The sequence below is a fragment of the Botrytis sinoallii genome (assembly GCF_014898435.1).
Source record: "Botrytis sinoallii strain Bc 23 chromosome Unknown BSIN_001, whole genome shotgun sequence".
Taxonomy (NCBI): Eukaryota; Fungi; Ascomycota; class Leotiomycetes; order Helotiales; family Sclerotiniaceae; genus Botrytis; species Botrytis sinoallii.
In genome coordinates, this window is record NW_024066028.1 from 879,085 (window position 1) to 938,368 (window position 59,284).

Consider the following 59,284-nt stretch of genomic DNA (forward strand, 5'->3'; position numbering starts at 1 on the left):
ATAATAAGCAATCAAAGTTATTAGATCTTCTAGAAATCTTTAAGAATATATCGAAAAAGGAAAGCTCATTATAGCCTCCAATATTATTATATCCCAAATCATTCATCTCAAATCAGCTACACAGAAAATCGAATCTCAAGCTAAAACACTAGCTAAAAATCCAATCCCAATTATTACAATACCAACTAAATCAACTTTTACAACTATAACAAAAAAAGGAGAATGGAATCTAATCAATAAAGAAAAGCTATTAAGCCTACTCTAATAGATAAAAAGATTGAAATTACTCAAAAATACCTAATCCTGATCAAACCAGAAATCCCAAACTCTATTTCCTTTTTCTCCTTAACTATTCGAAATAAAATAAACAAAGCCTTTCAAAAGAGTGGAATTAAAGGGTTAGTTATTGTAGCAACTACTTTATCCTTCAATAACAATATTATTATTACAGTAAACGATCCTTTTACATTACAATTCCTTTTAGAAAAGAAAACTATTTAGAATAATATTATTAAATTCGAGAGGATTCAAAAGGATCAAGAATAATATAAAGTTATTATCCACAAAATCTCAATAAGAGAATTCTCAGGATCGAAAGGAATGGATTTATTTTAGAGGAAATCAAAATCTTTAATCCAGATTTCAAATCAATCGGAATCCCCTTTTGGCTCATACCAGTTTTCAAAAGAGCTTATCAACGAGAGGGAACTATAGTTATTGTTTTTGCCATAAAATCAGAAGCAGAATTAGCTATTCGAAAGTGATTATATATTACTGGAAATAGTACAAAATAGAAACTTCTATAAATCGAAACTAACTATATAATGCCAAAAGTGTTAAGGGTTTGGATATTAAAATACTTACTGTAAAGAAACTCTTTTTGTGGTTTATGTGGAGGTAAGTATATTATATTAATACATTTGTGTATGGTATGTAACATCAAAGGAAAATTCTATTAATACTTAGCAGCAAAATACTCGAATTGTTAAGGGAATTATACAGCAAATTCAAAAATATCGAAACCTACCAGGCTATTCAACAAAAATCGAATAATACTCATGATGAATTACACTAATATTCGAATCATTCAAATAAATCTTAATTGAAATTCACAAACTATAGAGAATGTTTTACAACTTACAATAAAACTCAATATCGATTTTATTATTATTCAAGAACCTTGGATTATCAAAAATGGAAATGATTATTCAAATGTAAGATGAGTATATATTTTAATTTTAATACAAACACTTCCGAGATTCGATTCAAATATCAACTACGAACACTATTATACATCTCAAAAACCCTTCAATTTACAATCAACCTTTCTCCCAATTCTCCAAGAGATTCTGATATTCAGATCTCGATTATCGAAATGGAAATAAAACCTTTCAAATAGTTAATATTTATAATGAAGTTGATCAAGCTAAAGAAAAGGGTTTTACAATTGAAAGATGCTTATACAATTCAATGATTATACAAGAAACCATTCTCCTAGGCGACTTCAATTCTCATCACCCCTGGTGGGATTCTTTTTTGGAGAAGAGTGGAAATGCTGATTAATTAACCGAATAATTTGAAGATCAGAACCTTACTCTTTTAACGAGCCTGGTTTCAGTACCTTTTATTATACTAATCTTTTCAATCCAAATATTATTGACCTTACATTAGCTTCAAAAGGAATCGCCTTTCAAATCCAAAACTAGCAAATACTTTTAGATACAGAATCCGATTTATATAGGAATATTATTCGAGTAAAGGGAAAAAAGCAAGCCCCCTTAACACAACATCGCTAGCTAGATATAATACAAAGCTAGCTAATTGGAATAAATTCAAATCGATATTGAAATCAGAATTATTATATTCTTTTATTCTCTTTATTCTAATATCAATAGTTTTATTTGAAAAGAATTCACTAAACAATTTTGAAAGAAAGAAATAATTATTCTAATCTGAATCAAGCAATAAGCGAATTTACAAGGATTATTCAAAAAGCTATTGAAAATTCTATATCTAAAGTTTTATCGATTAGAAGAGCGAAGCCATAATGGACCCCCGAATTAATAGATCTTCGAAAAGAGCTAGAAAGAGTAAAATAATCAATTAAATTGAATCTGGAGAACTCAAACCTTAAAGAAGGAATATCGAATTGCTAGAAACAAGTATTTTTAGACTATTAAAATAGCTAAAAAGAATTATTGAAAGGAATTTCTAGAAAAAGAGGATATATAGCATAATATTCAAAGCAATAGTTTATACAAAGGATTATCAAAACCAAAGAATACCGAACATTTCAATAGAAAGCTCTTTTGAAGGAAAATGCTTTGTTTTTAGATCCACTCTATTCCCACCTCCTCCTATCCACTTCAAAACCATAATAGGAAGGATACACGCAATTTCAGAAATAGGAATGGTCTAGTTTTTTATAAATCGAATTAAATAATACTTGCTTAGCCAAAATCTAAGGAAAAACCTCTAACCCAGAATGAAATCACTTAGGAGATCATTATAAAAGTATACAAAGCAATTCCACAGATCTTTTTCCAATCTATTTAGCAATCTAATCAATTTAGGATACCCACCCATAATGCTAAAAACAAGCCATTAAAGCGATTCTAAAGAAACCTTCAAAACCCAATTACTCAGCTCTAAAAGCATATAGAGTCATTACACTTCTAAACTGCCTTGGAAAGATTAGCGAAAGGATTTTAGCTTAAAGATTAGGCTATTTAGCAGAAACTATTAATCTATTACACAAAAGTCAAATTGGAGGCCGACAAAAGAAATCAGCAATTGATGCAGCCCTTCTTCTAACCACCGAAATCGAAAGAAACAAGTAAATCCACAAAAAGACCTCAATTCTATTTATGAATATAAAGGGAACCTTCGATTATATTTCAAGAAATCGATTACTAGATATTTGTAAGAAATTGAAACTGCTAACGAATCTCATCTTCTGGATAGCCTCTTTTCTACAACAAAGATAGCTAAAAACTTTCTTTCAATAATCAAATCGAATCCTTCAAGCCTATTTCGATCGGAATACCACAAGACAATCCAATTTCTCTAATCCTTTTTCTAATATATATTAGAGGAATTATTCTTTTCAAAATCAATTAAATTTCTCTCCTATATTAACAAATATTACTTTAATCACAAACTCATCCTCATAAAAAAAGAATATTAGATTTCTTAAAAAAGCTATAAAGCAAATCTACAAACTCAGCTCAAAAAATGCAATTCAATTCGATTTAGTAAAAACAGAATTAATACACTTCTCAGTATCCAAGCTAATCAAAAACTTTCCAATTACATTATTCAATTGGATATTATTAAATCTCAATCTTTAATTAGATAATTAGGTATATAATTCAATCCAAATCTCAAATTCAATCATATATCAATATCCGAATTATACAAGCAAAAGGAGCCTTTTATTGAATAACTTGGCTAGCAAATATTGAAAAAGACCTAAGTCCTAAAGCTTTTTGATAATTATATATAGCTTGTGTGACTAGTATAGCTAATTACGGATTAGTGATTTGGTGGAGAGGACAAGCCCACTTTAAGGATAAAATACAAGCTTTCAAAACCTAGCTTTTCGAAAAATATTAGGAGTTTTCAAAACCACTTCAATTCTTCCAATGGAAATCGAATCGGGATTAAAACCAGCAAATATCTGATTAGACTCAAATATCAAGCAATATGCTTTTCGATTAACAAAACTCTCATTCAAATATTCAATTAATATCGAAAAAAGCTATTTTAGTATATCAATACGCTAATCGGAAAGCAATCAACACTCCTCAAAAAAAGCTATATAAGCCAATTCAAACTTAATAGAATTAGGGAATCAATTAATAAAAAATTTGATTCATTCTTTCTCAAAAAGATTATCCATTTTCACTTCCCTTTATGGAAAAAGGAAATCCCTTTCAAAGTTAATATTAGCTAGGCTTTCAAAAGAAATACAGTAATACTCCACAATATCATTCTTAAACATAAAGATCAAAATACTATTTACATTTATACAGATACCTCTTCCACTGAAAAGGGAATAGGTATTGGTATAGGGATAGTATTAATACAATCGAATAATCAGATTTCATATCAAGAACAAGTCAATATTGGAAGCAATCAACTAGTCTATAATGGAGAGCTATATGGAGTCACCCGAGCCATCGAATATGCTAGCTCAATTGCTAGTAGTAGAAAGAAGTTTAAGATCTATTCAGATAATCAAGCAGGCCTTCTTCGATTGAAAATACCCTCAGACCACCCAGGGCAAGCATACCAAATTCAAGCAATCAAGGCAGCCGAAGCCATTATAGCTAAAGGATCTAAAATATCCTTGAATTGGGTATCAGGGCACACATCAGTTAAAAGGAACAAGCTAGTAGATAAGCTAGCAAAAGAGGCTACTACAATACAATCCACCTCAAATGAAATCAGTTTTGGATTGTTAGGAATAATAATTAAAGAATCCTCTCTCGATTAATAAAGTTCAACTCTCAATCAATATAAATTTAGATCCAATCAATTAGCATTAATCTATTCAAAACTTTTTCATGGAAAATCGGATTGAAAATTAAGCTATTAATTGGAACCAGTCGAAATACTGCTAGTGCACTCTTCCAATTGAAATTAGATCACGGATACATCAAATCATATCTATATCGATTCAATTACTCTAATAATAGATGTATATATAGTAATATTGAGATATTGCAACACCTCCTAATTAGCTATCCTATATACAAAACAAAAAGAAAAGAGATATTCCAGAATATACCATTATCGAAAATCACTATACAATTCCTATTGTATACCAAAATAGATATCGAATTAGCTATCAAATTTATCAATATCACCAAAATCGCTATAAGAGCATAACATCTAGTAAGAACTTTTAAATAAAAAGTAATAGAGAAAAGAATAGTAGTGGAAGAGGAAAGAGGAGAAGAGAATAAAGAAGAAACAGTTGAGGAAATAAGAGGGGGGCTTGACCTCCTCACAATTTCTTGATCGTCAGAATTTTCTTATTATATACAATACGTATAATGAGCGGGCACTGTTCCCCAGCATTTGTTTTCACTTCCCTAATAAGATCATAACCAATATTGTAAATCAAAAAGTTACCTGTTGGGCCATCGGGCCCAGCCGTCCTATATAGTCTTAGACTGAAGGTGGACGTAAATTCAATCAATCAATCAATCAATCAATCAATCACTAGGAGTGTATTAGCTTTTAAGCTATATGTATTAGTTTTAGGTTTTGATATTAAAGCTGCTATTAAGGGTATTATCAATACTATTCTCAAATCTAAAAAGCGAATACCATTTATGCTTTGTATAGATTCTAAGTCATTATATAACCTATTAACTAAGCTCGGTACAAGCGCGGAAAAACGATTCCTAATCAATATTATGGCTTTACGACAATGCTATGAAAATAGGGAAATCACAAAGATTAAATAGATTGACAAAAAATCGAATCCTACGGACGCCATAACTAAAAATGTGTGTATATCAAGTTTTAAAAGATTTGATTGATATAATAAAATAGTTATTAAAATGATGTATTGAATGAAAAGAAAATAGTGGAAGGGAAGCTAAGGGAATAGGAATAGAATATTGTGCTTAAGATTGAATAATGGGCTTAGACTTAAAGCATATAATCCATTCAACTTAAAAGTTGCCAGTATCGGGATATCGATTATGTGATCTAAGAGGGCACTGTATTGCATTAGCGTATATACTAGCGTATGCACTAGCGCTAGCACTTCTATTATATTAAATACTAGCTTCCCATAGTTAATAATAAAGAAGAACGAATATAATCAATCATATTGATAAGACTGAAGTACTTTACACTTTAATCAACACCAAATTGATACCAACAGAATTTTTACTTCGTATTGGGTGGACTACGCCATGGCTGAAGTAGTCCCTTCTGTGTCCAGACAATGGCAGATTCCATCGGTCTCCAGATTATCCCAGCTGGTCTTCTTGGTTTGGGAATGTTTACTTTGAAGGAAAGTACTCGTTGGCTTACCAAGAAAGGAAGACACGACGAGGCTTGGGAAAGTTTGAAGTGGATTCGAGCAGATGACTCGCAAGCTACGATTGAAGAAATGGAAGAAATTCGTGTAGGCGTCGAAATGGAACAGAGAGCTACCGAAGGATTTCACGTGAGGGGTATGTTTCTTCGCCTTCTTGAAAAGTGAAGTAAATGTTAATGCTCCATAGAACTTGTTGAAAGGGATAACTTCAATCGTATTTTCACAGCATTCGCCATCTTTGCAGCTCAACAAGCTACAGGTGCAACAGCTATTGCCTATTACGGGCCGCAATATTTCAGGCTGCTTGTCGGCGGTGGAAATCGGGATTTACTACTGACTGCCATCTTCGGTGCAATCAAAATTGTAGCGTGTGGAGTCTTTGTACTTTTCCTTTCCAATCGCATTGGTCGTCGAGCAGCTTTGATTGGTGGAGCAGTATTTATGAGTGCATGTCAAATTACAACTGCAGTCGTGGTCAAAGAACTTCCAGCTACAAAGACTGCTGGTGTCACAAGTAGTGGAATTGCGACAGTAGCTCTCATATACATGTTTGTGATTGCATACAATCTTTCATGGGGACCACTACCGTGGCCATATGTATCTGAGTGAGAACTTTCTATCTGTGCATTCATGTCCTTCGATTTTGCTAACTTCTGATGTAGAATCTTTCCAACGAGAATCAGAGAACCAGGTATTGCAATTGGAGTGTCATCTCAATGGCTTTTCAACTTTGTGTTTTCTTTAACAACTCCGTACATGATCGAGAACCTTGGATGGTAAGTAAAAACACACATAAACACTCGAAACCATATTTTGCGGAGAAACTAACACACAGCTAGGGGTACATTCCTACTCTGGGGTCTGTGCGATGGCATAATTGCAGTTGTCTCATTCTTTTTCTTGCGCGAAACTCAAGGATTGAGTCTGGAAGAGATAGCGCATAATGATTATGGACGAGCAACAACTTTCAAAGAGGACGATATCTTGGTTCAACATGGCCCGACGACAACTTATGGATCGGCGTCTAAATGAGAGGACAGCAAATCCATCATACCAATGATAAATGGGAATGTAGATAATTTCAGAATGCGATATGAAAGTCTCAAGGAGTTTAATTGCATAAGATAGCATCAATTTAGGCTTATTTAATTCAGGATTACGCCATCAAAGACATGATCAAGTACCTAGTCAAGCTATTTTCAATGATTGTATGTAAATTTTCGTCCAATTTATGCTCCTCTCTTCTCAACCCCAGCTAGACAACTATAGAAATTTACCAGTTAGTAAACCCAGCCACAACTCTATAACGGTTATTGCTGATTCTGAACAGAACTAGGCACTTGAGGGCCAACAAAGGCCCGTGCTGTGTCGCTACATAACCCCCTTATCTAGCGCTCCAATCAAAACAAGGAAAGCGACCTCTACATTCTGGAATGACAATTGAGCGCACTGGATAAAGTCGCAGCATACATACTTTGTTGCCTGCATAATGTACCATTTCGTCCACTCATTTTGTTTCTCGTAGATTGCGTATCTTTATGCTAACATGCTGCTTTTCAGATTCTTTGTATGCTTGTGATGTTTTCCCTCTCAAGTAGCATGGACTAGATGTCGTGTTGATGATGCCAATACAGCGAATATACACGTTTCCATCCATTATTCATCCGCAGACTCCAGTCTTGAGCTTTTTTGGTGTTGTAGATCGTGCTGCAGTATATTTCTGCATCATTCCACATCTGTGAACCTATCATTCAAATCAATTAGCACTTGGACGTAATATCTACCTCGTATATGATGGAACTGTAAAAAACCCCATACCTCTTACTGTACTATTTGGCCTTTCTCTTACATGCATTCCTTCCTGTCGTTTGGGAGATTTCAAATTCTAGTTCTCGCTTTTTGATCCTGTCCGTCTCGTCTACCACTCTCGCGTGAGAGATTGTAGACCATCTCTGCGATACTGATTCCTCTTCCCGTGTTATAACATGTGCGGCCGTGATTTGACGATATATTTCGAATCACTGTTCTGAAGTTCAGATTTGGCAGTTCAGTTAATCTCCAGCTGGCTGTACAACAGGGAACATACGGGAGGGCTCGCTTCGCACTAATGCAGAAACTATAGCATTCTGAAGCGAATCTTATGACGAAGAGGATTGCCATTGGAAGGGGGGAGGGAGAAAAAGTGACTAATCAAATATACAATCTGAATCGCAGAGTTACCGAGATGGGTACGAAGGCTAGAGAAAAATGAATTCGAAAGTTTTCGTAGTGTCGATAGTCCGCGAGGTATCTGCATATTTCTAATAAGAAGTCGGATAGAAGTGAGTTAACAAATTGTAATCATACGAGGGTGTGAGGTAGGGTAATCGATCGAGGATCTGCCTCTCGTCATGCATGCGCAGGCATTCTCCGTCGTATTTCGCATTCATTCGTAGTTCTAGCTTCCTTTGTGCCCCATCATGTGTTCTTTCGATATCTGTCATCACGTTCTTTATGCTGCTGCAGCCCTTGTGTCTTTGGCAAGTCGTAATATGCTCTGAGAGGATGGTCCAGGAGAAATGGAATAAAAAGGGAACCTGCCAACATTAGATGAGCTAGGAGAAAATCTCAGTTCATGAGAGTGAGTGTGCGACATAATAAGTATGGTCTCTCTTCAGAAATTAATTGACATACTAACTGTTCAACTTGAGCTCGTGTTGCCCCTCTCTTTGTCTTCTTCTGCCTGGATCTATCTTTTCTCTGCTATTTAATCTAACTTTGTCGCAAATGCTCTCTATCTCTCCATCGTCTTCTAACAATTCGTTTATCTTTTGCTTTGTATGTTCCCGCTGATACATAGATGCTTTCTTTGTATGTTCGCAAAGAGCGCTTGATTGAGGTTGTCAATGAACTGAATGTCTGTCAATAGAATGTCAATCTGCATTAATATCTCGCGTAATCTATGAAGGGATGAGTCTTGGCTGCGATCGATGGCAGAAAAGTATAGCAATATGTTCAGGATTCGCACAAGGTAGTCAGTAGGTAGAAGAAAAGTAGAAGGATGCCACAAATGGAAGCAGAGGAATACCTGCGCTGGGGCAGACATGGCAGGCCGCGTTAACTGGAGAATCCCAAGAATCGTAACTAACAACCACATTGGTACCTCTCGAGTAGACATTCAACAACTCTACTTGTATCTAAATGGATAGTTCTCAGTCAAGTTCCAACCACTCTTTGGGGACTGGCTCGAGTCCAAGTATGAGAAATCATGTGCCATATATAAATAAACTTGTACTGTCAACAAAACCGTAAACCTCGAGGCGCGTGGGCCAAAAAAAACCGTAACAAACATCTCTGCCATACATCCCCCCTGGCTTCAATGTTCGAACGGTCTCACTAGCAACAATACATCGCGCTAGTGATTGAAGCATTAACAAGTTCAAGACTCTCCTTAGATATAAGCTTCTCAACGCGCGACCTGTGAAAAAAAACATTAACACATACTTTTGGATATCTCAAGTACTTTCTAACAAGATAAGAACTCTTTACTTTGACTACTTCTAGTCTCTTCAACTGAACATCCAAGCTACTACCTTCAACACGAGTTGACTTCTTCTCAAATCCTCTCAGCCTTACGAGTCTTTCCCTGCAAAGTAACCACCGAAATCGCGAAGAGCTCCACCAGATCTGTGATTCTTATCGAGAAAAATTCTAGGTGAATACTATACGCTGTCCACCAACCACATCACTAGCCTTTTTTGTGAGGCACAAGTTCGCAACTGAAAACATCAAACTCTTGAAGGTTAGAACATTCTCATAATTTTCTCATATCCTCTTGAGATATCATCAAGTCTGCTTCATGAATGAAAAACTAACCTTTTCGATGTAGTGAGATACTGGGATAGCATTTCCCACATCTATCATCCGTATCTTAATTAACTTCAAGGACACCGGTAAGATAAACATCCAATATTTCAACTCTATCAATCCTTCGAACCTGGGCTCACAATTAAAAGAGAAATAGACAAGATGCCTAAAGACAACCAACACATCGTCTTTCTCAACAACTACTACAACAGTCTCGTCAATCCCGACATTTTGACGGAGCCAACAAAACAGACTGCGATTCGATGCAATGCAGCACACATTCCACCAACAACTCCAGGTGTTGATGGTGTCGATTCCCAGATTGTCGGAAGGTATGAGCTAACTTTTATTCTCGGGATTAGTCATGAAGCTAACATACACACAGACATATCAGCGAATGTCGAAGACGCGCTCGTAATCAACCTCGAGCCGAACGCAACCAGGCGTGGCAAGTAGACATCCTCGAAGTAGCCTACCGCCAGAGTCATTATCCATCCGCAGGACAGAGGATGATATTGATGTCACAAACCAATTTGAGTTACAGGAAGATCAAGAATTGGTTCGAACAAAAGGCGAAGATGCTGAAGAAAGCAGGCGGAGGTCCTGTCGTTCCAAATCCCGGCAGCAATAAATACTCAACCAAGATGTGGAGGGAATATTTTGCAGATCCTGTTGGATATGTTCAGAAGTTGAGGAACGGCGAGATCGACTTGTTGACTGGTGAGGCTATTGGTCAAGCGGTAAGCAACTTGGCTAATGCACCGGCAAATGGCCCCACAAACAATACGAACGAAGATCTTGGTCTAGCAGCCTTGGCACCTGGCACAACAATTGTTCCCGGCCCCGACTATCAATCAGGGTATCAACATGATCAAGATGGATCTCCGAATATTCAATCACAGCCATATAACCAGATGAGTCAGTATGGGCAATACGACAACTCGAATGTGCAGACACCTCCGCAAAGCCAGGTGCCTCAACAAGCACAATATGGGCCCCAGCCAATATCCATATATACTCAGGCCCAAGATCTGATGTACACCATGCCGCCAGCCCAGTCCATGAACTCGGGCATCAGTAGTTACGCAGCGGGGCGAAGCTACGAAGTGAGTAGAGCTCAACCGGCACCTCAACAGACAGCTCATCCAGGAGCACATACCGCCGACACCATCTCTCAAGGTGCAGCACCGGCGTTATTCGATGGCATTAAGCAAGCCGTCCCAGATCAATACAGCTATGGCATGCCTGCAAATTCCCAATCTGGCAGTCCATACGATCTGTTTGCCGACCAGGATGATGAAGAGCTTGAGTATGAGGGTCAAAATGGGCCTTTATATCCCCCTGTTCCTCAACATCATGCTGGGCAATATATGCCAGCATATCCTCAAGTCCCAGAGAGTCCGGCTGGACAATTGCTTGGTGGGACTTTCACCCAGTCTGAAGGTCCTACTCGAAAGAGAAAGTCGGCCCCCGAGGACGACGAACTAAATCAGGGCCCGTATTCCATTCATTTGAGAAAGCGACCTTGTCAAACCTCCGATTCTCGATATTTTGCTCCATCAACAACAGGAAACTTTGCTGGAGCTGCAGGTAAAATGGAAGATACCAGAGAGCCATCTAAGAGATCAAATCCTTTGAGACCGGTTCAAAAGACTCGTCGACGACCAGTGGCTGGCCAGTTCCCGAATCGAAAAATTTCATGGAATGGGACTGATGACTCCATGAATTCATCATTCGACCGCACTGGTGCAAAATGGTCTCCTCATCCACCCTCAAGGCTAAATATCTGCCATCGCAGTCCTTGGGAGGAAGATAAAGCTGAAACAGGAGCGACAGTAAGTTTAATCAGTTCTTTCAATTGACACCATCGCACTCCTTTCATTCTCCTGCACCCTCCCACTTCTTTGTACATCTCTGGGTTCCTCAACTTTTTTTGCAAGTATTTTCTGATAGACAATTTACTGACCTTTGAACTTTGCAGTCTCCTAATATCCGAACTCCCAACATCCGAACTCCTGAAGTCCGAGACGCGGACTCCGAAGCACAACGTCTCGAACCTCTATTTTTCGGTTCTGGGCAAGACGTTCGCAACAATGAGATGGAACAAAGTTCTGGACAGTTGCCTGCTCCCTTCAAGCCGCCTATGCGAGAAACTTCGAGAAACATGGCGCAGGGCGTAGTGGTTACCCAACACCATGCCACGACCAACAGCGCAGATCCTGCAGCAGCACAAGATAATGCAGCTCGCCACCTAGGCGCTTCTAGTCCCAGAACTCAAAATATATCTGGGAGCTTAGACGGAAATTGGGAAGCAGATTTGGAAGTCCAAGGGTTCCAACAACAACAAGATTCTGCCTTCCCACAAGGAGAAGCTCAGGAGATTGAGTCGTCGGCTCAGATACCTACAGAGGGCAAGGAAAGCTTCGAGGACATGCTTGCTGTGCCAGACATGAATGCCCTAGAGCAGGCATTTCTGCACAACGGGGAGTTTGACTACTCGGCTTTCCTGGGCAACGACGGCCTTTTCGAGGACTGGGATCCACCCAATCTCGATGGTGAAAATTGATCTCAGCAAGGTGGACCTGGGAATAATCACTGGTAAAAGATGGGAACACCGTGATTCTATAAGATTGAAAATAAGATTCATGGAGGAAGGACTGGCAAGCTAGGAAAGGACGGCACTGTTTCAAGGCTTGGGACAAATTGGAAGATACCCGGCGCTTTTTGTCTGTTTGAATTGGGCTATTACATTATGGAGAATGCCACGGATCTTGTAGAACCTACCATGATCTGTCTGCGATGTACCTGCAAAATTTACACAAATCACAAATCATAAATGCATTTTGTTTAGAATTAGAAGAAATTCTATCAACTGTGATATCTTTTTGACCCTGACTTTCAACTGTATATATATATTGGACTTCTATGTGCCTGAACTTCAAAATAACATCACCAGAAGTGCAACAGCTTCTGACTTCCTCGAAGGCTAGCCTGTCTTTTGTTCCATGGATGAATGGTAAGAACCGAGACAAGTCTGCGGATGACATATAGCAACCGGTATTGATAGTCGTAAAATCATCTGTGAAGGGAAAACTATCGATGCGAAGCTCGCAGTCAGTTCTGTCTCATAGATGTTAAACGTAGTTTCGGCCAATACGCAAGAATAGTCAGGAACTCATTCTTCCGTATTGACCAGATTTGCAAACCTTTGAATCTCCATCTTAGTGCTCCAACTCAGACTCCCAATCTTGGAATTGATGCGATTGTTGTGGTCCGCGGCTTTGCGCCTTTTTTTTGAGTGGTCGAAATTTCGAGATCGCACCCCGTTACGGGCGGAGATGCCTTGGCAACCCATTTTGATAAGCACTAGGCATTAGACAAATTAGGCGAAATGGAGATTAACGATATCATCATCAAATATTCATCGCGTCTCAATACGCTCCTCTATTTTACCATCCACTTCTAAGTAAAAACACACGCAACTTCAATCATTTGATTTCTGTATCTTGATTAACTATAATCACAACCTTACACGAAATCTTTCAGAACAAAATCGAGGTAGAAGAAAGATTAGACAAATAAATTCACTAAGTCAACTTGATTCAACCAGGATAACTTAATACAACCGGGGTTAAGAAATTCTATCGCGATCAGAAAATTTGTTCACGCGCTCAACAACCTTTCACAAAATATCAGTTGCGCGGAATCTCAAGTAAACACCCTACAAGAACAGTAGACGGCGAGTAACTTTTCATCCTTCAAAGAATTAATGTGGGGTTCATCAGATCTGACTTTGGACGAAGGACTAGGCTTTATCAACAACAACAACAACCCACTGCATCTCTGTCGATTATCTAGATCGATTCTCAGAATACCTCTCGACCACATTAAGATCTTAAGTAGCTATCAAGTGCTCAATTCATATTCAAAATGCCTAAGCCTGAGAGACACGTAGATTGGCTCAACAATTATTTCAACATTAACAATGTCAATGGAGACCTAAAGTTGACAAGCGGAGAGATTGCAGATTTATGCAATAAACAACTTAAGACGGAGGCCTGGACTAAGGGACCACCCCCCAAAAATCGGCGAATAATGACCAATGGCGTTGACGCGCAGACAGTAGGACGGTGAGACTTGCCTTGCTTTTTACTGTGTTCTAGAAATCGAAATCGATGTTGGTAGCTAATTTATAAATGTAGACATATGCAGGAGCTCAAAAAGAAGAAAGCCGGAAAGCCGCGAGCCACACGTCGCACTCAAAGCGCGATTAATAGGATCGATAGTGTTCTTGCGAAGAGAGATGGACGTCTATGGACAGGCGATAGAATGCTTCTGGCGAAGTTGAACCAAACCAAACCGGAAAACATCAAAAATTATGTTGAAGAAAAGGTCAGACAAGAAGGCAAGAGGGCGAAAGAAGCTGGTGGACAAGTACTCCAAGATTGGGTGGCCCGAAAACGCTCGAGAGTAGCCTCGAACAAATATGCTAACAAGATGTGGGCAGAGTATAATAAACCTGGAAAGAAGGACGAGTATTTGCAAAAGCTAGAAAATGGCCTGATCAGTCTCAAGACAGGCGAAGCTATCACAGCAAACTCAAAAAACCACCCAGGATCATCTTTAAATCCCGCCAATGGATACAACCTAAGCACAAATGATGGTGAAGGTGACGACGAAGCTATCGATGCAGATGCCAGCGATGCTATCGTAGACGACGACTATCCGATGGATAATGTCATCGGAAACGAGTCTGAATCTCAGACTGGATACGACTTCGTGGCTGATTCACCAGGGTACCCTGACCACATCAATGATCTCCCTCAATCCCAGACGCAGGTTGATATTGGTGTCAACGATAAAAAATTGAACCTGACTGATGGCAATGCTGAGAACTCTGGGTCGCAGATGGGTTTCGAACAGAATTACTCCGATGCGAATAGGCACCCAGTATTCAATAATGCATACATCGGCGTACCTAATCCGAGAACAAATGTTTTCGAGTATCCGGCCTCGAGCTCCGGCATCCGGGCGATGACGCAAGACAAGGGACCTATGCTGGCAACCATGCAACCATACAGGGGCAATACCCCTTTGATACACGTGCACACGAGCTTCGCACCAAGTCCTCAGGTTCAATCAAGTAGATATACCGGCGAACCTGTGAGACGAAGACAAAATGAGAGATGCCATGTTGGCCCTCGTAAGGAAGAAGATATGAGAGCCTGCCATGTAGGCTATCAAGTCCATAAGAACCAACACAGAAATCAGGGCGCGCCTCAAATGTTGTCCAATGCTCAGTCAAAGAAGAGAAAACAACCTCTGTTTGAGCAGGGAGTACTTGAAGTCAGACCATTGAAGAGACAATGCAAATCTGGAGAATTTTTTATGTCAGGAAGACAACCTGAGTCTGAACAGCATCTCTCGCTCGGACAGCAGCATAATGAACTCGACATCGAAGAGAGGGATGTCGAAGAAAGTCTTGATCCAAATTCGGACGTTGGAACGAACTTCAGTAAAACCATCGGTAGAGGGATCGTTGGAGAGCCCAAAAAATTGCACGAACGTGGTATGCGTGTATTCGCTGCGTCTACTGTGAGACCTCGCAACCATGAGAATGCCGATCAGGAAAAAGAGGCCAGCTTCTGGGACATCGTCGCGCACCCCGAAAGCGGGCTTCGGACTGAACACGTCTTCAGTAGACAGAGTCGAGAAAGCGGTCGTTTGGATCGTCGGTCTGGTGACAAGCCCGAAAATGCAATCGTCATCCCCGAGAATTGCGAAGAGGTCAGAACTGTCGAGCCAAGCCAAGGCACAAGTAATCGAATCAGTGTTGACGCGAGACAGCCTGTCAACACAGATGGAAAGCATGGCTTTGTCGAGAGTGCCTCGAGTCCTAAAGGTTATGCCAACATTTGGTATTCCCAGGGTAGGATTCGAACATTTGAACAGCCAAGTAAAAGTCCTTGGCAGGCTTACCACCATTTCGATGGCATTTCAACTGCCATTTCTATGCAACCAACGCGAAGAAAGTCTAAGGCATCCGCTTCGCATTAACGAAGTCAGTTCCAACAATATCCTTCATTTGGACACATACATCGCCGGTTGTTAAAAGTACTTGAATTCTCTAATTGATGCAATTTTCTCTGATACGAATAAGATAGCTAAAGAGGGTGATAAGCCCAATAAAAGACTATATCACTGTACCTAGTACTCCATCTAGCTTTTTGACGACGACTGAAATACGATCAAACTCTCCAGCAAATCCACAAACCCACAAACCCACAAAATCGATCCATATTTCTTATTTACTTTCCTCTTGCATGGCTAGAAGAATCACAAAACTGCCTTGAGAGCTCATTCGGAGATTTCCTACTCGACTTAAGAATCTGAGAACAGTACTCATTTGGACCCAACTTCTGCACCCATTGTCAGTGCCATCAAACCCGCATTTTTGTCTCTTTTCTACTCATTCAAAATCGACTTTGTGGAACTGGATAAACAATATTGAAGTTGGAAGGCGCAGGTGTATTCGACCCTATTGAGGAAGGTGTCAAGCGTTGGTTTAGGAGGAAATGTTGACCTGCCAAACTGTATTGAGTTCCGCATTTGAGGATTCCCAATGGAAGAATTGAGAATCTTGCTCATGGCTCATTCTGCCATCGTCCGCAATTGTCGGAGACTCTGGCAGATCTTTTGTGGGCTTCCCGCATATTCTCCAAGGTTTCCTTGTGTGTTCCATAGCTCCACTATGTGCCCCCTCATATTGTGCCATACTTCTTATGCCGTACTTCCAAGTATGATTGTCGATGACAGTGTGGATGCCTGTTTTGCGTTCTGGCGGATTGTGAATGGTAGTAAAGTACACAAAGATTGCCCATTGGGTTTTGTGTATGTCGTATTCTGGGTCGTCTTTTGGGCCGGATTTTGGGCCGGAGATAAAAAGTTGAGCGCAAAAAGACTAACAAGGTCCTCGATTTTGAGAGTTGGAGTGTCGGACAAAGCCCTTGTTTGTCGTCTTTGTGGTGACAACGGTGGTCTGAAGTCTGTACAATCGCCATATAGAAATGGAGAATGTAACAAAGGACGTAACGACAAAGAAAAAAATATAAAAATAAGAATGAATTTTTAAAATTATTTTTGAGGTTTATTTTAGTTGAATGAGTATTATAAAACTATAAGTTACTTGAAATATCTACAGGAAGTTGATTTTGACTCGTTATATAATCGGAATCAAACAGTTAGAGGATTTCGAAATCGAAATCCTCGATTGTGTAATCGGACTCGCCTAGGAACTTCTTATCAACAAGTTAGAAAGACACCTAATAGTTTATCCGAATTCTAGTACGAGATATCTATATACAGTAGCTATTAACTTTTAGTATAGATAAGACTTTTAGTTAGAGATTATTAATAACTATATATTATATTTATCTATTGACTTATAATGAGTTCATTTTATACGATGTAATATATCTATATGGAGAGAATAATAGATAAGATATTTCTATTAATGAAACTAAGTATCTAGGTAGTTAATATGAGTAGAACTATTACTTCGATAGAATTCTACTATACTAAACTCAAATAGTGAAGAATTTCAACGAGCATTAATGAGGTCTAGTTTGAATGAAGAATGTCAATAGAAATTAGAAGTCTAGTTCGAGTGAAGAGTTTTCACAAGAGATTCACGAGATCTAGTTCGAGAAGTTTCTCGCGCATTTGATAGTAATGTTAGCGGTGAGATTTATTTAGCTTAGTCTTTTTATCATGCTATTTCTTAGCAAATTTTCTTTCAGTAGTCTGATTATTTCGAGGTCTATTAGAGATAGTATGTGATTTTAGACATTTGAAAATATTGTTTTTATATAAAAAATAATATAATAATATATCTTTTTATATATATATATAGTTCTATATTCATATAGTATACTAAGAGCGAATCACAAGATCACATGATCAAATCACATGATCGTCGCTTAAGAGAGCTCTTAGCCTAGAACGGCCTGAAAATCAATTCTTTATTAGCTCTTTATTAGTTCTTTCAATCCATTCGTAGTAAGATCGACATAGTACTAGCGAAATCGAATAAGGAATAAGAAAGAAAAGCTTTATTTGATGGAATGGCCGGATTAGGAAGAGATCTACGAGAAATAAACGAAAGTGGAAAGCTAGATTAGTAGGAAAAAGCATAAAATAAGGCCTTTTCCCCTCGAATATAGAAAAAGAAAATAAGAATATCATATACTGTTTCATGAAAATCACGTGTTTCATAGCTATTTAGTTGTTAATACGAGCCAGCTTCCCATAATAGACTAATATTAGTCTATTCCCTCTTATATACTATATACTCATATACTAGCTCATGACCTACGATAGAAAATCTTTGATATATTCATCGACTACTACTATAGAACTAAGCATTATAACTATATGAGCTCTCGAAGCTGTTTTATGACTATTGGTCTTAATGACTGCTATCTAGGACCTAGGTAGTAATGGAAACCTTCGACTGAGCCATTTAAATCTTCTAGAACTCGATCGAATAGATCTCTCAACGTCCGTCTAAAGCTTTTCGCCAAGATAGTTTTTTTTTCTTGAAAAAAAAAACCTATAATTAGATTTCGTTTTGAGATTGTGAGCACGTCAGCTGTCAATCCATAGTCAATCAAGTCTTGTACAGAACTAGAACTGAAATTAGCGCCCGAGCTAAAGAACTGATGCCTCGCTTGTGGATACAGCAATACAGCCCTATCCCGCCACATGACTGTACTGAAATTAGCTCTCTATGATTTCAGTAGTATTCCATCGTCTAATTCAAAAGTCCAGGTTGGCTTTAGGATAAGAATTACGACGTAGATACTTTTAAGGCTTCTGATGCATTAGTCGGTGGGTGCAAGTAGGGAGACTTCGAGATCACGCGATACTCTGAAAAATATGATGATCGGATCAATATCTAATTATCATCAAAGTTTAGATATACTGTGATATAATCTATAGCCCGTGGTTGCACAAAGTTTACACGTCTTCTTTGGCGTCCCTAGCAACTCCTAGTTTCTTTAACATTCCAATCTTCCCAATATTTCTGAGCCCAATTATAGTCATAGCCAATGATGCTGCCATACAACCTACGCAGAACCATTCCACAGCCCTCAATCCCGCCAAGAATGCTAGCATCTCGGTCGCCCCTTTGTTCAACTCTTTTGACTGAACAGATTGCTGAATTGCTGATGTAATAGGTAGTGGCATAGATCGCCCAATGGCTGCCATAGTCTGAAACATAGCTCCTGCAACTGATTGATCCTTTCGAGGAAGCAATTGGGTTGTAAATAGACCGAGGCATGGATAGACTGTATCAGCGCCGAATGCTGCAAGTGACATTGCTGGTAATCCGAAAGCGAAGTATGATGTGCTGGAAGGTATTGGTACGGCAAACAGAAGATTGGCAATCATGGCAGAGCCAAGACCAAAACTGAGAATGTAATCGCCATTGATTCGAGCGAGTAAGTATCCGGATCCGAAGGTGGTAAGAACTGTAAAGTTATCAAAAGTTAGAATTATCTCTTGAAAAAGAAGATCTGCAGAACTTACTACCAACTACTCCCAGTGGAATGTACCGAAGTGCAGTTTGTAAAGGATCAAGAAGTTTAAAGTCTTGGTAGCTGAATCCAAATTAGCCCCTGAAATTACGCAATTGGGGGTGAATTAGGACATACTAGTAAGTTGTGTAAAGACAAAAGTTCGTAAAGCCGGACGAGAATAAAGTGATGATAATCATAGCAATCGAGAATTGCTTATGACGAAACGTAGATATTTTCATCAAAGGTTCCTTTGTGGTTTTGGTCTCCCGATAGTGTTCCCATAGAACGAATCCTATTAGTAAACAGCCAGATACGACTATTATTGCAATGACTGAAGCTTCCTGCCATCCAGACGAGCCTCCCTGAGATAAGCCTACGAGTAGTAACAATAGCCCAGAAGTGAATAGGAAAGCCCCAATCCAATCTACTCCCGAAGCGCGCGCTGTATCTTCTTCATTACCTTTAGGTGGCTCCTTTGGAACCACAAAAATCGCACTTACAGCAATAGTAAGTGAAGCACCAGCTATCACAAAGAAGACAACTTTCCAACTCGCCCATTGAGAGATGATCCCACCCTAAATGACGAATTAGATCTGCCAGGGTATTTCCAACAATAGAGAATACGCACCATGAGATTGCCAAGGACTTGGCCCATTGGTGCTCCGCCAGAGTAAAAGGCGAAGCTATAGTTTTTTACTCGACCAGGTGGGATGGTATGCCCTATAATGCCAATCGCTGTAGGAATAGTGATAGCCGATGCGAGTCCGTGCAAAGCCCGCATCACATACAAACAAATCTCAACGGGCGAAAAGGCCGTCGCTATACAAGTTGCAGACGTGAAAAGTGCACCTAGGATAAATAGTAGTTTTCTGCCATACACATCTCCCAGCTTGCCCCATAGGAGCAAGAACGAGCCAGAAGTCAATGCATAAGAAGATAGCACCCATTGTTGCCGAGTTTGAGGAATATTAAGATCTCGAGAGATTTCAGGTAAAATAATGATGACAGCCTGAGCAGCGATTGTCTGGGAAACATTAGATTTTCTTTCAAAAATCCATGAATTTGGTACTTACAACAAGAAACGTTGCCCCTGTTAAGACGATGACCATAGGGGCTACTTGTCGTATCGTCACTTCCTTTTCCGAAAATCGAGTTTCGACCTTCACAACTACCGGCTCATTTGCCGCCTCCTCCAGCATACCCTTCTCAAGTACAACATCCTCAATGGAGAATCTCTGAGGCCCATCGCCATTGATCTGTGATGTATTATCACTTTGAGATATACTTTGCGCCATATCTCATGAACAATGAGTAGGTATCATGTATTGAAGAGAAGTGGCGGTGATAAGCTACATTGTAAATACACTTCTACCCATCTCCCTTGCAAGCACACCACCAGCCCGGCCACTACTTTCACCCCACTTCTGCGCTGCGTCGTATCCCATCAATTGACGACAAAACCTTAAGATTGCCTAAATGTTGGTCTATCAGAGCGCTTGTTCCCTAAAATGGAAACTACTGTGACCAGGAGGAGCGGAAGCGGAAGCGGTAAATACTATGATGGTATTTCCAAGGTTCTTCTTTACCTGGAACTATCATCTCTGGTCGGTGTTCACGATAAAGCCATGCGTTTGTCATGAAATGCGACGTTTAGATAAGAATTCTACAATAACGGCGATGGAAAAATGGGAGAGATTGTTGAAGATTATGCGCCGCTTTAACATGTTAGCGATCACCGTTGGATGACAAAGCAAAACAGTGCTGCATATCTCTCAAAATTTGTGTCTTCAAACTCTCAACAAAGATTTATATATGACATGTGATGTGGTCTTCTTCCTCTAGATCATCTCTCCGATCCTTAAGAAATAATTTTGTAAATCTCCGCTTCAATAGATGCGCTTCAGATTCCCGAAGATTTATTGCTACAATGGGAGAAAGGACCTATGATGTTCGTTTTGTCAAAACATTGCTATATACATGACTTTTTTTCTCACCATCAATTAGGATGCTATCAACGCCTTGAATACACTTCAAACACCATACGAAGTTCTCAAGAAACGATGGGAAGCTGGGATCAAACTCGATGAAGGAGCTAATCGGGAAATGAAACAACATCTGACTCGAATTGGATATACCGTATTCTTCAACCTCCCTTTCTATTTTGCTGTCGCTGACTCACGTCCAGCAAGATGATCTCGAACGATTGAATATTGTTCATGTTGCCGGTACCAAAGGCAAAGGGTCTACGTGTGCCTATGTTGACTCTATATTGAATCGGTATAGAAAGTCACATGATCTTCCCCAAAAGGTTGGACTTTTCACATCACCCCATCTCATCGCTGTCCGGGAAAGAATTCGAGTCAATTCAGCACCTATATCTGCTCCTATGTTTGCAAAATACTTCTTTGAAGTTTGGGATCGTCTGGAAGCAGCTGCGGCGTCCTCGAGCGAACCGTTTGAGAAGCCTGTCTATTTCAGATACCTGAACTTGATGTCTTATCACGTTTTCCTCCAAGAAGGTGTCGATACTGCCATCTATGAAGTTGGAGTTGGAGGCGAATATGATTCGACGAATATTGTGGATCGACCTGCGGTGACGGGTATATCATCATTAGGGATTGATCATGTGTTTACACTAGGAGACACGATTGATAAAATAGCATGGCATAAAGCTGGAATTCAGAAGGCAGGAGTGCCATCATTTACAGTGAATCAAAAGCCAGAAGCGATGGAAGTAGTAGAGAAGAGGGCTGTGGAAAAGGGAGTGAAGTCTTTCAAAGTAGTCGATTTAGATCCAAGACTGACGACGGTGAAAATAAAACCCGCTGCAGATTTTCAGAGGGGGAACGCGAGTCTTGCCATTTGTCTAGCTGAGACAGTTTTAAAGAAACTGGACCCCAAATTCAGTACATCCTTGGATTCTCTACCCCAAGATTTCGTAGACGCCTTGGAGCAAGTAGTCTGGCGTGGAAGATGCGAAACAAAGGTTGACGGAAATGTCACCTGGTATTTGGATGGCGCACATACTGCAGATAGTATCATTGTCGCAGCAAAATGGTTTGGTGATGAGGTCGCAAAGGAGTAAGTTTCATCCCTTGATATTGAGTTCATGGAACTGACCTTCTCTAGGCACGGCCCACGAGTTCTGATTTTCAACCAACAAGGTCATCGTGAAGCAATTGGATTACTTGAAGGACTTCATAGCGCAATCCAAGGATCCGTAAAGTTCGACCATGTAATATTCTGCACAACATCCATTCAAAAAGAAAACGCGTCTAAGAAAGGTAACTATTTATCACCAGCACTACTCAGGTACATACTGACGTCATTAGATTTCGTCAACCTTTCCTACGACCCTAAATCAATATCTGAACTCACTATGCAAAAAGCCTTTGCTGAAAAATGGCGCTCGCTTGATTTTAACCTTGAAACTGATGTACAAGTTCTTCCAAGTGTGGAAGATGCATTTGAATACGTGCGAGGTTTGGCCACGGATGACGTACATGCTCAAGCTCTAATTACGGGGAGTGTGCATTTGGTTGGTAGAGCTCTGGGAAGTTTGGAGTCAGTGGATGCACTGTAAACAATCAAAGGTGGTGAAATTAAATGGTTAAAATGAAGAACCGCGCTGTACCTCAACGTTAAAATCTAAAAGGGGAATGCGGAGGAAGGGAAAAGGGATAACGCGATTCACGAATTTGTATGATGTGTACGATATTGTTCAACCAATATGTTAATTTAGAAATGTTTTAATTATCAGGGCATACTGTCTCTGGAACTACCTACATATAGTTTGCTTTCTCATTGTGAGCCTACCGCCTAGCATTCAATCCACATCAAAAAGTATAGCCAAATACTTCGATGAACATACTAACAATGCCCCTTCATGTAAAACATATTGAAATCATAAATTTCCCACTTTAAGCGCAGTTCTTGTATTGTCTACATCAAGAACGGGTATCAAAACAAACTCCAGTCTTATTCTATTCAGCATTGAAAGAGCTTCTAGATTTTTCGCTCTTTCTTACTTTGCTGTTCAAGAACCTTCATAAGACCACCGACGAGATGCAAACTTCCAGTCACCAGGACGAAAAACCTTTCTTCGTCTTCGGATGCCCTATGCGCAAGCTCTACAGCTTCTTCAATACTTGCATATTCCGTACACATTGGATTCCGATCCAAACCCGAATACAGTTTAGACGCCAATCTCTGTTGGGTGAGATCATTGGTCTCTTTTCCACTTGCCTCGCTCTTAAAAGGGGTATTGGTACAAAAAGCAGCAAATGTGAACGTTTTGAAATAAATGTTTATACTCGCAAGTAATGTTCGAATAAGAGGGTCTGGATCGCGTTCTTGTTGATTGAATATCAACATGGTTTTTGCTGGGAGAGTTCCTTCCGCGCTAGCTTGGACAAGTTTTGAAGCGTACCAAAGGCCAGTCTCCTTGATACTGTCGACCGTGTGAGCACCATCGATGAGCCATGTGATTTTGCCAGTGACCATAACTTCACATCTACCGGCCCATTTGATTGTCTTCAGACCCTCTAAAAATTTATCTGGAATCGGTTGTTGGAGAGATAGTATCGCAGAAGGAGTGGGCACGTCTTCAATACATAGATCTCGCAAATGTGATGCCGAAACAGCCATTGCCAGACTCGCATTGTCCTTCTGAAACTCTCCTTCGGCGCCTAGTATAATAGTTCCATCATCGAACCTCGCACATCGATTCACAACCTTTAATTTGACATCTTTCTCCTTGGCGCGGCTTTCTAGAACAGATTGTGCTTCCTGAAGCTGGGGAACCGTAAAAGATGGAATACCTCGTTTCATGATGCCAGCTTTGTGCCAAGCAATCTTATCAATTGTGTTTCCTAGCATTCCAACGTGATCGATGCCGAGTTTCGTGATCACGGTGGTAGTGACTGCTTCAGCAGGCAGTATATTGGTGCTATCATATTCCCCTCCAATACCGCATTCCATAATGGCGGTTTCCACCCCTTCCTCTATGAATGTATGTAGTGCCATGATTGTGAGATATCGAAAATACCCTGGCTTGGTCTCAGGGGATGTAGGATTTGGATGCGGGGTAGCAGATGCCGAAGCGGCGTCAGAGAATCGATCCCAAAGCTCGAAGAAATACCGCGCAAACAGGGCTTCGGATATGGGGAGGCCATCTATTCGTATTCTTTCACGTACTGACATCAGGTGTGGTGAGGTGTATAGCCCAATCTTCCCCAAAGCCTTTCTTTTAGTACTCCCTGGCACGACTCCGATGTAACTTTCTTCGCTGCGATATTGTCGCAGAATATTATCTACCATAGCGCACACACTTCCCTTCCCTTTTGTTCCAGCTACGTGTATACATTTTAGTCCACGTCTCGAGAAATCCTGCGTGTCATACCCCGCTTTGCGCGTCCATTCGAGCATTTCTGGTATAGCACACAGGTTCATATCTTTTGAGGTACTCGATATGGAGGATACAATCGTTCGATTGGATTGTAAAGTATCCAGGAGTACGATCGCATCCTGATAGCTACGACCTTTGGAAGCCATACTGCTTGAGAATCGAATGTGAAGTTGGAGACTGCGAATGCGCAGGCAAGGTTCAGCTGCTACATTCCGAAGTGCACGGAGAAACATGAGCGATATTGTTTTCTGGGCATCTGAGTGGTGATTTATTTCGATCCATACTATGGTATTTCGCTCCTATGTGTTGTCAACTGATCATTGTGTTTGTTCGTTATCTACAAATTGTCGCAAACACTTTGTTGATTCATAGGGATTCTAGTGTTTCACCGCTTTGGGCAGAAATATTCTGTTGATTGATGAGTGTGTTCAGACTTTGTGTGAACTTTTAGTTTTTGGACTGGCAAAAGAGAGTTGAGCTACATCTTTCAGTAAAATTAAGTACGGCTATGATGATGGCGGATTTGACTTGTATGTCAAGAAGAGGGAAAAGGCTTATATTCTATTACATCGCGAACTACCGAGTACTTAATTGTCAAGTCCGTTCCCGAAAATCCTTCTATACGTGGAAACGGCTGGCCTCTCTCACCATTATGACTGCAATTATCACACACGGAAAATAGAAATCCCTGCTACAGTTTGATCCCGTCACGATCTATATCCTAAAGGTGATTGTTCTAAAATTTCATTGCAGTGCACCATGTGATGTCCCAATTCTTAAAGTCAAGATGAGATAACACTCTACATGCCTGTTAATCATGCCTTCTGCCCTGTTTGTAACTTTTCCTTTGATTGGGCTCGCAGAATGGTCTCTGAATCTGTGCTTTCTGCATCTCTAGTTCGCTTTGGAATTTTGCTACGCTTGGGAGTCAAGATTGAACTTATCTCTTGGTACTTTCATTAAGAAGCAGCAATGGATCGTCTGGACCTGAAATACTTGAACCACCCTTCTGATTTCTTGTTGCATTTGAAGATGGGCAAGTGACATCTCTCTGTTCGTGATCAAAACTCGTCTCTTGGGTTACGGGCCGTTAAAGATACCATTTTCCAGAATCTTCAATCGTTGCCTTTGTCTGTTTCGGAGAGTGAAGCTGATTAGTCGTCGCTATCGCTCTCAAGCAGAAGAACTACCCTCTTTCGGGGACTGAAAATGTTACGTGTCATTCTACGTTTACCAGGAGAGACAATTGCTTCCGACTCATCACCGCTGTCGGATAAAGAAGCAAAGTCTTCAGAAATTTCTAGCGGTTTTCGCCTGGAGGACCTTCGTACACTCGGTGTTCCTGGTAGCACTTCTCCCAACGTATCGCTTTCGCTGCTATCGAGATTTGGGGATGTGTTTTTATCGACCTCACAATCTACAGTTGTGGTTGATTCGTCGACTTCCTCGTCAGTCTCCAACTCCGCTGTTTCATGCTCATCGGAGCTTTCATCTTCATCAGAGCTTTCATCCTGAACTACAAAGCCACCGTCGGATACATACGACTCATCATCGGAAGCGACTCCATCGTCATCCGGCCCTAGTCTCTCGCCAACTGGATTGACAATCATCGGTTTATTCCGCGAAGCAGCTTGTTGTCGTGGCGGTTTTCTCAACTTCCATTCCTCATATTCACGAGCAATGGCTTTGAGTATCGGGGCCCATCGGCAAATTTTTAGGAGCTTTCTCCACTTCCGAGGCTGAGAGTCATATATTGTCCGAAATTCTCTACCCTTGTCCTCCCCAAACCAAATTGGAATTGATCCTGGACTTTTACTTGTGCGCATCTTTTTTGCAATGAGCCATGAATCGTACCTATCTTTTAATTCCTTGAATTTTCGTATCTAATTGAAAATGTTGGCTGACATTTTATGGTTTTCAGCAAAGGATGTATCTTACATTTGATTCTGCTCTGTCTCCATCTCTGTGATAAAAGTTGACGAGGCTCATCACATATCCATCTTCCAATTTGTCTAAAGCAATGCCTTTATGCTTGCCGAACCACATGATTGTCTTGCCGGGGGGCGGGAGTTCGGACGGATTCTTTTCAATCCAGACTTGCTTCCGATCGTACAACGTCTTGAACTCCTTGATCTAAATGGTTGATCGTTAATCCTGATTTATATATTTTAAGTTGAAAACACACATTTGACGAAGCAGTGTCTGGGTTCTCCAGATACTTGTTCACCATCCATTCTATGTACGAAAGAGATAGTTCGTCATATTTGTGCCCTTTGTGCTGCCCGAACCACAATACTTTATCCCCAGGATTTGGGTCCTCGTCCTCATCCCCAAGTTCATCTTCAATATTGGCGGCTGTGCGAGCCATTGCGTCATCGTCGTCACCATCTGTAAGTCCACTATTCTCCCCGTTGTACCGCTCACCAGCAGCTGCATACTCGGAAGCCATCTTTCCGAAATAGTGCTTTGAAGGATGGCAATCTGCTGTTAATCAGTGGTGCCCAATATGTCTTGGAATTTGTAAGTTCAGAATTGCTCGGCAATATGAGCTCGACCCAGGCGGTGATAGAGTCACGATGCTAGAATGTGTATAAAAAATAATGTTGATTTGTTGAGAGATACACAAGCAAAATGTAAAGTAATTCGCAGTGATTGACACCACTTATACTATTTGTTTGGGAGTGGAGACTTGAACGAGTGCTACACTGTAATCTTCAGATAAGGGTGCAGATTTGACTTGGGTAACTCACCCCTGTTCTCTCCACTTACTTTGTTCGGCAGTTGCAAAATACAAAGTATTTTTGGACAGAATTTCTCGAAGTAAACGGGGATCATGAATGAACGCTGGGTTTTCAATACCATATTCTGCCTTGGTAAAGAGAACAAAAGAAACAAGTTCATCAAATTTGTAGCAATAGCCATGAAACAAAAGCTAGAGTTAAAACATGGCGACGCTGTATTGGTGGGGGATTGTTACACGGCAGCGTGGTTACCATCCTAAATGCAAGTGAGCGAGCGGGGAAGAACAGCTGCTGCATTTTGCTGACTGGTCACGTGTCAAGGATGAGAGATAAGGGATTGAGATATGAAGAAAGAGGTGTAGTACCTACTGTTGTATATACTCGGAAATGTTCTAGTAGGGGTGCAACGAAAGAGAATCCGAAATCACGGGGTTTTCCATATATTGCCCAAACGGATCCGATCTTTCGGACTACTATCGGTGCATCTTAAGCATACTACCCATGTTTCAATAGTCTGGATCGCACTAGATCTCAATTGCTTGAAATACTCTAATCAGAATTTACGTCTTGAACAGTGAGCGTCTCTTAATTATCTCTAAATATTGAAGGGGAACAAGACATGAAGCCATATTCGAAGACTTAATGGATAGAACGTCTCGAGGCTGCATTCTGGATGGACTATTGAAAACTCCAGAGGGATTGAACTGAGAAAACGTAGTGGTGGGGAGGATTGTAGAGTACCGGAATGATTCGTATTCAGTATGAAAAGCTATCTACCGTTACCAGAGGCCGTAAATCCAAATGAAGCATCGCCAAGAAAAGAAATCCTCCATGTCTTATCCAACTCTTCGAGGCCCATGAAATAACAACACTGCGTATATCTGTGTCAAATCAAAAGTCACTCCTTCGTGAGCCCTCTCTTTATCAATTCCCATTTCTGGCCAAAGCAGTAGCTCCGCCAGCGACATTGAAACTGTCACCAGTACCATTGACAGAAGGGCCAGCAGAAGCAGAAGTACCATTTGGAGCAACTCTAACAAGACCATGAACCTTTTTCAAATGGTCATTGACTTTGTCTGAACGACAAAGTCCTCTCCCGTAGCTTCGACGACATCCAACAGTAGGGCAGAGGTTCTTTCCTTGAGTTGTCTTGCCGCGTTGATGAACTGACGAGATATGTCGAAGACGATCTGATGGGCGCTTGAAGTCTTGAGCGCAGGTAGGATAGGAGCAGGGATAACGGCCGGTGATTGGATGAGCAGTGGTGGGCAGCGGTGAGGGGGTGGCAGGCGCATTTGCGTTAAGTGAAGGCAGGGGCTCCAAAACAGTCACCGAGGGGGTCTGGTGGTCATGCAGCATGGCACCACACCGCAGGCTGATGGATCAGCAAAAAAAAAAAACTCACCCAACTTCTCTAGCCCCTCTCTGTTCCCATGCAGGGTATTACGGAGATTGGTTGAGAGCTGGAGATATTATTTGATTGACTGGGCTCTCCGTATCAGAAGGGCGTTGTAAGAAGTGGTGGGTCGAGGGAGTTTCGCTGAGGAATTCTTCATTCAAAGGGACTTGCATAGAATGGTTGGCCGTTGGTAACGGCCAGTGATGTGCCGTAAGCTCTACATGGAATGAAAATTGGGCGTTTTCCAGGAAAGGCTCTCCGCTCAAGTGGACTTGATCAGGGTTAGGCATCTGCCAGTTCGTCATAAGCTCTGCATCAAAGAAAGGGTTGATGATCGTGTTGCTCTCGATTCCTCCAGTGAAGAGTTCTTCGCCAGGTAGCGATTGCCATGCATAGTCGGAGTTGGGCATCTCGTATGCAGAATAATCCTGCTGAGAATAATAAGGCATATTTTTGACTGTAAAGAGGGCGATGTGGCTTGAGATTTTGGCCAATAAGAAATTGACAACTTTGAAGTGTGTGTGAAAGGGGCGACGAATAAGATGCGTTGAATGCAAGGCTGTATATTGAGAATGTCAAAATTGGTAGAATAAGTGCGAAAAAAGGATTGAATAGATATGGGAATGAGAGAAGCGTTATATATTCGGAGACTACTCAGATATGATTAGGAGTTGCGCCCTTTTTTCAGGAAACCTTGTGAAAGGTCAGGGCATTAAGATGAGGCTCTACCAGTCCATGATTCGAAGAAAGACTTTACAGTACAGTTGTTCATATAAGGCACTCAGAGATTGAAGCACTCGCTTTTAGATCGATCACTTGCCCGGTCTTTTGAGTCTTGCCTGCCCCAAGTCATGATGCGGATGCCGATAATATGTATTTCCACATATTGCCATCCACCTTTACGGTAAAATGACAAACTGAAATCGGTCATCAATTCGGTACATCATAAATGCTGAACCATGTAAATATGATAGTCTCTCTTATAAGCTCTTAAAATACTTGAATACATTCGAGACTCTCTTCAATTTGAAATAATGTTGTAGCGGCAGTGATCAGATTGTGAGGTTGCTCACACGTGATTTCTGAGCACGGTTCATCTTGAAACATCGAGAGAAAAAAAAGTCAACCTCCTCGACCTGGACTTCCAATCAACAAAAATACTAGAAAAAACAAAAAAATCACACCTCACAAGGAAGATGTGTACTGGACTAGCGGCGAATCGAACGCCGGACCTCTCCCATGCTAAGGGAACATTATACCACTAAACCACAAGCCCTTAACGGTATTCGGTATATCGTTTTCTAGAATATAACCTAATCTCATCTTTCAATCCAGAAATAAAACTTGGTAACGTGACTTATAGTGATCTTGGTCAAATAAATCATGCTTTCTGTAAAGAGGTGTTGTGTTGTAAGAGGATTTGATTCTATTATTTAAAATCTAAAGTTAAGAAGAGAAAGGATGAGGAAAAGTAAAAGGAAAACAAAACGGAAAGGAAAAGGAGAGATGTGAGGTCTGTCTAGATCGCATATATACTGATAATTAAATGATCTTAGAGAGACTGTTGTAAAAGGACTCAATTTTTGACTTAAAATCTAAAGCTAAGAAGAAAGGAAGAATAAAGAGAGGAGGAGAAGGAGAAGGAAAGGGAGAGGGAGAGAGCTCTAGACTATATATAAATGTATATGAGAAGTATCATGTGTGCTACGGATTTATTAGGGTAGTTTGTCATAAATGTTTAATCATCTTTATTCTATATAGGCATACGTCCAGGAAGCCCTCTTCCTTTCCCTCTTCGTAGAATATTATATATCCAACCTCACACCTACCCTTTAGTCCCCTCCGAAGGGATCAAACCTGTGTGCTGTAATAATGTGCCTGCTTATTTCTAATACTTCAGTTATTCTCAATAAAGATTGGCTTTATGATATTGTAGTCAAACAGTTTTTGAATTATATTTAACAAATAGCTTACTTCTAGTAACTTGACTAAGGCTTAATTGCATGACAATTCGATCCCTTTTTGGATTCCCTTTCTTTATCTGATTATCAAGATATATTAGAGGAATATATTACTTGAGCTGTTTCCATCATTTGTTGTTTTTGGTTGCCTTAAAGCCTAAGGCTACAAGAGTTATGGAGTAAGATAATAACTTCTCCAACTATGCAACTTGAACAAGAATTAAGAGAATAGCGATTGTTTTTCATAAAACAGGAATACTAATTAATTGAAAAGATATACCCATCTCTACGAATACCCGCAAATATTGATTTATGATAAAGTATAGCTTTTGATAATTCAATTCCATACTAAAACCAATAACAGAATCAAATCAAATAATTGTAAAATGAACTATTAATGTATTTCACAATCAAAATACACTACAAAACTCTTTGAAGTCATAAACACAACGGAAACACGCCTTTAGTTTTATACATCGTTTTAGAAAACAATAAGCCCAAAGCTTTCTAACCTTCTTCACACCTCGGGATTCAAAACATAATTCGCCATATCTTCTACACCACTCAATTTAAATACAAACCCTCTATCATCTGTATCAATAATGTATTGAATAAACACATATTGAAGTGAAAGAACAAAGAATATTGAAAAAGTGTCCAACCCACTGATAAACCACATTGTAGTAGAGTAAACATATTAATATTACATTAACGCACGTTCACTCGGTATCGGAATTTCGTAGCTACAATTACCTTAATATTCCTCAAGTCTACTCATATTTCATCAACCTTCCTCTTTCCAATCCTCTTTCCAATCCTCTTTCCAATCCTCTTTCCAATCCTCTTTCCAATCCTCTTTCCAATCCTCTTTCCAATCCTCTTTCCAATCCTCTTTCCAATCCTCTTTCCAATCCTCTTTCCAATCGACATGACTACATATCAAGTAAGATAAGACCTGCCAAAGGTTGACTGGCAATCATCACATCTTACAGAACCTGCATCATGATAAACTAGCATGCCCGATGGCATTGTGACACGTAACCGTACATTGATATGGTAAGAGAACGAAAGATATAAGCGCCGAACAATAAGGCAAGCAGTTAAAGCTGTAAAAACAGCGACTGTAAAGGCTTAATCCTGTCAGATATAGACGGCTTTATCAAGAAGTGATGCTTCCAACCTTTTTGAAAGCTGCGATTTGTCAATATATGCCAATTAAGCATGGAGAACATTTCTTCGCGTTTTACAAGGAAATATTTAATAGTCTAATTCGATAACTGTACTACAATATATTTACTCTGCCTACACCCTTATGAAATATCTCATCACCAGAGATTCACTACTTCATTAATTTTATAAAATCAAATACTATCAGTTTGCTATTTCCCTGAGACTACCATCACTTAACCCACATTGCGATAATATGGAAGGTTTAGGAGCAGCTGCAAATATCATCGCTGTAATCGAGCTCTCTGCGAAAATTGCATCGATTTGTTTACAATATTCTCATGCCGTTAAGAAAGCCAAAGCCGACATTGAACGTCTGCAAGGGGAGCTAGATAGATTGAAGATCACGCTTGAAGGCGCACAACAGCTTCTTATGAGCCCAAATTCCAATAGGCTCCACACTTCGCAGCGTTTACATGATGGACTCCGCATCTGCGACTTTCAGCTAAAAAGGCTAGAAACAAGGCTTGAAGAAAATCTCAACATTGGGAAACGGAATAAGGTAATGAGCCGATTTGGAATTCGTTCGCTAAAGTGGCCTTTTGAGAGCACAGAGGTCAACGCAACTATCACAACCTTCAAAAACTATCGGGATGAACTTTCCGCTGCTCTCAGTATCGACCAGACGTAAGCCACAGCTTTCCATTCGGCTTCTGCTGGCTAACATATCCTACAGTACAGAGATTCTTGATATAGGTCAGAAATTCGTCCTTTCCAAATTACCAACCGCGGGGGACGCAGCTTTTGGCTCGTACGCCGATCAGTATGATGCACAATGTCATCCAGAAACTCGAGTAGCTCTTCTCCAGAACATAATGACATGGGCGGAGGATTCTCAAAGCAAATGTGTCTTTTGGCTTAACGGTATGGCAGGTACGGGAAAGTCTACAATATCACGCACAGTAACCCAATCATTTACCGAAAAGGGGGTTCTTGGCGGTAGCTTCTTCTTCAAAAGAGGCGAGGGAAACCGTAGCAACGCAGCTCTACTGTTCACAACTATTGCTGCACAACTCGTTACCAAAGAGCCTATTTTGGCAACATGCATTAGAGATGCTATCGATAACAATCCTGATCTTCCTAGAAAGGCCTTGGAGAAGCAGTTCGAGAAGCTTATTTTGGAGCCTTTAACAATTTTGAATAATGATGCCAAAAAATCGAAGAAGATTGTACTTGTGATTGATGCTCTTGATGAATGCGAGCAAGAAAAGGATATCAAAGTTATCATTAGCTTGTTATCGCAAGCAAGAATGTTGAAGTCGGTACAATTGAGGACTTTTGTGATAAGCAGACCTAAGCTGCCGATTCGGCTTGGCTTCAATAATATTGAAGGGCACTATCAGGATCTATTGCTACACCAAATACCAGTATCAATAATCGAGCATGATATTACAGCTTTTCTATGGTATAATCTATCAAGAATTAGAAATAAATACAACAATTAGTATTCTCAAAACCAGCTTCCATCTAATTGGCCGGAACCCGATATTATTTAAAAGCTTATTCAGATGGCTGTCCCACTCTTTATCTTTGCAGTTACTGTTTGTTGATTTATTGAAGACTCTGCGTGGTCAAACCCTGCTAATCAACTAGCCAAGATCATGAGATATAAAGACATGTACATTGGGGCCGATGGGATTGATGCAACCTACCGCCCGATCCTTGATCAACTACTTATGAAAAGGCTGGACTAGCTAAAAAATCTATTATACAGGACTTCTGCAGCATTATTGGCTCTATTATACTTCTAGTTGAACCTCTCTCAATAGCGTCTCTAGCTAGACTTCTCAATCGTTATGAATCTGACATATATGGCAGGCTTGAATCTCTACATTCCGTCATATGTGTACAACCCTCCGCCGACTTTCCGATTAGGATATTCCATCTATCATTCCGTGATTTCCTCATTGATCCAGATAAGCGCGATACAAATCCGTTTTGGGTGGACGAAAAAGCAGTCCACGAGATGATTGCCACCAGATGTCTAGAGATCTTATCTTCTAATGGCTGTTTGAAGAAGGATATCTGCAACCTATATACGCCCGGAATCACTCATGCGAATATTGATCCTGCAATTATCGATTCATATCTTCCAGCAGACGTTCGCTATGCATGTCTATATTGGGCTTATCATCTTGAACAGAGCGGTGCTTGTATAACAGATAATAGTCAAGCATATACATTCCTCAAAAATCACTTCCTTCACTGGCTTGAAGCATTAAGCTTATTAGGAAAGATATCCGAGAGTATTACTATAATCAAGGGCTTACAAGCTCTTACTAGCGTAAGTTATAATCAAGCGACTTGAAAGCTTTTCACTAATATTATTGATTTAGTTAAATGATCATATTAGAGTTTCCTCCTTTTTGCATGACGCTATTCGATTTATTCTTTATAGCAAAATAGGAATTGAGCAGGCTCCTCTTCAGATTTATTGTTCAGCTCTTGTCTTTGTCCCTGAGGAGAGTATTATTCGAAAAAACATTTCAAGAATATATCCCCAATTAGATTTATAAGATATCAAGAATACAATCAAATTGGAATACTGTCCTTCAAACACTCGAGGGTTATTCGGGTTGGATTCGCTTAGTTGCCTTTTCGCCAGATAGTAAAGTGATAGTTTTCGACTCCGGCGATCAAACGATCTGGCTCTAGGATATTGTAATAAGCAAATTGCTTTAAATACTCGAGGGTTATTCGGATTGGATTTGCTTGGTTGTCTTTTTATTGAATAGTAAAATAATAGCTTCCAATTCCAACGATTAAACAATCTGGTTTTGGAATATTGCAATAGGCGAATCGCTTTAAATATTTGAAAGCTATTCGGGTTCGATTTGATTGGTTGTTTTTTCGCTAAATAGTAAAGTAGTAGTTTTCGGTTTTGACAATCAAACAATCCGGCTCTAGAATATTGCAATAAGCGAATCGCTTTAAGTGTTCGAGGGCTATTCAGACTTGATTTGGTTGGTTGCCTTTTTGCTGGATAATAAAATGATAGCTTTTGGTTTCGGTAATCAAACGATCTGGCTTTGGGATATTGTAACAGGCGAATCGCTTTAAATACTTGAGGGTTATTCGGATTCGGTTTGGTCGGTTATCTTTTCGCTGGATAATAAAATGGTAGCTTCCGGCTCTAACGATCAAATGATCTGGCTCTAGGATATTACAATAAATGAATCGCTTCAAATACTTAAAGGCTATTCGGATTTGGTTTGATCGGTTACTTTTTCATTAGATGGTAAAATGGTAGCTTCTGGCTCTAGCAATCAAACGATCCGGCTCTGGGATGTTGTAACGAGCGAATCGCTTCAAACACTCGAGGGCCATTCGAATTGGGTTCGCTCGATTGCCTTTTCGCTGAATAGTAAAATAATAGTTTCCGATTCCAGTGATCAAATGATCTGGTTCTGGGATATCGCAATAGGCGAATCGCTTCAAACATTTAAGGGCTATTCGGATTCGATTTGGTTGGTTGCCTTTTTGCCGAATAATAAAGTAATAACTTTTGGTTCTAGCGATCAAACAATCTGGCTTTGGGATATCGCAACAAGCGAATCGCTTCAAATACTCGAAAGCTATTCGGATTGGATTTGATCAGTTGTCTTTTCACTAAATAATAAAGTGATAGCTTCTGGCTCCGGTAATTAAACGATCTGGCTTTAGGATATTACAACAAACAAATCGCTTCAAATACTTGAGGGCCATTCGGATTGAGTTTACTCAATTGCCTTTTTGCCAAATAATAAAGTGATAGCTTCCGGTTCTAGCAATCAAACAATCCGGCTCTGGGATGTTGTAACAGGTGAATCGCTTCAAACACTCGAAGGCCATTCGGGTTAAATTTGATTGATTGCCTTTTCGCTAGATAATAAAATGATAGTTTCCAGTTCCGATAATCAAACAATCTGGTTCTGGAATATTGCAATAAGCGAATCGCTTCAAATACTCAAGGGCTATTCGAATCTGGTTTGGTTGGTTACCTTTTCGCTGGATAATAAAGTGATAGCTTCTAATTCTGATAATCAAACAATCCGGTTCTGGGATATTGCAACAAGCGAATCGCTTCAAGTATTCGAGGGCTATTCGGGTTAGATTTGGTCGGTTGTCTTTTCGCCAAATAATAAAGTGATAGCTTCCGGCTCCGACGATCAAACGATCCGGCTCTGGGATATCGCAACGGGTAAATCGCTTTAAGCATTTGAGGGTTATTCAGATTAAAAGGTATCCTCAGTTTTTGAATGCTACTCGATATCAAATCATTGGATAGTTGAAATAATAAATAGAGAAATGCGAAATACGATTTGGCTACCTTCAGACTATCAGCTATCTATTACATTTTGTTATAAGGGAATTATAGCTCTAGGAGTTCCTTTCAGTTGTATTTTCATCTTGAAGCTTGAATATGAAAGTTTTATATCCTTTAGATCAAAACAAGCTTTAATCTAGTTTATTTAATAGTTACTATATCATTATTATCTATAATATAATATTCATTCTTCTTTTCCCCTTTCTTTTTTCCCTCTCTTTAATAGAGAGGTTGGGGAAGTCTGTGATTATATAGACTTTCCATTTGCCATCTCAATTCTAGTATATTCTAATATAATTACATATTATTTTTAATACTGCAAAGAAATATAAGGAATACATTCAGTAGATATAGCTTTGAGCCAATCGTTATTAAAATCGAAGGTCTAAAAGTAAGGGACAAAGAAAATATTGACTGGTGTGGTACAGAAAGAGGGGTAGAATAGGTCACTGCTTGATACACATTCTATGAAATCCTTTCGTCGTAATTTCAACCAATTACAAAACACATTTCAAATCCCTTTTTTATAAGTTAGACAGGATTTTTAAGATCTATATGATAGTCTATAGAATGCCAGGAAAACGTGAAAACAGTTTTAAGTTTTTATGTAAATGTAAATGAATGACTTCAATTCAATGACTACTATACCACTTAAGGGAATGCAAAAAAGACTAGCTCTTTTGTTAGCCCTAATTCCAAGGCCTCCCATTTCCCCTACATAGCCATAATAGCTCTTTAGACAGAATACAACTTTGATATTAAGGACCTACCAAGCTGTAGATGCTATATTATCTATATCTTTATACAAACAATCTTTCATTTGAATAGAGATATGAGTTAAGGAAACAATTATAGATTTGATACTTTGGATTTATGAATATACAATTTGAAATCTGATCATTTACTCGATTGACGATTTAAGTAGTAATAATTAGCCTGAGTTCGATCAAAAGAAGCCATTGAATTTAGTATCCAATCATAAACATTTGTTTGATACTACAAATATTTTCTAAAAGCTTTCATTAATTCAATATCTCATTTTATTTTCCTATAGATTAATAATTACTATCCATCTACAAAAACACTTCAATTCGTTTTCTACCCTATAAATTAAAGCCAGTCTTTAATTATGAAACCCTATTCTTCAACTTAACTAGAAAAACTGCCTAATGACTATTTATCAACTTCCTTTTTCAGCTTGACAATGAAGATCTGCCTTGCTGCGGATTTGAATGCCTGTATACGAACTCCCGTTTTCAGTTTAGCATAAATTAATCCTTGTATTGAGATTACGGAATTCCGGCATCGGATTTTATAAAATATCGTATTTCAAAATACGGTAACGTGGTTTATCAGCATATGGGCCATATCATCATATGGGCCACCTCAAAATACATACAAAATTCGTCTGTGTGTAACCGTGCACCTTCTTTATTTATAAATATAATCTCTCAAAAATTTAATATATGATATTTGATTATAAAAGTATTAAAGATTTCTAATTAGTTTTCGAAAATTCAAATTAATATAAGAGTTATTATTAAAATAGTTTTTTTGTAACGAAAATCGTGACAATTCTGACTTTTTCCAAAATCTAATAAGAATATTCATTAAAAAGATTTATTTATAGAAAGCTAATTTCTTATTATTATTTAATGATCTTTTTTTCCCTCAAAATAATGATTAGTTATTTTATAAAGAATATGAAAAAAACCCTAATTTTGGTGTATTTTCAATGGCCCACATGATGATATGGCCCACATGCTGATAAACCACGTTATTCGGGATTGAGTATCATCAAAACAGTATAACACAGGACCTGTTTACGAAATCCGAGTTCGCTATTTTTCAAGCAGCATTCATTAGGAATGTCACGTTCAAGTAAGGGTGGTTTTATACCATTAAACCACAAGCCCTTAATGGTATTCAGTTTACCGTTTTCTAGAATATAATCTAATATCATCTTTCATTTCAGAAATAAAACTTGATAACATGATTTATATTGATCTTGATCAAATAAATTATGCTTTCTATAAAGAGATATTGTAAGAAGATTTGGTTCTATTATTTAAAATCTAAAGTTAAGAAGAGAAAAGATAAGGGAAAGGAAAAGGGAAACAGATTGGAAAGAAAAAGAAGAGATGTAAGGTCTATCCAGATTGTACATATACTAATAATTAAATGATCTAAAGGACTGTTGTAAAAGAATTCAATTCTTGACTTAGAATCTAAAGTTAAGAAGAAAAGATGAATAGAAAGAGAAGGAGAAGAAGAGAGCTCCGGATTATATATATATATGGGAAATATCACGTACCTGATTATTTCCGACAATTCAGTTAGTCTTCATGAAAACTGGCTTTATGATAGTTAGGAAGTTTTTGAATTATATTCAACAAATAGCTCACTTCTGGTGGCGTGACTGTGGCTCGATTGCGTGACGATTCGATCCCTTTTCTGGTTCCTTTCCTTCACCTGATTATCAAGATATGCTAGATGGACATGTCATGTGATATTATCTCCATGTATATGTTGTTTTAGTTAACGTACCACCGCGAGCAGACCCTTAGATTTACTACCATTTTTATCCCCGTATAACTCAACATGTAATAAAAATTAATAAGACTTTCTATACAGGAATCGTTTATCTAAGTAAGCTCTTTAATCCTCAATCCTAGATTAAATTAAAAGAATCGGTCAAGTATTAGTAACTGTGGACGCGTTTAAAGTTGTGCTAGTACTACAAATATCAGCAACTTCTATAGCAACAGCATGACTTATATAGTTTTAGTTCAAGTTGAGGTCTTCACAAACGTTGGTGTATAGGTTGAAGAGTTTTAAAACGAAAGGGTACAGTGCTTGCATATATAGTTATTGAAAAATCTATATCTGAATCTTTACCCCTCAATCGTACAAAAGAGGTAAGATCCAACGACCCAGTCTATTTACCAACCAGTCATAACAGTACTTACCTGGATCTCACGATTCTGAACCTCTAGTTTATATAATACTGCACTGCACAATACACTGATAACAAACCTAAGTCTAAGCCCGATTAAAGCGTAATCGAGTTCGACCCCCAGATGGACTACACCTTAATTTTACCACAAAAAACAAACAAACAAAAACCTTGGTATTACGTTGTAATACCAGAGGAATAGCGTTAGAGCGACCAGTATAAGCACATGAGAATTGGCCATAGTGCACGGCTTGGTACTCCTTGAATTCACTAACGTCATGGAAATGGTGAGAACACTCTTTGGATCTGTAAATATATATGTTTGATATCGGCCCATGATAGCAGTGGGGAATAGAGGGTTTATCTCTAAACAGGTGTACAAATAACGAACGCCAAAGTCGATGGCTGGCTGAAAAGAGTAGTCTTTATCTCTTCTCTCCGATCTTTCATCAAAACTCCAGAACTTGATATTCATGAACTACGTGCATGAGTCACTCCAAGCTAATCTTGGAGTCAGTGTATCCAGATTCGGTTTCTACCACAGATTTCATGAATTCAGTCCGAAGGCCGGCCGAAACCCGACGCCATTTTTCTTTAACGCTTGAGCTCTTTGTATTCAATAATCTCCATATCGGGCTGACCCGTGAAGACAGCAGTTCCTCCTATCGGCACTTGATCATTCATGATGAAACATCGCTCCTCTTTTCCAAGGTAGACACAGACTACGCCACAGCCCTCCTTCCTGTTCCATAAAGGAAAAGTTGCTATCACAGGACTTTGGCCGTTTGTGTATGGCCCCAATGTCTTTTTGGTTATAGGAAGTGTATAAGTCTGTTTGAGAACGTTGTGAGCATTGAGTGAACGTGTTATTTGCAGTAGGGACTATGGGCAGTGTACCTCTATAGAAAAAGTGACTCCTCCACTAGTAGCAGATATGTTCAGTTCAGAGCCTGTTCAAAGTCGACTTGGTCGAAGTTTAGACACCACAACGGTGATCTGTTCGGTATATTTATTCGTAACCCAAATACAGGGAGGGATTCCATAGCCTGCTTGTAATACTGCACCAAAGAATCCCTGGACAATATATCAGCATCAAATCGACTATAAGAGTTTTATCTGGGCTGGATAATATACCTTTACAGCAGTCTTATCAATCTCTGGCTAACTCTTGAGTGTTTTTGGCTATTCCTTACACTTCTGCAAATCAGGCACCATTTCTCCGGTGCAAGTTCGCGGGTGAAGGGTGAAGGGTATTTTTATAATATCGAAGCAAATAAAAGTAACCTGCTAACAAGATTACCTATAATTCCGCACTTCTCTACATGCAATCTGGAATATCAGATCCTCTAGAGTCGACTTTAATGTTTTGCCACATCCAATCATTCCAGGACTTTCTATATATTGAAGGTTTATGATTTTTTCTGTTACAATGAAAAGGAGAGATTCAGAAATAGCTTCGCAGATAGGAACACTATCTAGCCAGGAAAAAGCCTCGCCTTCAGCTTCACCTTGCCTGTTTTGCCTATAGATATAGGTTGACTGCCCTTCAATCTCAATGCCGCCAGGATTGTCCACATTGATTAGAAAGATCTGACCAGCGATATTGATATCGAAGATGTTAACGTATAAAGTGCGGCCTCCCTATTATCCAGCCAGATACAAGCCTTCTCATCCTCAGAGATGTGTGACTCTCTATTTGAAAGAATTGCTTGTTGATTATCTAACACTACAACTTAAAAATATAGTTTAAGATCGTGCAAAAGCCTCTCCTTAACATTTGATCTTAGGCCCCAAAACAGCTTTACTTGTATTAGTTTTTTGGCAGCATATACAATCTCATCCGTTTGGTCGAAAAGCGAATAAAATGCCTTGATACCAATCCCATCTTTGTCGTACAAAAAGGCACCATCTTCTTCGAATCGCACAGAGAGTATCCTTTCCAACTCGTCTTGCATTCCGACTCATAGAAACTTGGAACTCTCAATAGCCTTGTTCAAGTTGATCATCTCTATCGGTATGTTTATTGGTGATAGCTGTAATGCTCTTTCGATCAAGATCGTAACCCCATGCTCTGATAATGTTTCTCTATTTCCCATCTCGGTGATGTTGCCTATTGAATCGAAGACATCTACACTCGAAAGCTTTGCTTTTGCAACCCATGGAGCTTTCGATTCGTGGCTGTGCGGAAAAAGGGCGAATATGTCATTCTTAGCAAATCCAACAACCCTGCCCCCCTTGATTGTGATTACTTTGCCTTTTATAATAAAACTGAAGACGCCTGGGTCGGTTTCTTCGAGGGTAAAATGAATATGTTTACTTGAACCCTTAGTATCTGGATATTGCAAACAATTACTTACTACAAGGGTATTGCGAATGCGGATTATAATCGTGTGCCAGGATATATCTTTCCCGGCTGTTTTCTCTAGTGCTATCCCGAGAGCTTTTGTCAACGCTTTCTGTTATCTACCTTCTTGATCCTTATGTTTCCAAACCGTTTCGCTCTGCGTATCTGCAACGATCCGGACCGTGAAAGGGTTGCCTTCAGGGTGGCTATCGCCATCACCCTCAAATCGAAAATCGTTTTGCAACTTGTGCTCAATCTCATCGACATCATCGCGATACTAGATTTCTGTAAGAAACTTTAGTGACAAGTAAGAACCAAGCTTTGGATTTCGAGTTATTTGGCTGGAATAACAGCAGTCGAGAATGACCGTAACATTGTATATCTTCGTCGTAACTCGCTAAAGCAAGTGCGAAATTTCGATATCAAAGATGCCTCTAAAGTCTTTGGCATTACTTTTGTCATAATCTATCAGGGATACGATGACTCTCACCTGTACGTGGTGTATCCTACGAACCTTCGATCGTGCGATCGGAGAGCTAAGTAGAGTCAGCTGAAGCCGGGTGGTGATTGTACACTAATCGGAGGCCATACTGGGAGCAAAGGTATGCGCAGTTGATCACCAGAGAGTGATCGCGAAGATACTCGGAACAGAGGACTACCAACAAAACAGAAATGAAAATTATTCGATAGTAAAAGGAAAATGAAAGCAGAATTGATGCAGAACTATACCTTTACAAATCTGTATAGAGAGCAAAGCCAAAGTATATCACGGTAAAGCGTTTGCGAAGCGGAATTAGCCCTTGAAATAGTGGATAATGAAGCTTTTATAATATAGCTAAATCTAACTGAAGGCTGTATTAGAAGTAGGGCCGATATCCTTAACTTGACAAACGAAAATCAACAGAACACCTTTGGAGTATTAGTGTGTAGAGTTTTCATAACCCAACAATATATATGATCTGTGGGTATACTGGATCGGATATTTACAAATAATAAGGGGAGTAATAGGAAATATACAAAGGCTAGAATAATGTCTACTAAGACCGGCAGGAGTATATATAAAGTAGAAGAAGGAACGTTTTTAATACCTTATCTCCAAGTGCACAGAAGCGGTATGGCGGTGAAGAAGCTCCGGTATAGAAAGGACGCTTTTAGCAAGCCATACTTGATAATGCTCGATTAGTATTATAGTGGCGAAGGATCTCAGGCAAAGACCAATTCTACGATATATATATACAACGCACTCCTAGCACTCTACTTTCAACTACAAATTATATATTGGGGGAGTGGATTTTACAAGCAGAGCTTTAATTAGTAGATTGGAAACATTATAGAAGAACTATCTGGCTAGGGGTTTGAAATAACAAGTCTGCGAGATATAGTCAGCCTTATTATATAGAAGAGATCCAGCAAGATAATGCGAAATGGCTATTAGTTACAAGGCATAGTATATAATAATAGCAACAGCGATATTGTCTATATAGCTCAAGAGAACAAATGCATATATCGGTCTATAATCGGATACTATAGGGCAGAGAGCATGATGAAGATATTAGATAGGTTTAAGGAGCAAACAGGAATGGAAATGTAAAGGAATAGTTTTGGTTCTAACTGGAACTTCTGAAGGTAATCATACAATAGGTGGTTTAATATAGTTAGAAGATTCTATAGAAGCCTAGTACTAGTAGCTTTATTACAAGTGAGCCGGGAAAGCGTCTGTAGGTGTAGCGAACCTACTTTGTATTATAATATATTCTAGAAAGTAGTTATAATATAATTCATTTCTGCCGCTTTTAGATCGACTCTATTCCCATCTCCTCCTATTACTACAAAACCACAATGGGAAGGATACAAACAATCCAAAAAATGGGAATGGCCCAATCTCTCTCAAATCGAATTAAGTAATGCCTACTCAGCCAAGATACAAGGAAAAACCCCTGGCCCAGATGGAATCACTCAAGAGATTATTATAAAAGCTTATAAAGCTATTCCACAAACCTTCTTTACTCTCTTCAGCAAACTCATTAACCTAGGATATCATCCTCAATGCTGGAAACAAGCCACTGAGGCCATTTTAAAGAAAGCCTCAAAACCGGATTATTCAGTTCCGAAAGTATACAGAGTTATTGCATTATTAAATTGTCTTGGAAAAATAAGCGAAAGGATTCTAGCCCAGCGATTGGGATATTTAGCGGAAACTACTCACCTCCTACATAAAAGTCAAATGGGAGGTCGGCAAAAGAAATCAGCAATTGATGCTGCACTTCTATTAACTACAGAAATCGAAAGAAACAAGCAAGCCAATAAGAAAACCTCAATATTATTTATGAATATAAAGAGAGCCTTCGATCACGTCTCGAAAAATCGACTATTAGATATTTGTAAGAAACTAAAACTACCTACAAATCTCATAGCCTGGATAGCCTCATTTCTTCAACAAAGATAACTAAAACTATCTTTTAATAATCAAACCGAATCTTTCAAGCCAATTTCGATTGGAATACCACAAGGCAGTCCAATCTCTCCAATCCTTTTCCTTATATACATTAGAGATCTTTTTTCATTCAATTCGATAAAATTCCTCTCTTATATTGATGATATCGCTTTAATTGCCAATTCTTCCACATGGAAAAAGAACATCAAATCTCTAGAAAGAGCTACGAGACAAATCTACGAACTCAGCTCAAAGAATGCTATTCAATTCGATCTAGCAAAAACTGAGTTAATGCACTTCTCATCATCCAATTTAACAAAAGACTACCCAATCACACTACCCAATTCGGAAACAATTATACCCCAATCTCTAATTAAATGGTTAGGAATATGGTTCGATCCGAGCCTCAAATTCGATCAACATGTTAATATTCGAATCACACAAGCCAAAGGAGCCTTCCATCGAATGGCCCGATTAGCTAATATCGAAAAGAGCCTTAGTCCTAAAGCCCTCAGACAGCTATATATAGCATATGTGACTAGTATAGCCGATTACGGATCAGTGATTTGGTGGAGAGGCCAAACGCAGTTCAAGAATATGATGCAATCACTTCAAAACCTAGCTCTTCGAAAGATATTAGGAGTTTTCAAAACTGCCCCAATTCTTCCAATGGAAGTAGAAGCAGGCCTAAAACCCTCAAAAATTCGATTAGATTCGAACATTAGACAATACGCATTCCGTTTAGCTAAACTTGCAACAAACCATCCAATCAATATCGAAAAAGCATCACTAATTCAATATCAAGCCAATTTAGATGCGATCCCTACTCCTCGGAAAAAACGATATAAACCTACTCAACTGGATAGAATAAGGGAATCGACAAACCAGGACTTCAACCCCTCCTCACTCGAAAAGATCATTCATTTTAACTTCCCCCCATGGAAAAGAGAAACCCCTTTCCGAGTTAACATTAGCAATTCATCAAAAGAAGACGCTGCTATTCTTCACAATATTGTTTTCAAACACAGAGATAAGGATACCACCTATATTTACACTAATGCCTCCTTCACCGAGAAGGGAATTGGTATTGGGGTAGGCATAGTGGCTATACAGTCAAATAATCGAATTCTATATCAAGAGCGAAGCAATATTGGTACTAATCAATTGGTATATAATGGAGAGCTTTTTGGAGTTACAAGAGCTATCGAATATGCTAGCTCAATTGCTTATACTGGTCAAAAGTTCAAAATCTATTCGGATAATCAAGCTGGTCTATACCGCTTAAAAACTCCTTCAGATCACCCAGGACAAGCCAACCAGATAAGAGCAATCAAGGCAGCAGAAGTCATCAGAGCAAAAGGAGCTGAAATCTCGTTAAATTGGGTTCCTGGACACACCTCAGTTGAAGGAAATGAGCTAGCAGATAAGCTAGCCAAGGAAGCAACCACAATACGACCCACCTCGAACGAAACAAGCTTTGGACTATTAGGTATGATTGTCAAAGAATATGCTTCAGATCAATGGCTTGATACTCTCAATCAATACGAACTCAGATCAAACCAATCCCCATCAACTTACTCGAAGCTATTTCCATGGAAAATAGGTTCCAAGATCAAGCTACCAAGCAGAACTACTCGAAATACTGCTAGCGCATTCTTTCAACTCAAATTAGGTCACGGATATATCAAATCCTACTTACATCGTTTCAAACTCACCAATAACAAATGTATATGCGGCAACATTGAGGCATCACAACACCTTCTTATCAGCTGTCCTATATATAAAACAGAAAGAAAAGAAATCTTTAAGGAGATACCTTTATCCAAAATCACTATATAATTCCTATTGTATATAAAGATAGGTATCGAATTAGCTATCAAATTTATCAATATCACCAAAATCGCTACAAGGGCATGGCATCTAGCAAGGACTCTTGAACAAGAAGTAATAGAGGAAGGAGTAGTAGTGGAAGAGGAGAGAGGAGAAGAGAATGAAGAAGAAGCAGTTGAGGAAATAAGAGGGGGGTTTGACCTCCTCACAATTTCTTGATTTTCAAAATTTTCTTATTATATGCAATGCGTATAATGAGCGGGCATTGTTCCCCAGCATTTGTTTTCACTTCCCCAATTAGATCATATCCAATATTGTAAATTAAAAAGTTACCCGTTAGGCCCTTAGGGCCTAGCCGTCCTATATAGTCTTGGACTGAAGATGGACGTTAATAAAATCAAATCAAAAATCAAAAATATTGTATATCTGTAGCCAATACAATGTTTGTAATCAATAATTTGTTCTGATCTGTCAGAGAAGATTGTGTAATCTTTGGGTGGGAATTGTTGCTATTATTCTTTGAAGGCTTGAGCTGCTTCTTCTTTGGTTAATTCTTTTGTTGGATTCGTTTTGCAGTTAATCGAGAAGTGCGGGCGGAGTAGCTTCGAGCGTTATGTCTTTGGGATGAGACGGCTGAGCTGCTGGATTCTTGTAAGAGGTCCTCTTGCTGTGCCTGCTCCTCGTCCTAAGATTTATATATATTTGATTACATATATATATAATATTATTACTCTCTTTCTTAAATTAAAAGGGTTTTTAACGAGACTAATAAGAATTGACTAAATTGGTCAATTATTCGGAAATTGACCAAATTGACCAAATTGACCAAATTGATTGTGAATCAACTAGATTCACAACCAAATTAATAATTCAATAATTATTCAAATTATTAAGATTTATATATATTTGATGATATATATATATAATATTAGTACTCTTTTTCCCTAAAAATAAAAAGGTTTTTAATGAGACTAATAAAATAACTAAATTGGTCAATTATTCGAAAAATCGACCTAATTGACCAAACTAACTAAATCGACTAATCGACCAAAAATAAGAAGATGATATATATTAAAGGGGACTATTGTTTTTATTGAATTAAAAATAAAATAAAAATAATATAATATATATCTTTTATAATATTATAATAAAGTTCTATATTATATAATCTATTAAATAAGCGAATCACAAAATACTAAATCATCGCTTAAAAGCTTTTAGAAACGTATATATTCTGAAAACAATTATAATTCCGAAAACGGATTAAAAATTTCGAAAACGAATTAAATTCCGAAAACGAATATAAATAGATTGATTGATTGATTGATTTCATTTACGTCCACCTTCAGTCTAAGACTATATAGGACGGCTAGGCCTCTAGAGGCTCTAGCGGATAACTTTTTATTCTACAAAAATGGATATATACGATTTAGGGAAGTGAAAACAATGCTGGGGAACAGTGCCCCGCTCATTATACGCATTGCATATAATAAGAAAATTATGAAAATCAAGAAATTATAAGGAAATCAAAGCCCTCTCTTATTTCCCTAATTACTTCTTCTTTATTCTCTTCTTCTCTCTCCTCTTCTATTACTATTCCTTCCTCTATCTCGTCTTATATAAAAGCCCTGACCAAATGCCATGCTCTTATGGCGATTTTAATAATATTGATAAATTTAATGGCTAATTCAATATCTACTTTTATATGAAGTAGGAATTGTATAGTGATTTTAGATAGTGGTATATTCTTGAATATTTCTTTTCTCTCTGCTTTGTATATAGGACAACTAATAAGGAGGTATTGTGGAGCCTCAATATTACTACATATATATTTGTTATCAAAAAGTTTGAATCGATATAAATAAGATTTGATATATCCATAACCTAATTTGAGTTGAAAATATACACTAGCAGTGTTTCACTTGGTTTCGCTTGATAGCTTGATTTTCGATCCTATCTTCTATGGAAATAGCTTTGAATAGGTTAAAGGGGATTGATTTGATCTGAGTTTGTATTGATTGAGAGTAGAAAGCTATTAATCTGAATCGTACTCTTTGATCATCATACTTAGAAATCCAAAACTTGTTTCGTTTGAGATAGATTGATTGATTGATTGATTGATTTCATTTACGTCCATCTTCAGTCTAAGACTATATAGGACGGCTAGGCCTCTAGAGGCTCTAGCGGATAACTTTTTATTCTACAAAAATGGATATATACGATTTAGGGAAGTAAAAACAAATGCTGGGGAACAGTGCCCGCTCATTATACACATTGTATATAATAAGAAAATTGTGAAAATTAAGAAATTGTAAGGAAATCAAAGCCCTCTCTTATTTCTCTAATTACTTTTTCTTCATTCTCTTCTCCTCTCTCCTCTTCTACTACTATTTCCTTCCTCTATCTCGTCTTGTATGAGAGCCCTGGCCAGGTGCCATGCTCTTGTAGCGATTTTGGTGATATTGATGAATTTAATGGCTAATTCAATACCTACTTTTGTATGGAGTAGGAACTGTATAGTGATCTTAGATAGTGGTATATTCTTGAATATTTCTTTTCTCTCTGCTTTGTATATGGGACAACTAATAAGGAGGTGTTGTGGAGCCTCAATATTACCACATATACATTTGTTATCAGAGAGTTTGAATCGATGTAAATAAGATTTGATATATCCATGACCTAATTTGAGTTGAAAATATGCGCTAGCAGTGTTTCGCTTGGTTTCGCTTGGTAGCTTGATTTTCGATCCTATCTTCCATGGAAATAGCTTTGAATAGGTCAAAGGGGATTGATTTGATCTGAGTTTGTATTGATTGAGAGTAGAAAGCCATTGATCTGAATCGTATTCTTTGATCATCATACCTAGAAGTCCAAAACTTGTTTCGTTTGAGATAGAACATATTGTGGTTGCTTCCTTTGCTAGTTTATCTGCTAGCTCATTTCCTTCTACTAAAGTATGTCCTGGAACCCAATTTAGAGATACTTCAGCTCCTTTTGCTTTGATGATTTCCGCTGCTTTGATTGCTCGAATCTGATAGGCCTGTCCAGGGTGGTCTGATGGTGTTTTTAAGCGATATAGACCAGCTTGGTTGTCCGAATATATCTTGAATTTGTTGCCAATACAGGCAATTGTGCTAGCATATTCAATAGCTCTAGTAACCCCGTAAAGCTCTCCATTATACACTAGTTGATTGCTACCAATATTCAATTGTTGTTGATATGAAATTCGATTGTTTGGTTGTATTGCGATTATACCTACACCTATACCTATTCCTTTTTCAGTAGAAGAGGCATCAGTATAAATGTAGGTAGTATCCTTATCTCTGTGATTGAAAACGATATTGTGAAGAATAGCAGTATCTTCTTTTGATGAATTGCTAATATTAACTCTGAAGGGAATTTCCTTTTTCCATGGGGGGAAGTTGAAGTGAATAATCTTTTCAAGTGAAATAGGATTGAGATCCTGATTTATTGATCCTCTAATTCTATCAAGTTGGATTGATTTATATCGTTTTCTTTGAGGAGTAGGGATTACTTCCAAATCGGTTTGATATTGAGCTGATATTTCTTTTTCGATATTGATTGGATGGTTTGGCGAGAGTTTAGCTAGACGAAACGCGTATTGCCTAACATTTGAATCTAATCGAATTTTTGGGGGCTTTAGGCCTGCTTCTACTTCCATTGGAAGGATTGGGGCTGTTTTGAAGACTCCTAATATCTTTCGAAGAGCTAGGTTTTGAAGCGATTGCATTATATTCTTGAAATGAGTTTGACCTCTCCACCAAATCACTGATCCGTAATCAGCTATACTGGTTACACATGCTATATATAATTGTCTAAGGGCTTTAGGATTAAGGCCCTTTTCGGTGTTAGCTAATCGAGCCATTCGATGGAAGGCACCTTTCGCTTGTGTGATTCGAATATTAACATGTTGATCGAATTTGAGGTTCGGGTCGAACCATATTCCCAGCCATCTAATGAGAGATTGGGGTACAATTATTTCCGAATTGGGTAGCGTGATTGGATATTTTTTCGTCAATTTGGATGATGAAAAGTGCATTAGCTCTGTTTTTGCCAAATCGAATTGGATTGCATTTCTAGAACTGAGTTCATAGATTTGTTTTGTAACTCTCTCTAGGGTTTTGATATTCTTTTTCCATGTAGATGAATGTGTGATTAAAGCAATATCATCTATATAGGAAAGAAACTTGATCGAATTGGGTAAAAAGAGCTCCCTGATATATATAAGGAAGAGAATTGGAGAAATCGGGCTGCCTTGTGGTATTCCGGTCGAAATTGGCTTGAAAGATTCGATTTGATTATTAAAAGATAGTTTCAATTGTCTTTGTTGAAGAAATGAGGCTATCCAGGCTATCAGATTTGTGGGCAGTTTTAGCTTCTTACAAATATCTAATAGTCGATTTCTCGAAACGTGATCGAATGCTCCCTTTATATCCATAAATAATATTGAGGTCTTTTTACTGGCTTGCTTGTTTCTTTCAATTTCTGTAGTCAGTAAAAGTGCAGCATCGATTGCTGATTTCTTTTGGCGTCCTCCCATTTGACTCTTGTGAAGGAGATGGGTTGTTTCCGCTAAATATCCTAATCGTTGAGCTAGAATCCTTTCGCTTATTTTACCCAGGCAATTTAAGAGTGCAATTACTCTATATGCTTTTGGAAGGGAATAATCTGGTTTGGAAGCTTTCTTCAGAATAGCTCCTGTGGCTTGTTTCCAACATTTCGGGTGATATCCTAGATTAATAAGTTTACTAAAGAGAGTAAAAAAGGTTTGTGGGATTGCTTTGTAAGCCTTTATAATGATCTCTTGAGTGATTCCATCTGGGCCAGGGGTTTTTCCTTGGATTTTGACTGAACAGGCATTGCTTAATTCGATTTGAGTAAGATTAGGCCATTCCCATTGCTTGGATTGTTTATACCCTTCCCATTGTGGTTTTGGGGTAATAGGAGGGGGTGGGAACAGAGTTGATCTGAAAGCAGAGCATTTTCCTTCGAAAGAGCTTTCTGTTGCAATATCCGGTATCCTTTGATCTTGAAAGTCTTTAGTATAGGCCATTGCTTTGAAAATTGTCTTTGTGTCCTCCTTTTCTAGAAACTTATTCCAATGATCCTTCTTTGCTGTTTTAATAGCTTGAAAGTACTTGTTTCTAGCGATTCGATATCCTTCCTTAGAGCTATGATTCTCCAGATCTGATTCAATTCTTTGCTTTGCTTCTCTTAGCTCTTTTCGGAGATCTTTCAATTCAGGTGTCCACCATGGTTTGGCCCTTTTGATTGAAACAATTTTAGGTATACACCTTTCTATTGCTTTTTGAATGATCCTAGTAAGTTCGCTTGCTGCTTGATCTAGAGTTAGATAGTGATTGTCTTTGTTTTTCAAAAGGTTTAAGGAATCCTCTTTGGTTGGAAGGATTAATTCTAAATTCGACAGAATAGGGGAATATAAGGATTCCGATTTGAGTATTGATTCGAACTTTTCCCAATTCGCTAGCTTAGTATTGTATCTAGCTATCGATCCAGTATTAGAAGTACTTAGATCTTCTTTTCCTTTTAATTCGAATAGTATTCCTGCATGATCGGATCCTGTATCTGAAAGCGTTTGCCAATTGTGAATTTGAGGAGAGATTCCCTCTGATGCTAGCGTTAGATCAAGAACACTTGGATTAAGGAGATTAGTTCGATAGAAAGTGCTGATTCCGGGCTCGTTTAAAAGAATGAGATTCTGATCTTCAAACCATTCAGCTAATTGATCAGCGTTTCCGCTTTTCTTCGAAAAAGGATCCCACCATGGGTGATGGGCATTGAAGTCGCCTAAAAGGATGGTTTCTTGTGTGATAGATATATTATACAAGCACCTTTCGATTGTGAAACCTTTCTCTTTAGCTTGATCAGCTTCGTTGTATATATTGATGATTTGAAAGGTTTTGTTTCCATTTTGACAATTGAAAATCTGTATATCAGAATCTATTGGAGAATCGGAAGCTAGATTGATTGTAGCTTGAAGAGTTTTTGATGTGTATAGTAGTGTACGTGGCCGGTAATTAGGATTGAGTCTTGGTAATGTTTGTGTGAAATTGGAGTGTATAATAGATCTTGAATTTGAGTAATCGATTCCGTTTTTAATAATCCAAGGTTCTTGAATCATAATGAGGTCGATGTTAAGTTCTATTGCAAGCTGTAGAACGTTCTCTGTAGCTTGTGAACTCCGATTGAGATTTATTTGAAGGATTCGAATATTAGTGTGACTCATTAATGAGTAGTATTCGATTTTTGTTGAATAGCCTGATAGGTTTCGCATGTTTTCGAATTTGCTGCATGATTCCCTTGGCAATTCGAGCATTTTACTTCTAAGTGTTGACAGAACTTTCCTCTGATATTACATACCATACACAAGTGTACTGATGTAATGTGCTTGCCTCCACATAATCCACAGGAAGGGTTCCTTCTACAATAGGCATCCTGATGCCCAAATCCTTGACATTTCTGACATTGTGTAGTTGGTTTTGATTCGTAGAATTGTTCTACTCTTATACTACTTCCAGCAATATATAATCGCTTTCGAATAGCTAATTCTGCTTCTGATTTTGTAGCAAAAGCAATAACGATAGCACCCTCTCGTTGATGGGCTCTTCTGGGGGCGGGTGTAAGCCAAAAGGGGGTTCCTATAGGCTTGAAGTCTGGATTGAAGGTTTTGATTTCGTCGAGTATAAGATCCATTCCTTTTGTGCCTGAGAATTCTTTAATTGGGATTTTGTGAATAATGACTTTGTGCCATTCTTGATCCTTTTGGATTCTTTCGAATTTGATAATATTACTCCAAATCGCTTTCTTCTCCAATAAGAATTGTGATGTAAAGGGATCATTTGTTGTGATAATGATATTATTATTGAAGGATATAGTTGCTGCTGCAATGACTGGCCCTTTGATTCCGATCTTTTGAAAGGCTTCATTTATTTTGTTTCGGATAATTAGAGGGGAAAAGGAGGTAGGGTTTGGAAAATCTGGCTTGATTAAGATAATTCGTTTTTGGATGAGGTTAGATTTCTTTTCTATATTAGTAGATGTAATGTTTTTCCCTTTGGGGACTAAATTCCATTCTCCTTTTTTTGAAATATCAGCGTATGTTGGTTTCAATGTAGTGGTAGTAGCAGTAGTGGGCGGAAGAGGTTTAGCTAATGCTTTCGCTTGTGATTCGATTTTGCGTGTAGCGGTTTCCAAATGGGTGATTTGAGAGGTGATGATATTCGAAGCTGTAGTAAGCTTCCCCTTTTCAGTATATTCTCTAAAGATCTCTAGGAGATCTAAGAGCTTGGATTGTTCTTCGCGTGATTGGGAGAGAGAGGAAGCTAGCACTATAAGGTCTCTAGCTTTCAAAATAGCTTCCTTGGGTGTGTTTGGGTTGTTTTGGATTCTAGGTTGTTTGTTCTGATTGCTAAGGGGTATTGTAGGGCCCCGTTTCTTATTCTGATTGAATATATAGGTAGTATTGGTTGTATCTTGAGTAATAAAGGGGTCACTAAGTAGATTGAATTCTTCAAATCTTCTTCCAGAACTGGCTGGCTGGTTGGTTGATAGGATAGGGCTAGAGATTTCGAATTGAGGGTTTTCAGAAGGCGGGGGAGGGCTTGAAGATATTGGGGTACCTAGGACAACAGTAGGATAAGTGTTTGGTATAATGGAGGCTTCAGAAGGAGCCTCCATCATGGCCGTATCCCTAAATGTTGATGGATTGTTAAGAGAGCTCATATTGAGGATCTAGTTCTTATTCTGGTAGTTCGGAGTGAGAAAATTTTACGCGAATTTTCGTGTATGTTTCGTGTTCGGAGCGCCGACGACAGTAGCACAACAACTACTGGTCAGAATCACTGGGGGGCAATTGCAATCAATTTGGTTTAATAACTATGATCTAAATCGATCGCGAACGGGTCGTATTTCGAAGAAAAAGTTTCCTTCGAAATTTGTTGTGTGTGTAAGGTCGTTTCGTTTGAGATAGAATGTATTGTGATTACTTCCTTTACTAGTTTATCTGCTAGCTCATTTCCTTTTACTAAAGTATATCCTAGAACCCAATTTAGAAATACTTCAGCTCCTTTTGCTTTAATAATTTCCGCTACTTTGATTGCTCGAATCTGATAAGTCTGTCCAGAATGGTCTGATAGTGTTTTTAAGCGATATAGACTAGTTTGGTTATCCGAATATATCTTGAATTTGTTGCCAATACAGGCAATTGTGCTAGTATATTCAATAGCTCTAGTAATCCTGTAAAGCTCTCTATTATACACTAATTGATTGCTATTAATATTCAATTGTTGTTGATATGAAATTCGATTGTTTGGTTGTATTACGATTATACCTATACTTATACCTATTCCTTTTTCAGTAGAAGAGGCATTAGTATAAATGTAGATAGTATCCTTATCTTTGTGATTGAAAACGATATTGTAAAGAATAGCAGTATCTTCTTTTGATGAATTGCTAATATTAACTCTGAAGAGAATTTCCTTTTTCCATAAAGGGAAGTTGAAGTGAATAATCTTTTCAAGTGAAATAGAATTGAGATCCTGATTTATTGATCCTCTAATTCTATCAATTTGGATTGATTTATATCGTTTTCTTTGAGGAGTAAGGATTACTTCCAAATCGGTTTGATATTGAGCTGATATTTCTTTTTCGATATTGATTGGATGGTTTGGCGAGAGTTTAGCTAGACGAAACGCATATTGCCTAACATTTGAATCTAATCAAATTTTTGAGGGCTTTAGGCCTGCTTCTACTTCCATTGAAAAGATTAGGGCTGTTTTGAAAACTCCTAATATCTTTCGGAGAGCTAGGTTTTAAAGCGATTACATCATATTCTTGAAATGAGTTTGACCTCTCCACCAAATCACTAATCCGTAATCAGCTATACTAATTACATATACTATATATAATTATCTAAGGGCTTTAGAATTAAGGCCCTTTTCGGTATTAGCTAATCGAGCCATTCAATAGAAAGCACCTTTCGTTTGTGTGATTCGAATATTAACATATTAATCGAATTTGAGGTTCGGGTCGAACCATATTCCCAGCCATCTAATAAGAGATTGGGGTACAATTATTTCCGAATTGGGTAATGTGATTGGATATTTTTTTGTCAATATGGATGATGAAAAGTGTATTAGCTCTGTTTTTGCCAAATCGAATTGGATTGTATTTCTAAAACTGAGTTTATAGATTTGTTTTGTAATTTTCTCTAGGGTTTTGATATTCTTTTTCCATATAGATGAATATATAATTAAAGCAATATCATCTATATAGAAAAGAAACTTGATTGAATTGGGTAAAAAGAGCTCCTTGATATATATAAGGAAGAGAATTGGAGAAATTGGGCTGCCTTGTAGTATTCCGGTCGAAATTGGTTTGAAAGATTCGATTTGATTATTAAAAGATAGTTTCAATTGTCTTTGTTGAAGAAATGAGGCTATCCAGGCTATCAGATTTGTAGGCAGTTTTAGCTTCTTACAAATATCTAATAGTCGATTTTTTGAAACGTAATCGAATGCTTCCTTTATATCTATAAATAATATTGAGGTCTTTTTACTGGCTTGCTTGTTTCTTTCGATTTCTGTAATCAATAAAAGTGTAGCATCGATTACTGATTTCTTTTAGCGTCCTCCCATTTGACTCTTGTGAAGAAGATAAGTTGTTTCCGCTAAATATCCTAATCGTTGAGCTAGAATCCTTTCGCTTATTTTACTCAGGCAATTTAAGAGTGTAATTACTCTATATGCTTTTGGAAGGGAATAATCTGGTTTGGAAGCTTTCTTCAGAATAGCTCCTGTGGCTTGTTTCCAACATTTCGGGTGATATCCTAGATTAATAAGTTTACTAAAGAGAGTAAAAAAGGTATATGGGATTGCTTTGTAAGCCTTTATAATGATCTCTTGAGTGATTCCATCTGGGCCAGGGGTTTTTCCTTGGATTTTGGCTGAACAGGCATTGCTTAATTCGATTTGAGTGAGATTAGGCCATTCCCATTTCTTGGATTGTTTATACCCTTCCCATTGTGGTTTTGGGGTAATAGGAGGGGGTGGGAACAGAGTTGATCTGAAAGCAGAGCATTTTCCTTTGAAAGAGCTTTTTGTTGCAATATCCGGTATCCTTTGATCTTGAAAGTCTTTAGTATAGGCTATTGCTTTGAAAATTGTCTTTGTGTCCTCCTTTTCTAGAAACTTATTCCAATAATCCTTCTTTGCTGTTTTAATAGCTTGAAAATACTTGTTTCTAGCGATTCGATATCCTTCCTTAGAGCTATGATTCTCCAGATCTGATTCAATTCTTTGCTTTGCTTCTCTTAGCTCTTTTCGGAGATCTTTCAATTCAGGTGTCCACCATGGTTTGGCCCTTTTGATTGAAACAATTTTAGGTATACACCTTTCTATTGCTTTTTGAATGATTCTAGTAAGTTCGCTTGCTGTTTGATCTAGAGTTAGATAGTGATTGTCTTTATCTTTCAAAAGGTTTAAGGAATCCTCTTTAATTGAAATGATTAATTCTAAATTAAACAGAATAGAGGAATATAAGGATTCCGATTTGAGTATTGATTCGAACTTTTCCCAATTCGCTAGCTTAGTATTATATCTAGCTATCGATCCAGTATTAGAAGTACTTAGATCTTCTTTTCCTTTTAATTCGAATAGTATTCCTGCATGATCAGATCCTGTATCTGAAAGCGTTTGCCAATTGTGAATTTGAGAAGAGATTCCCTCTGATACTAGTATTAGATCAAGAACACTTAGATTAAAAAGATTAGTTCGATAGAAAGTACTGATTCCGGGCTCGTTTAAAAGAATGAGATTCTGATCTTCAAACCATTCAGCTAATTGATCAGCGTTTCCGCTTTTCTTCGAAAAAGGATTCCATTATGGGTGATGGGCATTAAAGTCGCCTAAAAGGATGGTTTTTTGTGTAATAGATATATTATACAAACATCTTTCGATTATGAAACCTTTCTTTTTAGCTTGATTAGCTTTGTTATATATATTAATGATTTGAAAGGTTTTGTTTCCATTTTGATAATTGAAAATCTGTATATCAAAATCTATTGGAGAATCGGAAGCTAGATTGATTATAGCTTGAAGAGTTTTTAATATGTATAGTAATATATGTAACCAGTAATTAGGATTAAGTCTTGGTAATGTTTGTGTGAAATTGGAATGTATAATAGATTTTGAATTTAAGTAATCAATTCCGTTTTTAATAATCCAAGGTTTTTAAATCATAATAAGGTCGATATTAAGTTCTATTACAAGCTATAGAACATTTTCTGTAGCTTGTAAACTCCGATTAAGATTTATTTGAAGGATTCGAATATTAATATAACTCATTAATAAGTAGTATTCGATTTTTATTGAATAACCTAATAGGTTTTGCATATTTTCGAATTTGCTACATGATTCTTTTGGCAATTCGAGCATTTTACTTCTAAGTGTTGACAGAACTTTCCTTTAATATTATATATTATATACAAGTGTATTGATGTAATATACTTGCCTCCATATAATCCATAGGAAGGGTTCTTTCTATAATGGGTATCCTGATGCCCAAATCCTTGACATTTCTGATATTATATAATTGGTTTTGATTTATAGAATTGTTTTATTTTTATATTACTTCCAACAATATATAATCGCTTTCAAATAGCTAATTCTGCTTCTAATTTTGTAGCAAAAGTAATAACAATAATATCCTCTTATTAATAAGCTTTTCTGGAGGCGGGTGTAAGCCAAAAGGGGGTTCCTATAGGCTTGAAGTCTGGATTGAAGATTTTGATTTCATCGAGTATAAGATCCATTCCTTTTGTATCTGAGAATTCTTTAATTGGGATTTTGTGAATAATGATTTTGTGCTATTCTTGATCCTTTTGGATTCTTTCGAATTTGATAATATTATTCCAAATCGCTTTTTTTTCCAATAAGAATTGTAATATAAAGGGATCATTTGTTGTAATAATGATATTATTATTGAAGGATATAATTACTACTGCAATAACTAACCCTTTGATTTTGATCTTTTGAAAAGCTTCATTTATTTTGTTTCGGATAATTAGGGGGGAAAAGGAGGTAGGGTTTGGAAAATCTGGCTTGATTAAGATAATTCGTTTTTGGATGAGGTTAGATTTCTTTTCTACATTAGTAGATGTAATGTTTTTCCCTTTAGGGACTAAATTCCATTCTCCTTTTTTGAAATATCAGCGTATGTTGGTTTCAATGTAGTGGTAATAGCAGTAGTGGGCGAAAGAGGTTTAGTTAATGCTTTCGCTTGTGATTCGATTTTGCGTGTAGCGGTTTCCAAATGAGTGATTTGAGAGGTGATGATATTCGAAGCTGTAGTAAGCTTCCCCTTTTCAGTATATTCTCTAAAGATCTCTAGGAGATCTAAGAGCTTGGATTGTTCTTCGCGTGATTGGGAGAGAGAGGAAGCTAGCACTATAAGGTCTCTAGCTTTCAAAATAGCTTCCTTGGGTGTATTTGGGTTGTTTTGGATTCTAGGTTGTTTGTTCTGATTGCTAAGGGGTATTATAGGGCCCCGTTTCTTATTCTGATTGAATATATAGGTAGTATTGGTTATATCTTGAGTAATAAAGGGGTCACTAAGTAGATTGAATTCTTCAAATCTTCTTCCAGTACTGGCTGGCTGGTTGGTTGATAGAATAGGGCTAGAGATTTCGAATTGAGGGTTTTCAGAAGGCGGGGGAGGGCTTGAAGGTATTGGGGTACCTAGGACAACAGTAGGATAAGTGATTGGTATAATGGAGGCTTCAGAAGGAGCCTCCATCATAGCCGTATCCCTAAATGTTGATGGATTGTTAAGAGAGCTCATATTGAGGATCTTATTCTTATTCTGGTAGTTCGGAGTGAGAAAATTTTACGCGAATTTTCGTGTATGTTTCGTGTTCGGAGCGCCGACGACAGTAGCACAACAACTACTGGTCAGAATCACTGGGGGGCAATTGCAATCAATTTGGTTTAATAACTATGATCTAAATCGATCGCGAACGGGTCGTATTTCGAAGAAAAAGTTTCCTTCGAAATTTGTTGTGGCGTTGACGAATATAAAATAAAGAATACGAAAAGGAGTTTTATTTCAAAGGAATGGTCGGATCAGGAAGGAATTTATACGAAAGCGGAAAGC

General features: G+C 38.3%; 11 protein-coding genes across 11 annotated transcripts; 6 read left to right on the forward strand and 5 right to left on the reverse strand.

Annotated features, from left to right (window-relative positions):
* Window positions 1–5,965: 5,965 nt before the first annotated feature.
* EAF02_000201 (uncharacterized protein) lies at window positions 5,966–7,093 on the forward strand (the record flags this gene model as incomplete). Its single annotated transcript, XM_038896249.1, has 4 exons — window positions 5,966–6,197; window positions 6,249–6,666; window positions 6,724–6,837; window positions 6,901–7,093. The coding sequence occupies 4 exons, from the start codon at window positions 5,966–5,968 to the stop codon at window positions 7,091–7,093; spliced, it is 957 nt and encodes a 318-aa protein (XP_038763108.1).
* Window positions 7,094–10,069: 2,976 nt separating this feature from the next.
* Window positions 10,070–12,473, forward strand: EAF02_000202 (uncharacterized protein; the record flags this gene model as incomplete). The annotated part of the gene is made up of 3 exons (XM_038896250.1): window positions 10,070–10,239; window positions 10,293–11,742; window positions 11,889–12,473. 3 exons carry the CDS (start codon window positions 10,070–10,072, stop codon window positions 12,471–12,473), a joined length of 2,205 nt encoding a protein of 734 aa, XP_038763109.1.
* A 1,364-nt stretch (window positions 12,474–13,837) lies between these two features.
* Window positions 13,838–15,964, forward strand: EAF02_000203 (uncharacterized protein; the record flags this gene model as incomplete). Its single annotated transcript, XM_038896251.1, has 2 exons — window positions 13,838–14,037; window positions 14,110–15,964. 2 exons carry the CDS (start codon window positions 13,838–13,840, stop codon window positions 15,962–15,964), a joined length of 2,055 nt encoding a protein of 684 aa, XP_038763110.1.
* A 2,838-nt stretch (window positions 15,965–18,802) lies between these two features.
* On the reverse strand, window positions 18,803–21,040 carry EAF02_000204 (uncharacterized protein). The gene is made up of 5 exons (XM_038896252.1): window positions 20,562–21,040; window positions 20,117–20,512; window positions 19,624–20,063; window positions 19,499–19,569; window positions 18,803–19,440 (listed from the first exon to the last, which is right to left on the reverse strand). Exons 1-5 carry the CDS (start codon window positions 20,781–20,783, stop codon window positions 18,926–18,928), a joined length of 1,644 nt encoding a protein of 547 aa, XP_038763111.1. The 5' UTR covers window positions 20,784–21,040; the 3' UTR covers window positions 18,803–18,925.
* A 270-nt stretch (window positions 21,041–21,310) lies between these two features.
* On the forward strand, window positions 21,311–23,217 carry EAF02_000205 (uncharacterized protein; the record flags this gene model as incomplete). The annotated part of the gene is made up of 5 exons (XM_038896253.1): window positions 21,311–21,436; window positions 21,493–21,624; window positions 21,674–22,569; window positions 22,618–22,772; window positions 22,821–23,217. The coding sequence occupies 5 exons, from the start codon at window positions 21,311–21,313 to the stop codon at window positions 23,069–23,071; spliced, it is 1,560 nt and encodes a 519-aa protein (XP_038763112.1). The 3' UTR covers window positions 23,072–23,217.
* Window positions 23,218–23,493: 276 nt separating this feature from the next.
* On the reverse strand, window positions 23,494–25,128 carry EAF02_000206 (uncharacterized protein; the record flags this gene model as incomplete). Its single annotated transcript, XM_038896254.1, has 1 exon — window positions 23,494–25,128. One exon carries the CDS (start codon window positions 25,126–25,128, stop codon window positions 23,494–23,496), a length of 1,635 nt encoding a protein of 544 aa, XP_038763113.1.
* Window positions 25,129–26,049: 921 nt separating this feature from the next.
* EAF02_000207 (uncharacterized protein) lies at window positions 26,050–27,344 on the reverse strand (the record flags this gene model as incomplete). The annotated part of the gene is made up of 3 exons (XM_038896255.1): window positions 26,050–26,778; window positions 26,834–27,028; window positions 27,081–27,344. The coding sequence occupies 3 exons, from the start codon at window positions 27,342–27,344 to the stop codon at window positions 26,050–26,052; spliced, it is 1,188 nt and encodes a 395-aa protein (XP_038763114.1).
* A 1,216-nt stretch (window positions 27,345–28,560) lies between these two features.
* On the reverse strand, window positions 28,561–28,995 carry EAF02_000208 (uncharacterized protein; the record flags this gene model as incomplete). Its single annotated transcript, XM_038896256.1, has 1 exon — window positions 28,561–28,995. One exon carries the CDS (start codon window positions 28,993–28,995, stop codon window positions 28,561–28,563), a length of 435 nt encoding a protein of 144 aa, XP_038763115.1.
* An 84-nt stretch (window positions 28,996–29,079) lies between these two features.
* EAF02_000209 (uncharacterized protein) lies at window positions 29,080–29,484 on the reverse strand (the record flags this gene model as incomplete). The annotated part of the gene is made up of 1 exon (XM_038896257.1): window positions 29,080–29,484. One exon carries the CDS (start codon window positions 29,482–29,484, stop codon window positions 29,080–29,082), a length of 405 nt encoding a protein of 134 aa, XP_038763116.1.
* A 2,935-nt stretch (window positions 29,485–32,419) lies between these two features.
* EAF02_000210 (uncharacterized protein) lies at window positions 32,420–33,668 on the forward strand (the record flags this gene model as incomplete). Its single annotated transcript, XM_038896258.1, has 2 exons — window positions 32,420–32,850; window positions 32,900–33,668. The coding sequence occupies 2 exons, from the start codon at window positions 32,420–32,422 to the stop codon at window positions 33,666–33,668; spliced, it is 1,200 nt and encodes a 399-aa protein (XP_038763117.1).
* A 2,428-nt stretch (window positions 33,669–36,096) lies between these two features.
* On the forward strand, window positions 36,097–36,669 carry EAF02_000211 (uncharacterized protein; the record flags this gene model as incomplete). Its single annotated transcript, XM_038896259.1, has 3 exons — window positions 36,097–36,310; window positions 36,356–36,403; window positions 36,455–36,669. 3 exons carry the CDS (start codon window positions 36,097–36,099, stop codon window positions 36,667–36,669), a joined length of 477 nt encoding a protein of 158 aa, XP_038763118.1.
* Between the last annotated feature and the right edge of the window lie 22,615 nt (window positions 36,670–59,284).

Excerpts from the sequence above, each read along its gene's own strand:
- EAF02_000204 (XM_038896252.1), bottom strand. The coding sequence starts at position 20,783 with ATGGCGCAAAGTATATCTCAAAGTGATAATACATCACAGATCAATGGC. Across the intron at positions 20,513-20,561 it reads CAGGGGCAACGTTTCTTGTT|ACAATCGCTGCTCAGGCTGT; the intron begins GTAAGTACCAAA and ends AATGTTTCCCAG. Across the intron at positions 19,441-19,498 it reads TCCACTGGGAGTAGTTGGTA|TTCTTACCACCTTCGGATCC; the intron begins GTAAGTTCTGCA and ends ATAACTTTACAG.